At 42.4% G+C, this 61637-nt stretch overlaps 2 protein-coding genes and 1 pseudogene across 4 annotated transcripts; 2 read left to right on the top strand and 1 right to left on the bottom strand.

Moving 5' to 3' along the window:
- Window positions 1-7793: 7793 nt before the first annotated feature.
- Window positions 7794-8431, bottom strand: LOC308636476 (large ribosomal subunit protein uL16-like; annotated as a pseudogene). The gene is made up of 2 exons: window positions 8357-8431; window positions 7794-8255 (listed from the first exon to the last, which is right to left on the bottom strand). The product of its transcript is annotated as a large ribosomal subunit protein uL16-like (transcript).
- A 21152-nt stretch (window positions 8432-29583) lies between these two features.
- On the top strand, window positions 29584-51491 carry XAF1 (XIAP associated factor 1). Of its 2 annotated transcripts, XM_081272008.1 has the most exons (7): window positions 29584-29703; window positions 31373-31508; window positions 32519-32714; window positions 33894-33979; window positions 47665-48006; window positions 51134-51201; window positions 51346-51491. In XM_081272008.1, exons 1-6 carry the CDS (start codon window positions 29672-29674, stop codon window positions 51188-51190), a joined length of 849 nt encoding a protein of 282 aa, XP_081128134.1. In that variant the 5' UTR covers window positions 29584-29671; the 3' UTR covers window positions 51191-51201; window positions 51346-51491. The 2 variants fall into 2 exon arrangements, with proteins under 2 accessions (XP_081128134.1, XP_081128133.1); XM_081272007.1 differs by lacking the exons at window positions 51134-51201; window positions 51346-51491 and adding an exon at window positions 49271-51124.
- A 4019-nt stretch (window positions 51492-55510) lies between these two features.
- On the top strand, window positions 55511-58772 carry FBXO39 (F-box protein 39; the record flags this gene model as incomplete). The annotated part of the gene is made up of 3 exons (XM_081272194.1): window positions 55511-56600; window positions 57858-58034; window positions 58644-58772. Exons 1-3 carry the CDS (start codon window positions 55575-55577, stop codon window positions 58770-58772), a joined length of 1332 nt encoding a protein of 443 aa, XP_081128320.1. The 5' UTR covers window positions 55511-55574.
- Window positions 58773-61637: the final 2865 nt, after the last annotated feature.

Raw genomic sequence — 61637 nt, forward strand, 5'->3', positions numbered from 1 at the left:
ACATTGCATTATAACAAATGAAATAATTAAGAATATGTTAATTTATATCTTGTATTAATAATTTACCATTAAATGAATTTATTATACCTTTATAATTTTATCTTGTTGTAGTATAGCCATTTTAGCAATCTGTATTTTATTTCTCAATTGTCTTTTTAATATTCCTTAAAATTTGAATCCAAACATTATGGTGTATTTTTGAACTCAGTAATCAATTATTCCCTATTGAAAATATGTTATTTATGTACATGAAATTATTTGGAGATATTTAGTTACAATGGCATATAGTAAATAATTGTGTTATGCAACTTTTACCCTCACCTGAATCAATATAATTTTAATCTTAAAACTGAGTTAGTAAAAGTCTACTTTTCAGGGACGGGTTGTGGCTCAGTGGTAGAACATTTGCCTAGCATGCGTGAGGCACTGGGTTTGATCCCCCATACTACATAAAAATAACTAATAAAATAAAGGTGTTGTGTCCATCTATAACTAAACAAATATTTTTTTTAAAAAGTCTACTTTTCAATACAAGAGTTTTAAAGGGTGGTGTGTTTCATCAATTTAACTTCAGTTTCAATTTGCAGTTGTTACCTTCTGGTCAGAGTTAATTGGCATCACATGCAATCAACTTGAAAATGCACCAGTCTAAGGTTGAATTTCTAATACATAGAAATGAGGATGTGGACGAAAACCAAGATGAGAATTTATTCATTTAATTCTCTTGATTATGATAAGGTGGCAGATGTGATTTCTCAAAAAGCAAACTTCATATGAGATACAAATATAGTAAAAGTTTTTTGATCTTACAAATTTCCAAATACAACAAAATCAAGTTTCAATCAAAACATTGATGCTCTGTGGAATCCTACATGCCATCTCACTAGCAAAATCATTAATATATAAAACTATCTATTGAGAAAAAGCATAATTCACAAAACTGCTTCTAAACTGTACCCACTAATTCTTCAGTGCTATTTTTGTGTTTTCTTTGTTTGTTTGTTTGTTATTTTTTGGTAGTTGTAGATGGACAGTATACCTTTGTTTTATTTGTTTATTTTTATGTGGTGCTGAGGATTGAACCCAGTGCCTCACACATGCAAGGCAAGTGCTCTACCACTGAGTCACAACCCCAGTCTCCCACTGATTCTTTAATAAGAAACGCTGAGCGTACTAATAGTAGTATTAAGAAACTTACTGTTTTCACATGATCACCAAAGTTTACTCTGGAAAATGCATAAAAATTGGCATTGCTCAGTGTAAAGACTGAAAGCCATAGAATAGCCTTAAAATATCCATAGCTCAAGCATTGTTGATAGATAAATAGATGTTGGATGCCAAGTTTGTTTCTTCCGGTAAGTTTGCTTGCTTGTCAGTCCCCACACTTCACATTGATTTAGCTAGGTGAAGACATAGCTCAACAAATTTTGCTAAAAATTATAGTACATATACACACCAATCAGGCTGGCTAAAATAGAAAACACTGACAATATCAAGTACTGGCAAAAATCTGGATCTCTCATATATTGATAGTGGAAATGTAAAGTAGTGCAAACGCTTGGAAAAACAGCTTGGCACGTTTCTTAGGAAGTTAAATATACATTTGCCATATGACCCAGCCATTATACTTCTGGATATTTATCCTAGAGAATTGAAAACTTGCATTACCACAAAAACCTGTATGTGTATATTTATAGCAGTTTTATTTACAAACCAAAGTAGAAACGGCCCACATGTACTTAATGAGTGAGTGGATCAACAGACTACAGTACATCCACACAGTGAACTATTTCTTGGCAGGAAAGAAATAACATGCTTGAGTGGATCTCAAGGGAATTATGCTGAATGGGAAAAGCCACTCTCAAAAGGTTGCATGTGGCATTATCCCATCTATACAATGTATTGCAAGTGACAAAATCAGAGGGAGGTAGAATGGACCGGTGTTTGCCAGGGATGAGATTTGTCATCTCATTAGTCTTTTTTATAAAAAAAGACAACCAGAGTGAGTCTCTTTGTGATAATCAAACGGTAGTGAAGGCTGATTATTGTGATGGTCAACTAAATCTATCATTTTCATAGACTTCTATAATACTATAAACACACACACATACACACACACACACACACACACACACATACACACACCAATTATACATTAAAACCTACTAAACCTAAGTAAGATCTCTAGTTGAATTGGCAGTACTATACCAACATCAATTTCCTGGTTTCATGTTATTTTACTTTAAATTTATCTTTAACTGTTACATAAAAATTGTTCTCTTTTTTTGGTACCAGGGATTGATTTCAGGGGTACGTTTTCACTGAGTCACATCCCCAGCCCTTTTTTGTATTTTATTTGGAGACAGGGTCTCACTGAGTTGCTTAATGTCTGGCCATTGCTGAGGCTGTCTTTGAACTTGTGATCCTCCTGCCTCAATCTCCCAAACCACTGGGATTGCAGGCATGAGCCACCACGCCCAGCAAAATTGTTCATATTTCTGGGACAACATGTGATATGATGTTTCAATACATGTATACATTGTATAATATTTCATCCCCGTTAAGCATATCTAATTTGGTGGGGGAGGTTACTGGGGATTGAACTCAGGGGCACTGGACCACTGAGCCACATCCCCAGCCCTATTTTGTATTTTCTTTAGAGACAGGGCCTCATTGAGTTACTTTAGCACCTCACAGTTGCCGAGGCTGGCTTTGAACTCAGGAGCCTCCTGTCTCAGCCTCTGAGATAAGATGCTGAGATTACAGGCATGTGCCACCACGCCTGGCTGATAAGCATATCTAATTTTTTAAGCTTGATTTTTATCTCATCTTAAAGGGAGAACAAAGAAAAAAAGTCCTTTAAAATTAGATATTATTTTTTGATAACATAACTATCATAGAAAAATCAGTGTAGTGATAGCATTTCTTAATTAAATTCGCCTTAAACTTCATTTGTTTTCTTTATTGTTGTTGTTGTGGTGGTGGTGGTGGTACTGAGAATTGAAACCAGGGGTACTCTACCACTGAGATACATTCACACTCCTTTTAAAAAAAAAATCTTTTTTCCCATTTTTTTATTGGTGCATTATAGTTGTACATAATGGTGATATTTACTTTCACACAATATACCATATAATTTGGCCAATGTCACTCCCCAGTGTTTCCCTTTTCCTTCTCTCCTCCCTCCCCTGGTCCCTTTCCTCTAGGCTACTGATCTCCTGGCCCGACATAACCAGTCAGGGTCACTCCAGGTGAACTGGGCTGGCATGAAATAAGGACAGAGAAATACCTTTTTCTTTGGGTTCTGTGACGGCCCCTCTGACCCAGTTCCCACAAAGGAGGCAAGGCAGGCAACAAAGAGAGGGAGCATGCCTCAAACCAGGGTTTTATTAATGGGGGAGCTATCCATGGAACATTCTATCCAAAAAAGGGAAAAGGGTAAGGTTACAACAAACAGGTGGGTGTGATTCAACCCCATTGGGTGACGCCCACTCCCAGAAGCTTCACCACTTGCATTGCAATGGGTGCAATACCAGTCCGGTACCTCTTTACTCAGGGCTTAAAGGTATGTGCATAGCTCCTGTCCAGGGCAGCCCCTGACAATCTTCCTTTGATTTTCATGAGATTCCCCCACCTTTCTTTTCCTTTTTCCTCTCTAGCTTTCAAATGAGAGAAAACATATGACCCTTGTCTTTCTGAATTTCACTTGACATAATTTTCTCAAGTTCCACCTACTTCCCTAAAAAAGACAAAATTTCGTTTTTCTTTATGGCTGAATAAAACTCCACTGTGTATGTGTACCACATGTTCTTTGTCGATTCATGCATCGGTGGTCACCTAGACTGGTTCCTCCAGCCCTTTTTAAAAATATTTTATTTTGCTAAGTTGCCCAGCCTGTCCTGGAACTTGTGATCCTCCTGCCTGAGTAGCTGAGATTACAGATGTGCACCACCACACCTAACTAATGTTATTATTTTTAATAATTCACTGTGGTCATGGAGGTATTGTCATTGGGGGAATCAGGGGAATGCTACATAGGAACTCTTTGTACTATTTTTTGTAACTCCTTATGAGTCAAACTATTTCAAAATTAAAAAAACATTTTTAAATTGTGGTAAATTCAATATATTTTACACAGCTGAATCTAATACTTTCCAGTTCCTATTTAATGATCAATATTAACAGCTAAGAAAATGGCATTGCTGATAAGATTGTGACATGCAAAGACACACAGATGGTATGTAGATTGTCTTAGACTTTGGGTACTTCCATTTGAGCTTATTCACACTTATTTGGGAATAGTGTGGGAATATATCTATGGATAGGACTGCTACAATGACTGATCACAAGAGCGGTCTAATTATTGTTTTTCATGCTTTAACTTGGGAATGCTGTTTTATTTGTAAACAAACCTTGGTTGCTAAAAAGTCAGGTACTGGATGTTGACATTAACTTCGCCCGGATTTGACTTATGACAAATATTTGCATGAGCACTTCGGATCATCTAGAAGTCTGGAACTCTGCGTCCTGGCTGTGGGTGGATGGTGGGCAGCTCCATATTCTCATTCTGAATGTACTTCACCCAGGCTGAGGAAGCAAATGCACTTGGGAACTCATTGTTCTCACAACAGAGAGTAAGTGCCCCGAGGGCTGATGGGAATTTGCAGTACCTCTAAAAACCTTTGTTGAGGTACATGGTACATATTATTAAGTCTAGGGAGTTGCTTTTGCACATCTTTAGAGGGATGCATGTGGAAATGGGACCAACTTACATAAGTTACACAAGTTCCGTTCTACGAGTTATATATCACCTTCAAGAGCATGCCTCCAATGACCTAACTAGACCCTACCTCCTAGTTTGTTGGGGTTTTCTTTTTAAAGAGAGAGAGAGAGAGAGAGAGAGAGAGAGAGAGAGAGAATTTATTTTAATATTTATTTTTTAGTTTTCGGTGGACACAACATCTTTGTTTGTATGTGGTGCTGAGGATGGAACCTGGGCCACAAGCATGCCAGGAGAGCGCACTACCAGTTGAGCCACACCCCCAGCCCCCTCCTAATTTTTGACAAAAGTATATTTAAAGCACCACATCACAATAACCCATTCAGCTACAAGTCCATCAATAGATTAATCAATTGATGAGGTCAGAGCCTATGGGATTCAGTCACCTCCCATAGGCCCTTCCTCTGAACACTGCTGCTTTGGGTACCCAGCCTTCAATATATGAGCTTTGGGGGTGCATTTCAGATCTTAAAAACTTCTTACATTCCTATCTATTAATTTAAAAATTTCTCAGGGTTTATGTCTATAGCAGAAAATAAGGAATAGACTTGGTGCTGAGTCCCGCTTCTTCCTAGTAAAAAAACACTCACCCATGACTAAATGGAAACACCAAAGCCCTGCTAACCTGACCGAGCTGACTTTCAAATCAAAGGTTACTTTTTTTTTGGGGGGGGGGCACTTTTTATATATAATTATTTGTCAGAATCCATGTTATACTTACACTGCTTTAGTCAAATGTGTACTAATAATTGTTGTTAGAATAGCTCACCCTGGTACGGGGCAGCCCCTTCTGGAAGCTGTCCTTGGCAGGATTGCTCTCACCTTTCCTTCCTAATCCTTTGGTATTCCTCCCTTTTACCTTGTACTCCAAACTCTAAGGAGAGGCCTCCCCTGAATAATCTAAATTTTGAGGACAGGCCTCACCTAAAACGTTTGGGGGTAGAGGGGCACTGCCGATCAGACTCGGGAGGGCTCTACCACTGAGCTACATCCTCAGTCTTTTTAATTAATTAATTAATTAATTTTGAGATGGTTTCGCTAAATTGCTTGCCCAGGCTGCCCTCGAACTTTCGATCCTCCTGCCTCAGCCTCCGGAGTCACTAGCATTACAGGTGTGAAATCTCTATATTCACAGAACTCAAATAATCTTCATAATTCCCTTCTGTAGAAGCTAACCATAGGAGGTCCAAATCCCAAGGAACCTAAGCAACTTAGTGAGACCCTGTCTCAAAAAAAATAAATAAATAAAAATAAATAATTCCAAGCAAGAGTCTCCTTTCCTGAGCCCAGAAAGAGATGGAGCTTGGAGGCACCGCCCCCATGTGTCCTCTTCAGGGCCAGCCGTGAATAAACTTTGAATACTTGAATTGAAGGAGCCCAGAAGCTTGACCCCAGTAAGAAAAGCAGAAAAAAAAAATGTTCATACTTGGAGTTTGATTGTCATAAGAAAATGTAAAATATCAATATTTCAATTTATGCACATAGTTTTATTACAGTAAAATATGATTGGGAAAACAATAGAAGGTTTCTAATTTAAAATAGTTAACAAAGGTTTTCGGGGGGAGGGGGTGTGCGAAGAATTGAACCCAGGGCCTTGCACATGCTAAGCAAGGCCCTACCACCAAGCTATATTCCCAGCCCTTGCCAGAAGTTTTATGGGTTCCATGGAATGGAAAGACAAGATAAATAAGAAGAAATAACTACATAAAATTTTGGTCTGTCAAGGAAGAGTCTTGGCATTTTTAAAGTGAATAATGGCAAGTATTAAAACAGTGTTGCTTAGATTCCATTGGATACTTTAAAAAAAATTTATTTGTTCATTGGATACATGTTAAAAAGTATCAACTTCATATTTATTTTTAAATTTAAACTGATATATGAGGTAGTGATATATTATTATATCTGTATACACTGTATATTTAAATCAACTTAACCATATTTATCTCCTCAAACATGGTTTTTCAAAAATTGTTTTTAGTTGTAGTTGGACACAATACCTTTAATTTATTTATTTATTTATTTATTTATGTATTTTTATGCGATGCTGAGGATCAAACCCAGCTCCTCGAATGTGCTAAGCAAGCACTCTACTGCTGAGCCACAACCCCAGCCCCTCAAACATGGTTTTCTAAATGAGGCTCAAGTCATAAAATAAAGGAAAAATATATCTCAGACAAAATAAGAACAGCTAATGTCTCACTGCAAAGTTAATTCCTTCTAAAACTATCCTTTTTTTTGCGGGGGGGGGGGAGTGGGAGGCAGTTCAGTTAGAGAGCAGAAATAAAAAGACTGTATTATGTGTTTTTAAGTTAAGCAAGTTTCCTTTTATCACTGTGTATATAAATGATTTCTGGATTAAAATGTGGACTTTGACTCTTTTCCCAAATTGACATCGGGTCCAAAGTTTAGTGTCACTAAATGGTAATAGTGGCCTTGAATGACAAATCTAAATCCACAGTTTCCTTTGGACTGAATGAGGTTTCAAATTCTCCCCTTTGCTCTATTTATTAATTCTCTTCTTGCTGAATGGCATATATACTGCTCTTCCAAAGTCCTTTTTTTTTTCTTTTCTAGCTACACTCATCAATAGAAAAGATAAAAATGTGTGTATATGTGAGGGATATCATTGTATCAACAAAATTTTTATGGTACACTGCACATCATTATTAAAGACACTATATAAAGTTCTCACCCTCTGAATTTAATTAGTTATTATTATTATTATTTTTTTTACTGGGGATTGAACTCAGGGGCACTTAACCACTGAGCTACCTCCCCATCTCTTTATTGTATTTTTTCTAGAGTTGCTTAGGGCCTCACTAACTTGCTGAGGCTGGCTTTGAACTTGTGATCCTTCTCCCTCAGCCTCCAGAACCGCTGAGATTACAGGCATGCACCACCATGCCCAGAAATAATTTATTATTGTTATGATGATGATGATGATGATGATGAACACAATACAAAATTTATTGGTATGTGTGAGAGTAAAGAGGGGAGAGCACAGTGGAAGCCCTCATGAGTGCAGGGCCCGCCATTGGTCCGGGGCGCCACAATTGGGGATATATGTGACCCCACAGCCATCAGGAATGAGCCGCTTCTCAGCCACCATGTCTTCCAATTCATCAGCATTAAACTTGGTAAAGCCCCACTTCTTTGAGATGTGGATCTTCTGGCGGCCAGGGATCTTGAACTTGGCCCTGCATAGGGCCTCAATCACATGTTCCTTGTTCTGCAGCTTGGTGCAGATGGACAGGATGACTTGGCCACTGTGAACCCTGGCCACTGTGCCCTGGGGTTTCCCCAGGCACCCCACATACCTATCTGGATCTGTCAGCCTCAGCACAGGACAACACCTTGTTGATACGGATGACACGGAAGGGGTGGAGCCACGCTCGGATAAGAAAGCCATCTCTGCCACAGATTTTACCATGTACTTGTCACAAATACTGGCAGCCTCCAAGGCTTCAGAGGATAGCTGCTCATATTCATCAGTCACCGGGTGGCCACAGGGTGGAACTCATCCACTTTTGCCTTTTTCTGCCCAAGGTCAAAGAGGCGAATTTTGGCATCAGGGACACCCCAGCAGAAACAAGACTTTGGGTATGGCTTGTTTTTACAATACAGGTAGCACCAGGAGGGGTGGTGGCCCATGGTGACACCAGGATCTTTGGTGGAACACCAAAGGAAAAGAGGGGCTCTTATTATTTTTTGGTACTGGGGATGGAACTCAGGGGAACTCTAGCGCTGAGCTACATCCTTAACATTGTTTGTTTGTTTAGAGAGGGTCTCACTAAATTGCTCAGGCTGACTTCAAACTAATGATCCTCCTTCCTCAGCCTCCCAAGTTACTAGAATTAACAGTTCCATGCTACTATTACCGGCTGGTGTAGCTATTTAAAAGAAAGACACTGTTGGACAAATTTTTTCCCTTTACTGAAAATTCTCAACAGTATACAAATATTCAGCCACATCTCCATCCCCAGAGAACCTTCTCTCCCTTACACTCTCATCCCTCACCAGGGAAAGCCCTGTTTCCTTGTGGCCTTCATAGCAAAGGTCCAAGAAGAGTCCTCTATACTTCCCATTCCATTCTCTCCCCCCCCACACACCATTCTCTCTTGAACCTATTCCAGTCTGGATTTCATCCTTGTAATTCTACCTAGATGTCAAGGTCACCATGACCTCTACATGGCTGGGCTCTCATGGCCAATTCTCAGTCCTGACCTCACCTGTTCGCTCTTTCTTACTCAGCTCCTCCACTTGCCTCCCAGAGACCATGCTCCCTGGCTTTCTTTGTACCTTCCTGGTGGCTTCTTCTTGGTCTCTTTTACTAGGTCACTTCACACTCCAAATATTTGGAGTGTCCCAGGGGCTCTGTTCCAGATTTCATCCAGCCCCAGGGCTTCAGACACTATCCCTGGTGACAGCTCCCACATTTTTGTCTCTGGGTCAGTCCACGCCTCTCTCGTGAATGCCACATTTGCATCTCTGATTGCCTACTTGAATTCCTTAGGAACATTTCACACTTAACACATCCAAAATAACTCCAGGATGCTCTTGCCCAGCATAAACCGCTCTTCTGACATCTCTCCCATCGTAGTAAATAGCAAGTCTGTCTCTCTAATTGCTGAGGCCAAAAAAACATGGAGTTATTCTTGATTCTTTTGAACACCCAGACTCCCAACCCATCAGCAGCAATCCTGTGGGCTCTGCCTTCTAAATATACCCATAAGGTGACTCCTCCCGTCACTTCTGCGGGGACCAATGCAATCACAGACACTGTCCCTGGATTTCTAACTGATCTCCCTGCCTCCACACTTGCCTACCTTCAGGATACCCACAGCACCGCCTCCAGAAATAACCTTTTAAAACAAGCCACATCATGCCACTTCTCTACTAAAATCCTCCCCTGATTTTCTACCCTATGTTCCACAAAGTCAAGGTCCTTGAAATGGTCACAGCACCCCATGATTTGGCCTCCTAATTGCCCTATCCACTCTACTCCAGCTGCTCTTCCTTTCTGATGCTGCAGCCTGCCATGGCTACTTCCACCTCAGGACCTTTGCAAGTACAGTGTTTTCATCCTAGAACATTCTCTCCATAGATATCCATGTGGTTGTCTCCCTCACTTCCTTCAGATCTCTAAATAATGCCATCTTATGAGAAGACCTTTTCTGCTCACCCTGTACAAATAGCATCACTGTGCATAACTCACAACCATCTTCCAGGCTTTATTTTTATAACTCCTCCCATGGCCTGATAGAGCATAACTATATTTTTTGTTAGCCTCTTCTCTCCCCCATTAGAGTATAAACTCTATTCAAGCAGAGACCATTTTTGGTTCAGAGCATTGGAATGATGTCTTACATGTAGTAGGTGCTTGCTTTACAAACACTTGCTCAATGAATAAAGGTGGAAGGGAGACAGACAGGCCAATGTGACTTCCAGATTTCTGGCTTGGGTGACTAGTGACTGGTGGTGTCATTTGCTGAGATAAGAATGGATCTGGGAGATGGAGGTGAATGGAGGTAAAGAAGGCAAGTCGGTGAAGATTCATTTTTGACTGGTTGGATCAGTCACCTGCTGTCAGAACAATTAATTTCCTCCATAGAGATCGGGAGAGTGGATCTGCTGGAAATGGAGAGGTAGAAGTCATCTAATAACGATTCCTAGAGGGAGAAGATACACCCTGAAAAAAAGCAGTCTCGAGTAGAGCCCTGGAAAACACCAGCTTCAAGCACACACCTTTTCTTCTTCTTCTTCTTCTTCTTCTTCCTCTTCTTCCTCCGCTTCCTTGGAAGGAGAAAGATATGCTGATGGAAAAGAAGAAGAAGAAGAAGAAGAAGAAGAAGAAGAAGAAGAAGAAGAAGAAGAAGAAGAAGAAGAAGAAGAAGAAGAAGAAGAAGAAGAGGAGGGAGGGGGAGGGGGAGGGGGAGGGGGAGGGAGGGGAGGAAGGGGAGGAAGGGGAGGAAGGGGAGGAAGAAGAAGAAAAGGTGTGTCTAAGGAAGGAGGATAAACTAAGCCAGAGGAAACCCACAGAAATCAAGGACCAAGAGGGCATCATGAAGGAGGGAGAGGGCTACAGTACTGATTGGCAGGTGGATGAGTCTGGGCAACAAGGTCATTGTCAGATGACCCGTGTGGTTCAGTGGAGTGGTGGAGGCACAAGCCACCTTGCAGCAAGGTAAGGAAAAATGGGAGGTGATGCAGAGAAGCAGCACCTAGACCAGACTGCTCTCTTCAGATGTTTGATTACGAAGGGAAAAAAATTATATATATATATATATGTACATATATATATATATGAGGTGGACTTGGAGATTCAAAGGACTTCTGTTGTTGCTGTTGGTTGTTGGTTGGTTGGCTTTTATAATGGGAGAGACATGCGGACAGTTAGGAGGAGGAGGAGGAGGAGGAGGAGGAGGAGGAGAAAGAAGGAAGGAAGGAAGGGAGGGAGGAAGGAAGGAAGGAAGGTAGGAAAGAAGGAAGGAAGGAAGGAAGGAAGGAAGGAAGGAAGGAAGGAAGGAAGGAAGGAAGGAAGGAAGGAAGGAAGGAAGAAAAGTAGTAATGCTATGGAGGAACATCATGGAAGGTTGAATGGACTTACCCTTGACAGGAAGAAGGGACTCTGGGGCTGTGGGTAAGGGTTGGTGAGGATGCAGAGGTCCAGGTAGAGGGGCAGGAAGATTCACAGCAATAAATTCACACCAAAAGAAAATAAAAAGTAATAAAGGAAAAGCTCTGTGTTCAAGTCATGACAAAGCTGGTGACAAGACACTGGAACCTCTGCTGATGCTGGACTCAGGAAAACCCAAAGCCAATAGAAAGCAGAGGGATGCCCAGACTCTGCCCTCTACCTTTCTCGAAAATTTCTTGGATTGTCAGAGGAGCAGCACAAATCTGAAATCCTAGCTGCAGGGGGAATGCAGCACATGGAGTTGAGAGTAGAGTGAATGTGGAGCACCAGTTTTCCACATCCAGCCACCTATGTGTGCATATATAATTACATTTTATATAACTTATAACAAAATATGTATTATGATATGCATATAAAATACATGTTGTATTATACAAAATTATTATGTATTTATGTAAAGTTTTGTTGAGGTCATATTTATATATGTAAATATGTATTAGCTTTATTCAGAAAATATCAACATCCTATACAATTCACCCACTTAAAGTTTACAGTCAATGATTTTTAGTATATTCATAGAATTGTGCAATCATCATCACAATCAATTTTTTTAAAGAGAGAGTGAGAGAGGAGAGAGAGAGAGAGAGAATTTTTAATATTTATTTTTTAGTTCTCGGCGGACACAACATCTTTGTTGGTATGTGGTGCTGAGGATCGAACCCGGGCCGCACGCATGCCAGGCGAGCGCGCTACCGCTTGAGCCACATCCCCAGCCCATCACAATCAATTTTTGAAAATAAAATATTCCAAAAGAAACCATGAACCCATTAGCAGTCACCATCCCCACCCTCTCCGGCCCCCACTCAGCCCCAGGAACCCACTAATCTACCTTATGTCTACAGGTTTTCCTATTCTGGGCATTTTATATAAATGGGATAATATACTAGGTGGTGTTTTGTGATTGTCTTTTCAGTGAGCATATTGCTCTTGACGTTTATCCATATTATAGAATCTTTTTTCTTTTTTGGCAGGGCAGGGGTGTGCTGGGGATGAATCCAAGGGTATGCTACCACTGAATCACATCCCCAGCCCTTTTTATTTTTTATTTTAAGACAGGGTCTTGCTAAATTGCTGAGACTGGCCTCAAACTCACAATCCTCCTGCCTCAGCCTCCTGAGCCTCTGAGACTACAGATGTATGAAAAATGCTGCTGTGAACGCTGTGGTAAACTCAGTGGGGATGTATGTGTTTTTCTGTCCAGTGTATGCTTGGGAATGGAATTGCTAGGTCATAGGCAAGGCATGTACATGATTGATTTTTATAGAGAGGTTCCATGGGCATGTATATTCAATGTATATTCTCTATTTGAGAGGTACACAATTCTAAATATTCATCTCTTAAATCGAGCTTATTGACTGTATTATTCAATTCTTAGTCTGAGGGAAGTGTCTCAAAATGTACTGAAGTACTCCACTTCACTTGCATTTCTATCAATATTTTATATTTTGCTACACGATAATTTCTATGTAAAGAACTCGTGACTATTACATCGTGTTTATAATGATGATAAAATTTTACCATTACATAAAATAACCTCTATAAATTCAAACTTGCAATCCTTCTTCTATCTATTTAATGCTTTTGTGTGTGTGTGTATTTATATATTGGGAATTGAACCCAAGGGAATTCTACCACCAAGCTACATTCCTAGACATTTTTTTATCTTATGAGACAAGATTCAGAGGCTAAGTTTCTAACACTGACCTCAAACTTGCAATCCTCCTGCCTCAGCCTCCTGAGTCATTGGGATTACAGGCAAGCACCACGATGCCCAGCAATCTGGTTACATTTGACTTTTAACAAAAGAGAATATTTGACCTATTTTTGGCATCCAGAAATCTTACTAACGTCATTTAAATTTTTAAAATAATTTAAGTGTAGATTCTTTATGATTATCTAAATGTATCCTTGTGTACCTACAATTATGAGAGCTTCCTTTTCCCTTTCTTTTGGAGTTTAATACTATGGTCTGAATGTCTGTGTCTTTCTAAAATTTCTATGTTGGAAATCTGATATCCAATGTTATGGTATTAATGAGTTAGGCTTTGGGAAAGCCATCAAGTCATGAGGGCTCCACCCTCTCTGGCCCTTGCCCCAATAGGAGGACCCGGCAAGAAGTTGCCATCTCTGAAGCAGAACAAGCTCTCACTTAGATTTAGATTCAGTTGATGCCCTGATCTTGGACTTCTCAGCTTCAAAACTGTGAGCAATAAACGTCTGATGTTCACAAATCACCCAGAGTAAGGTATTTTGTCCTAGCAGCCCAAATGAACAAGGACACTCAGGCTTCCCAGAAAAGGGAGCTCAAGGAAACACAGGGAACTATTTAATAGAGAGTACAGACCCAGAGAAGCAAAAAAGGGATGAGTCATTCAAACATTATAAAGATAAAAATTGTGGATTTCTTTGAATGTATCATACTTGGAGTTCTTGGATATGTAGATTCATGTTTTTTAAAATCAACTTTGGGAAGGTGTTGGCCGTTATTTTTAAGTAGTCTTTTAGCCCTTCCTCTCTCTCCTCTCCTTCTAGGACTCCATTTGCCCTGTTGGTATATCCATGACATTCCATAGGACTCTTACAAGACTCTCTTCATTTTTCTTCATCTGTATTTCTCTTCCTCAGAGTGGATATTTTCAATTGATCTATCCTCGAGTTCCTACCTTCTTTCTCCTGTCTGTTGTAATCTGCTATGGAAAGCATCTAGTGCATTTCTCATTTTCAGTTGTACTTTTCAGCTCCAAAATTCCTATTTGGTTCCTTTTTATAATTTCTGTAACTGTTGATAGTCTCCATTGTTGAGACATTATTCCCCAATCTTCTGTAGTTCTATATCCAGGTTTTCTTTAGCATTTTTTCTTTCTTTTTTTTTTTTTTTTAGCTGTAGATGGAACAATACCTTATTTTATTATTTTTATTATTTTTTATGCGGTGCTGAGGACAGAACCCAGTGCCTCACACATGTTAGGCAAGCTCTCTACCACTGAGCTACAGCCCCAGCCCTCCTTTAGCTTTTGAAGAATACTTAAGACAGTTGATATCAATGTCTCTGCCCCCTCAGGGAATGTGATGGTCAATTTTGTCTCAGCTTGAATGGGTTTTGGTGCCCAGTTGTTTGGCGGAACATGTCTAGGTGATCTAGATACAATAGATATTTAAATAAGTAGACTTTGAGTAGAGTATATTATCCTCCATAATGTAGGTTGGTCTCATTCAATCAGTAGAAGGCATTAAGAGAAAAGAGGGAGGCTTTCCAAAGAAAGAAATTCTATGCCCAAACTATGTTCAGACTCAAGACTGCAACATCGCCCCCTGCTGGAATTTCCAGACGGTAGGCCTGCCCTGGAAGATTTGGATTTGCCTTCCCCACAATCACATGAACCAATTCCTTAAAATCAATTTTCCTCCCCACCCCCTGCTTCAACCCCACCATAGTTTCTCTCCTGTTTTTCCTTTCTGTCTGTCTTTTACTTTATTTGGGGGCAGTTCTCTCAGCTTTATCTTCTAAGATTTCTATTGAATTATTTTTATTTCAGTTATCATGCTTCTAATATCTAAGCGTGAGTTTTGTTGTTGTTGTTGTTGTTGTTGTTGTTGTTCTTTAGTCTTTTTATAGCATTCTCTTGTTTCAGGAAATATCATTTTTCTAATGTCTTTCCAAGTGTATTGTGTCAGCTCTTTTGAAGACCTTTCATTTTGGCATTGTTTTGAATGATGAGAGAAATGGAAAATCTTAAATCATAATTCACAGGAGAATAGATTATCAACTTTAGTCTCCATTTGTTAAGACACCATTCTCCAAGCTTCTGTAGTTCTATATCTAGGTTTCCTTTAGTTTTTTTTTTTTTTTAGTTGTGGATGAAATAATACCTCATTGTCAGATGATCGGATATCTTACAGGAATTAAATTGAATAAACTATAAATTGAATAAACTAGAATGTGAATAAATCTCAAAAACACAAAACTGTGGGGGGAAGCAAGATGCACAGAGATGTACACATTTAAACTCCAACTACATTCAACACTGTGTATGGGCCACATATATGTAATCAATAATTTTAAACCATGCAAGGGAATCATAAACTCCAAGTTCAGAGAGTAAGTTACAGATGAGAAGGCAGGAAAACAGAAAGGAATAACAAACTTTTTCTCCTAATATAATTTTCTAAAGCTGAGTAATGGGCACATATGAATGACATGTCTTTGCTTTTAATTTAAATTTTTTTCATAGCAATATTTTCACTTAAATGCACCAAATGAGGGGACTAGCTCAAAAAGAAAGTTTATAGGAAGTTCACATATTATTTAAAAGAAACAGAATGGGGACGTGGAAAAATCAGGTCTATCTTTAGACAAGCTAGAATAAAACATACAAGGATAGCAGAAGAAGATATTCCTAAAACCCCATCTGTCATTGACAAGATGTAAGAAAATGGTCTAGTTGTGCTTAATTTTAACAGTGACCTGTATGCAATTGAACAAAAAACAATCAAGAGGAAATTGCAACAGAAAAAATTATGCAAGCAGAAGGTAAGGCTTCCCAGCGTGCTGAAATGACTTCTCTTATTAAAATTCCCAAACGATGGATATTTGAACTAACTTGAAAGTTGTTAGATGCGGTATTTATCATCTGCCCTGGGTATAGTATAGATAGCTTTGGAAGAATGAGGAGGGGGAGGTAAAACTTTGGATGGTATCAAAATTTGAGTGTTCTCTACCTCATGCTCTAGAATGTTTTTTGTTACTCTGAAACCTGGTGTTTGTTTTTACCAACGAGGCTACTGGTGAGGTCAAATAGGCCACTGTGGCCTGATCTGCATTGCCTCACTTGCTTTTCCAGACAGCATCCCTACATGCAAGTGTCCCTGTAATGAAAGATGACAGAGCTCATTTTTCTAGTGACAGCTCCCATCTGATGGGTAAATAGTGGTCACTGTGGCAGCCTGCAATCTCTTCTGCTTTCCTTGACCCTTGTACCACTTGAAAGGGCTGGGAGGGCCCCAAGAAGGAACCAGAATGAGATGTTCAACAGCACTCAACAGATATTTCAACAACTAATGAATCATCCTGCCCACCCACCCTCTGCCCTCTCATTCCCCAGAGGGCAGCACTTGGAACAGCAAGTACTATTCCAGTATGTTCTTCCAGCATTCACCTCCACATTTTTCAATAAAATAAACTGTTTCATCTCTTCCCGATCTTAAAAACATTTTTCTAGATTTCCCATTGTAAAAGATTTGCACATTTACCCTTTCTTTTCCTTAGGTTTCTCAATACTGAATATCCACCTGTTGGTTAAACTAGTATCTAAATTATCAGGACGATGAGATGCTGAGCCAAGCACCCTCAATAAGTTTCACTTCTTTTCTAGCTTTTTATTTATTTTTTTTTTAGAGCTACTGCTCATTTTCCATTGGCTTAAGCTTTTAAAGTACCTCATACTTCCCAAACTCTCTCTGCATTTTCAAATAGCCTCTGACCATCTTCCACATGGTCAAACACAGAAGATCTCCCTTTTTAACCACCAGGAAATGACTGTCTCCTTGGACCCTCCATTCTTCTGCAATTTGAAGCGCTCATTCACTAAACCTGTTTATACAGCTGTCACTTGGGATTTCTCTTGCTATCATCCTGAAAATTCTCTTTGTCTCTCTTTTTGTTGGATTCTCTAATTCAATAGCCATCTCTTTCTTGGTTTATGCCCTCATCTTGATGGAATATATTCTTTAGTAGCTTCCCAGAAGGAGACCAAAGTGAATGACCTAACTGATAGTTTGAGTAGGTAATAATTCTATATTAGCATTTCATTGCTATGTCAAAGTACCTGAGATAATCAACTTATGAGGAGGAAAGGTTTGTTTTGGCTCCCAATTTCAGAGGTTTCAGTCCATGGTCAGTTGGCTCTATTGATTTTGGATGTGTAGTAAGGCAAAATATCATAGTGGGTGTTTACATTAGAGCAAAGATGCTCACCTAATGGTGATTGAGAAGCAAAGAGAGAGGAATGGGCCAATTAGTGCCATCAGCTGGGGACCAAGCTTTCAACACAAAAGCCTTTGTAGCACATTTAAGATCCAAACAATGACACACATTCAGTTGATTTTTTTTTTTTTCCCTAGTGCTGGGGATAGAACCCAGGTATCATGCATGCTAAGTCATCATTTTTACTTTCCACTGAGCTACATCCCCAGCCCTTTTTCTTTTTTACTGAGGGCCTTGCTAAATTGCTGAGGCTGGCCTCAAACTTGCAATCCTCTTGCCTTAGCCTCCCAAGTCAGTGAGATTACAGGCATACACCACCACACCTGGCTTCAAACTTTCTTATGTTGTTGTTTGCTTTTATATACTATCGAGGGTTTTCTTTTATTGATGTAATACCTCCCTTCTCCGAGGATATTAGTTGTTGTATGTGGCAATTAAGGTGTTTTTTCCCCCATAAGTTTTTTTTTTTCCTTCCCTATTTTTGCTAATTCTAAAATGCTTTTACAGCCATGTTTTGGCACTGACGGGGGATTGGTCCTAAGAGCCCCTATGGATAACAGAATCCTCACCTGCTCAAGTCCCTTATTTAAAATGTAGTTTACAGTATTTGCATATAACCTATACATAGCCTTCCATGTACTTTAAGTCATCTCTAGATTACTTATAATACCTAATACAGTGTAAGTGTTTTGCAAATAGTTGTTATTCTATATTGTTTAGGGAATAATGATAAGGAGAAAAGTCTGCATGTTCAGTACAGACGCGATTTTTCCCTAAATACTTTTATTCCATAGATGCAGAAGCAAGATACACAGGGAGCTGTATTTGATTGTGTATTTGCTGATTGCTTTTCTAGTTCTCACGAGAGACTCTTCAGTGTGCAGCCAGGTTTGGTGTCAGGCCCTGCCGAGCAGTGCAAGCATGGGTTTCCTCACTCACTGTTGGGGTTGGGTGTCATTTGTCATTGAGAGACTCTCACTGAGAGACTCCCAGGTGTCAGTAACTGTGGATCTACTCTCTTGAGCTGCTCAGGGAATGATCTTGCCTATGCCTGCGCCTGCCTGGCTGCTACAAACCTGAGAAATGGATGGAGAGACAGATCTTAGGGTCCCACTTGTTCCACATGACGACTTGCGTTTAACCTCCATCTTTGTGGCCAGTGCTTCCTTGTATCTGGTACATGTTCTTTCTACTGACTCTCCAACTTTAACTTCAGCATGAAAATTTGCTCAAGTGTCCCCCAGGTTTAAAAACTCTTGCTTGATCTGGCACCATAGCCCCACGTGTGACCACACTACCTTCCTCCTACTCTTGAAAAACCAAACTCCTTCTTGAAAAGTGTCCTGGTGAGTTTCACATCTCCAAGTCCCTCTCCAGTCATTGCACTCTTAGTGACATTTCCCTATATAAACAGTAACTATTAATTCTGGACAAAGTCCAAAACAACTACTTGAAATTACTGACAAGAAAAAAGAAGGTTCTGGAGGGAGTCAACATTTAAAAGAAAGGAGTAGCACCACCCAGTACTTGGGAAAACCTGACACTGGTTGGCACTTGGAAGGAGGAAACAGCACTGGGTGAGTTTCTGTTTTCACGTTTTCTAGTCTCGGGGCAGGCACATGGGACTCTGCTCAAATCACTGGCTGGCCCCTGAATCACACATGCTTAAGGCAGACCCGCAGCAATCGAGTTAGGAATAAAAATCTGAACTGAGATCCAAGATACAAAGTTTTCATTTGTATACAATCAGTTAATTTTCTGCTAAAATAAAATTTTTTTAAAAAAACTCAATCCCTTTCAGAGGAATATAATGGACTATCTACAACACAGTATCTACAACATCCTGGATTTGGTCCCAATTTACTTGGCAAGCAAAAAAAAAAAAAAAAAAAAAAAACAGATAAACGTGATCCATTCTCAGAAGAAAGTCCAATCAACAGAGCCCAACGCTACAAGGGCTCCTATGTTGTAATTCGTAGATAAGGATTTTAGAAATAGCTATTGTAACCACAATTAATGAAATAAAGAAAAATATTTTGGGGCTGGGGACGTGGCTCAAGCGGTAGCGTGCTCGCCTGGCATGCGTGCGGCCCGGGTTCGATCCTCAGCACCACATACCAACAAAGATGTTGTGTCCACCGAGAACTGAAAAATAAATATTAAAAATTCTCTCTCTCTCTCTCTCTCTCTCTCTCTCTCTCCTCTCTCACTCTCTCTTTAAAAAAAAAAAAAAGAAAAAAAGAAAAATATTTTGTAGTGAATAAATAAATAGAAAATCTCAGCTGATAACTGAAGTCTATAAAAAATAAACCAAATGGAAAAATTCCAAAATTGAAAAGTCAATATATGTAATTAAATATTAACAGCAAATAAAAGATGACAGAGGGGAAAAATGAGTGAGTTTGGAGCTAGATCAATAGAAAATACATAATCTGAAGAAAAAGTGGTGGAAAAAAGAGAAGAAGAAAATCTCAGTCTTGTGGGAAAATATCAAAATGTCTGACACACATTTAATCAGAATCCCAGAAGAGGAGAGATATAATGAGACAAAAAATACTTGCTAAGTAAAAAAAATAAAAAATAAAATTAAAAAATGATGGCTAAAAATTTCCCCAAATTTGGCAAAACACATAACAGGACAAGAAGTTCAGGAAACCCCAATCAGGATAAATAAGAAGAAAATTATGCCCAGGCAAATCATTATCAAATTGATGAAAATCAAAGATCAAAACCTGGTGGTTGGGGCTGGGGTTGTGGCTCAGTGGTAGAACGCTCGCCTCGCACATGCAAGGCCCTGGGTTCGATCCTCAGCACCACATAAAAATAAATAAATAAAATAAAACATGGTGGTAGCCAGAAGAAAATGAGGGAAATCCCTACTCAAATGACCAAGGACTTCTTACCAGATACTATCAAGGCCAGGCAGCATTTTTAATGTACTGGGGGAAAAAAAAAAAGTTCTAAACCCCAAATTCTATATTTGATGAAAACATCTTTCAAGAATTGAGACAAAACAAAGATGCTTTCAGATAAAAGAAAAAACTAAAAGAATTCGTTGCCAAAACGCCTCACTACAAAATAAAATGCTTCAGAATAAAAGGAATGAAAACTCGGATCTTCAATAGAAACAAGGCTCAGAGAAGCTCCCTCCTTAGTGATCAGCACTAATGTGCTAGGAAGGTGACACGACCCCAAGGATCGATGAAAATGGAATTCTCAAAAATACCTACAGGGGCTGGGGGTGTGGCTCAAGCGGTAGCGCGCTCGCCTGGCATGCGTGCGGCCCGGGTTCGATCCTCAGCACCACATACCAACAAAGATGTTGTGTCCGCCGAGAACTAAAGAATAAATATTAAAAATTCTCTCTCTCTCTTAAAAAAAAATCCAAAAAATCCAAAAGAAGTCAAGGAAGGAGGAACAAAGAAACAAAAACCAGGGGACATATAGGAAAAATGACAATAATGTAGCAGACCTTAAGTCAACCATATTAATAATTGTATAAATATTAACATATTAAAACTAAGCTCCTCAATTAACATATGGAATTGGAAGCAACTTCCCAACTTCTTGCTTTCAGGGGACAAAGAATGGATCTTCCACTCCAATTGCTTGCTATACCCATATGAAAGAGCTGGTGCGTGTCCACGTGATGTAATATGCTATTCCATTTTCATACACCTTCAGCCTGGAGTGTCCATCCTATCTCGTTGCACCCTCACCCCCAACGTGCAAAACACACACACACACACATACACACACACACACACACACACACACACACACACACTTAGGTCTTACCTTTCCATGAAGGTGATCTCATCTGACCACTTACCCCACACACAACACTCCAATGAAAATACATCTTTCTGCTCACCTGCATGGGTGAGATTAGATCTAGGTATGAGAATGCACAAAATGCTGGAATTTATTTTGTTTGTGACTATAGCCCCTGATCCAGATATATATATGCCATTTGACTATCAATCACACTAATTAGTAAACGAATACAAGTGATGAATATGATAAGCTACACCTACCCTTGTACGCATGAACATAATCATTCAATCCTGACCATGCCCTCTGCTTTGTGAAATAACATCCTGCCGATTTAGCCTGGCATCATATTTTTTCACCAACCAATATAGACAGATCTGTTCAAACAAATCAACATTCTTTCCTTGATTCTCTTATATGAAGGAAATAAGTTTACGTGTCAATGCAAACGTTGATTCTTTTAACATCCCTCAAATGAATTTCTGACATTTTCATGACAATTATTAAGGAGCAGTGAACTTCTCTTTCCCCCAGTGACCTCCTGGCCTTCTGCACAGACCCCGTGATGGAAAGGCAGAGGTGTGCTGCTAAAGGTTTAACTACCAGCTCTCTGGGAAGTGGTGGCCTGGTTTATAGTATTTTCCAATTTTCATGGTGTAAATAAACCCACCACAGCCAATTTCAAGTTACCAACATGACCTCATGAATGGAAAATTGGGAAGAGACGGGCATAAGAAGATCTTGGAGCCAAAGGAAGCCATTGCCGGAAGACCACCTGAGGTCAAGGTCAGGGTAAAAAGAAACACTCATAGAGACAAAGAGTAGAAGAAGATGTTATCCTTCAAGATACAAATACATATAAGATTCCATTTTAAAAAATTAAAAGACACTGATCTCTAAAATGAGAGTCCAAGTGACTGCTTAACCACCAAGATACACAGTTAAGTTTGTCCCAATATGACAGTGAAAACACTCTCTGAACCTGAATATTTCCCTTTCGTGCTCTCCCCAAAGAAGGACAACAAAAATATGATATACATGGTCATTTACCTTGTGTCCCATGAGATTTGGCAGCGACCAAGGTAGCCATGGCATGAGTGAGACCTAAGAGCATCACCTGGGCTGGGGTGGAGCTCAGTGGTGGAGTGCGTGCCTGGCGTGCACAAGGCCCTGGGTTCGATCCTCAGCACTGCAATAAGCAACTAAATAAACAGCAAATACAAATCAATCAATAAAAATAAGAACGACAACATCAAATAGGAGAGGGAGAAGGCCCCTAGAGGGACCCTGAAATGACCCTTGCCACTTGGGTTGGGATTGCTGATCGGGTAGAACTGGAGGTTGGTGATGGAGTTGGTGAGGAGGTGCATTAACCAGGAGAAAGACTGTGAACTTGTGAAAACAGACTTCCCCCAGGGGGAAAGGAAGGGAAAACTACTGGTGACCACCTACACAGAGAGAATGCCATGAAGCTTAATGACAAGGTTGCCCATCAGTTTAATGACAAGTTTCCTCCCCTTCACTTGCCAACTAAGCAGGAGCTGTTAGGACATTCCCTGACATTGCTGCCCAGTCAGGCCCAGAGTTAGCCCCAAACGCAATCACAGCTACCCGCAGGCTTGAATTCCATCCAGAGACCAGCCATCTGATGCAATTGCTTGTGGTCTAAAAAACAAACTCCCACTCAAATACATTGTACTTTGGGAGGCTGCAAAATCTATAGGATCACGTCTCCCAGAAATCAGGCCCACTCTGACCACAGAATCCTTCAAGGGCACAGCCAACAGAAGTGTGTACAATCCCACCATGTAATTTCTGTCTGGGAAGTGAAATATCTCTGTCGTTACATCATTTTTCTTCGCATGGCGATCTCTTGAAAGAAGAAAGCCTAAATAAGATCCCTCCCAGGCCAACTATTGAAACAATCTTCTTTGCGTATTCTCTTATATTTCAGGACCCCCAGCAGCTTTCATGCTAAATTTCTATATTTAGCTTCAGAACAATGCATCGAGGTATGTATTATGATTCGTGCTTCCTGGTGCAGCCCAGAGTTCCTGGTTCCAGGGAAAGGTACTACAGGGGAGCTAGGCCCCATCACGTCTGCAGGATTGGTTCCCGGTGACAACCTTCCGCCACGCCCCCTCCCCTGACCGGCAGGCCTGACACAAAGAGATTGCCGGAAACTCCTGACATCTGCCCAGCGGGTAGCCACAGTGTCCTAGAAAAGAATTCTAAGCCCACAACAAAGCGTGTCTCATCTACTTTATTTTTTTAATGGAGTGGGGTTTTGGGGGGGGGGAGGGTTGGCGACAGGCCAAGGATGGGTGACAGTGATGAAATCATGCAAGCCCACAGCACTGATTCCTGGTTGTAATGGGAACAGGGACAATCTTTTGTGCTAACCAGAATGTGCCTGCACACACACCCTGGTTTAAAATAGCATGGCACAGGAACCGGGCATGGTGGGCAAGAAAGTCTGCTTTCTCTGTAATAGTCTATTTTCTTTAAAGAAAAAAAAAAAAAGAAAAAGGAAAAAGAAAGCATATCCATGCATAGTTATGTAATTATGAGTTTTCTTTAGAATCAAAATGAAATGGCCATTACTGTGGTCCTAGGGTTCTGGGGTGTTGTATGTGTGGCGGGGGAGATTCTTAATACTGCTTAATTGTCCTAAATGTTCGTCCATCCACATCCACTCAGGTCAGCCAACATTTGAATGCCCATTACTGCAAACTACAGTATTTCTCTGTCTCCCAGGCCCAAAGCACATTGATCCCTTCAGAAATACAGAGGGCAACTGATGTGCGCTGGTGTTGTTCCCCAGCATTCCATCACCATGACAAACTACCTGAGATAAACAGCTTATAAAGAGAAAGGGTTTATTTTAGTTCATGGTTTCAGAGGTTTGAGTCCCTGGTCTCTTGGCCCTATTGTTTGGGACCTGTAGTGGCACATGGCAGAAGAGGCCTGTACCCCATGACAGCTAGTGAGAAACTGATGTGAATCCATTTTTAAAAATAAATAAATAACAGCAGCTTCTACCTCAAGGTCTGTCCTAAGGAAGGGGGCGTGACCCTTGTCCTTGGAAAAACTCACAGAGCACTCCTAGGCACATACCCACCCTGCTGAGTTGTTTGTAAATAACAGGAGAGGTCTGGAGCCAGATGTCCCTGACTCAGTTGGGCTGGGTGAGGTCCCATAGCAACCCCCCTAGCAACCTCTAATCAGCATGAGACAGGGAAAATACCTGGGATGCCAGATGACCCCCCAGTAGTTTATGGTGGTTGATAACATGTTGGGAAACCATGTAGTGCAGCAGTACTCCCCTCATGGCCTAAACCAATCAGTTCAAAGGAATCCCCCTCTTGTACTAACCTGTAACCCCTACCCAACTTGTTCCTGCCAGTGAATGTGCTAATCAATGTTAAGAGTTGTTGTTTGACTTTCCCGTGGTATGGAATGATTCGCTGTGTGATGTTGTGACGCATAGAGTATCCCCCCAAAACCTATAAAATCTCAATGAACAAAGGACCAGGACTCACTCCCTGGGTCCGCTGCATCTGAACGGTTGTGAGTCCAGGCTCAAGCTTGCAATAAAGACTTTTGTGTGATTGCATGGGATTCGGCTCCTGGAGGTCTATTGGGGTCCCACAAATCCGTCATAACACTAGATAGCAGAGAGACAGGAAGAGGTCCTGTCCTAATATCCCCTTTAAGGGCACGCCCCCAAACCCCAAATCCCTCCCACCAGGCCACCTAAAGATTCGATCACCTCACAGTAAGGCCATGACCAGGGACTGGGTCTTCATCATGTGGATCTTTGGGGAACACTCAAGATCCACACTGTGGCAGAGCTTCCTCTCAAATCACCTGTGTCTGTGGTTGGGTGGGGACAAATTGAGATGACACAGAAAGACAAGCCAGTATCTATAACCAGAGACAAAGGAGGTAAGTCCTGCATCAGGGATGGCAGAGGACTTGTCTTGAAGGACGGTTGGAATTTCAGTAGGGAAAGGAAGAGAAAGGCTGGAGATGGAACGAGAAGAAAATTAGAATGTAAAGGAAGAAAACTCACGGTCTCTTCTGATGCCAGCCTTACCGCCCTGTCACAGATTTCTGTCCTTTATGACATCCTCCCTGGGTATCTCAGCAGGAGACAGTGGGAAGGTTCTTCCTTTTTTAATATTATTGGTATTTACAAACTGCCCAGAGGAAGACAGGAGTGGGAGGCGGAGGAACTTCCCCTTGATGAGGAAGGGGATCAGGATGCCGACTGTGGCCTCTCTGACTCCTAGCCCAGTGCCCTCCCCACCCCAGCTGTCCAGTGAGTCAGATGGGGTCTTGGTGAGGTACATAGAGATCTGAGTCAGATGAACCCATCTGGACCCAGCTCTGAACTTCACTGTGTGCCCTTGAGCTTCACCTCTCCGAGCTTCCTTATCTACATTTGCAAAATGTTTACATAATAATAATGTAATAATGTTTACAACAGAATGAAAATAAAGACAATACCTACAAGATGTTTAGTGTAGTACCTGGGACACAGAAATGTTGACACAGTCACTCACTAGTATCTCCTATCATTGAGATCATAATTATTCACACACACACACACACACACACACACACACACACACACACAGAGTTTCTTGTTTATTGCCTGAATTTTAGAGTCTATGTGGAGACTGGAGCCCATGTCTGGGCACTTTCTAATCCTGTTTTCTTCCTCAGAGAGGCTGCTCCCACCCCATTTGCACAGAATTCTCTGAGCCTGCTTGTATAATCCCAGCAGCTCAGGAGGCTGAAGCAAGAGAATCACAAGTTCAAAGCCAGCCTCAGCAACTTAGTGAGGTCCTAAAATAACTCGGCAAGTCCCTGTCTCTAAATAAAATATAAAAAAAGATCTGGGAATGTGGCTCACTGGTTAAGCACCACTGGGTTCAATCCCTGGTACCAAAAAAAAAAAAAAAAAAAAAAAAAAACACCATAGTTTAAAGTGCTTCTGTTAATAAAACCATGCCTGAATCTTGGAAAGATCTAAGGATACCATAGAGAGCACTCTGGAGTAGGTCTCTTGAGCCAGAGGGGATGTAAACAGCTCAGCATCTTGTTCCCACATCTCTGTGGCACCCCAACCCCTCTGGCCACCCCTCTTCTCCCCCTGGGTGCTATCCTAGGCCAGCTAGATGACAGCATGCCTACTGCCCCTTGGCTTGGGTGGGATTCCTCGTGAGCTCACTCACAGGGGGAGCAGCATGAAGGCTTGGTGCTCACTCTAACCCAGACACTTCTTGCCTTACCTTACTCCTGGGGCTGGCTCCCCTCTGTCCTCGGTAGGTCCACCCAGGAGGAACTTCAGCGTCTCCTGGGCCCCCAGCATACTAGTCCTGGCTCTCCTCTTTGCAGCAGCACAGGCTCAGTCTTCAAAGGTTTTTAATGGAGTCACCAGTGCAGTCATTCATCACTCAAAAGTAGGCACATGCCCTGAGAAATGAGTCATTGGGGGAGTTCATTATTGTGTGAACTTTCTAGAACATGCTCAACAAAACTAGGCCGTGTAGATCAATTACTCAGCCCGCCCTCTCAGTGGAACCAAGAAATGCAGTAATCATGAGATGGGTGAGGCGGCAGCTGGCATAACACAGCAAACTGTTTTACAGTAAATTTTTAAAAAATTTTTAATGAAGTAATTTTTTTGCCCTGCAGGGGATTGGAACACAGGGCCTCACACATGCTAGGCAAGTGCTCTACCCCAAGCTATATTGCCAGCCCTCAATGATGATTTCTAAGTAGGAGCACTCTCAAATAACAGTAGAAAGTGTAGCAAATCCATATACCAGCAACCTAGTCACTTATCATCATTATCAAGTATGCACTGTACACAATTGTATGTGTAATACTTGTATACAATTGGTAATTGTATCCACACGGTAGGTTTGCATACACCAGCATCACCCATAAACACAAATAACACATTGTGCTAAGATGTGAGAGAAGCCATAGCATTACTAGGTGATAGGGGTTTTTCAGTTATAATCTTAAGAGACCACTGTCTTGTTCTGGCCCATTGTTGACCAAACTAACATTATGCAGTGTGAATATATTTCAGTTCTCACTGAGCTGCTAAATACACTCTTTTGACATATTTATTGAATGTGTGTCTGCTGGGAACAAAACCCAGGGCCTCACACATGCTAGGCAAGCACTCTACCACTACTCGATGCCTCCAACCCTGTTTTATCACTTTTATTGATCTAACTAAACACACCCCACTTCTTCTTTTGAAAAGAACAAACACTAGTAGACAAATTTGCAAATGTTATATGGTCACTTAATTTAATTATGCATTATTACTTTGGACATGTGTTGCCTTTAACAGAACTTTCTTTCTTTCTTTCTTTTTTAGTGATAGTTGGTACAGTATCTTTATTTATTTATTTATTTTTATGTGGTGCTGAGGATCGAACCCAGTACCTCACACATGCAAGGCAAGTGCTCTACTACTGAGCTACAACCCCAACCCCAGAACATGGTTTTTTGACCTTCAAAGATTCAAAGACTTGAGGTCAACTGGTCTAGTCATTCTTATTTATTTGGGGTTCTGGGTGTCTCCTCAGGCAAAAACAATTTTGCACACAATTACTGGGACACTCCCCCCACCATGTGGTCCAATAAACAAGAGAATGTCAACAGAATCTCAAAAAGGCTAAGATAACTCAAGCTATCAGTTAATTATAGGGTCAGGATTCAAACTCTGGCCTGCCGACCCACTGGCTGTTCCAGGAGAGACACACCTAAGGCCAGGTTGCCTGTGTTCAAAGCCTGGTTGCGCTGCCTATTGGTTATACAACTTGTGCAGATTATATAGCCCCTTGGTACTTTAGTTTCATTAGCTGAAAATGGGATGACAATAACAGGACCTTCCACAATCAATGCCTGCCACTTGGCATTATATCAGTGTTTGCTATGATTACTTTGTAATCAAGAAGGACAAGTTTGCTGAGTGTGGTGGCACATACCTCTAATCCCAGTTACATGGGAGGCTGAGGCAGGAGGATTGCAAGTTTGAGGCCAGCCTGGGCAACTTAGTGAGACCCTGTCTTGAAATAAGATTAAAAAGGCTGGGGTTGTAGCTCAATAGCAGAGTACTAGGCCACCATGCAAAGGCCCGGGTTTGATCCCCAGCACTGGGGCAGGGGCCAGTGGGGGAAGCTCAGGGAGATAGGCACTTTCCCCTGACCACCAACCTGCCAAACGGTATGTGACTCCATTCCCAGGATGTGACCCAAAGCCTGTAGTCTGGGAACACAGCACTCTGCATCCAAATTTCTTCCACCAACCCCATTTTCTTTTTCTTCAATTTTATTCTTAGTTTGCATTTTTCTTTTTCATTATTTATTTATTCTAATTTTTTGTACATGGTGGCAGAATGCAATTCATTTCATATTACACATATAGAGCACAATTTTCCAAGTCAGTGGTTGTACACAAAGTATTTCCACACCATTTGTGTCTTATACATGTACTTAAGGTAATGATGTCTAACTCATTCCACTGTCATTCCTACCCCCATATCCCCGCCCTTCCCCTCCCTCCCCTTTGCCCTATCTAAAGTTCCTTCACTCCTCCCATGCTCCTCCCCAATCGCATGCATCCTCTGCGTCTGCATCCTCATATCAAAGAAAACATTCGGCCTTTGTTTTTTGGGGATTGGCTTGCTCAGTTAGCATTATATTCTCCAACTCCATCCATTTACCTGCAAATACCATTATTTTATTCTCTTTTAATGCTGAGTAAAGTTCCATTGTGTATATATACCGAAGTTTCCATTCATCTATTGAAAGGCATCTAGGTTGGCTCCACAGTTTAGCTATTGTGAATTGTGCTGCTATAAACATTGATGTGGCTGTGTCCCTGTAATATGCTGTTTAAAGTCCTTTGGGTATAAGCCGAGGAGTGGGATAGCTGCCACCGACCCCATTTTCAAAGTCATGACTGACTGGCACAAGAGCAGGGTGCAGAAGGTCCGGGACTAGCTTCTTCAGAGAGCAGCCCTGGAGTTCAGCATGAAAAGCCACCTCTTCCCTGCAGAGGAAGGACCACAGAAGAGCGGGAGAAGGGTTAGGAGTCGGAAGTTAATGGCAGGGAAAGGGGATGGAGACCCAGAGGGAGCAAAGCAGGTGGGGACGTCTGGCCTCTGACTCCTGCTCTTGAGGTTGCAGAAACAGCCTGTGACAGCAGCACAGGGGGACAGCATAGGTCCAGGGAACTGGCAGGGGCTGGATGTGCTGCAGAGAGGCTTCCTGGGAGCCTCTGGGTTCTGAATTCAGAGATTCCCCTCCCTCCCTGGGGTTGTGGGCTGGGCTGTTGTAACACTTTCGGTTTTGTTTTCTCATCCTCGAGAGAAACCCAATAGAGAAACTCCAGGGAGCAGAGCATGGAGGGAGACTTCCAAGTGTGCGGGAACTGGTAAGAAGGCACTTTCTCTAGCAAAGACCAGGCGACATCTAGTGAGGGTCAGACCAGAGAAGGCTGTTTTTGAAGTGAGGAGGACCCAATCTGATCTTTGCATTAAAACGCCCAGGAGGGCAGGAGGGGACTGGGATCCCCTGGGGTTGGGATGTTGAAACCGTGTAGAGGGGTAGGGTAGTCAGCAGTACTGGAGTTTCAGTACCCTCCCTCAGATCAGCTAGTTCAGACCTTCTGGATCAGGCCTGAAGTGAAACATGCAGGTGAATTGTCCTGACTGAGCTACTCATACTTGGAACTTAGAAACTGACTTGGAGTTCTGATAATATGGCCTCCACACCAATTTATGAAGGAAAGGGACCCACGGAGATTCCTCAGGACCATTTCCACCCTCACCTTGAGAGCGAGCTGAGCAGGTACCAGGCCCACACCTCTCTGTGAGTGGCAGCTGACCCGTGGAAGAGCCTCACTCTCAACGCTGTCTACTAGCGGCAGGAACCAGGGTGGAACATCCCCAGAGAGCTTTGCTCCAACCAGACCTTTCTAGATCTGTGGTCCTCGGAACAAACTTAGGAAGATCTCAGGGAACAGGACAGGCAGAGTAGAGAAGGGGGAACAGAGGAAAGGGAATGTAAAGCCACTCATGTGCCTCTGACCAGGCAGCTGGTTCTAACCAAGAGCAGTGAGATTTGATGGCCACTCCTGGCCCAGTCCCATGAGATAGGGACTTAGACAGGCTCTTCTCTGGACATCTGGGCTGTAGGGATACAGTCTCTATAGAGTTTTCTTCCTCCCAAGCTTCCAGCAAGAATTGATGGAAACGAGGGTGGGAATGGTTCTGGGGAATCTCCATGGGCCCCCTTCTTTCACAGATTGGTGTGAAGATCATATTATCAGGACTCCAAGTTAGGACCTAAGTTCTGACACGTATGAGTAGCCCAGTTGGGACAGGCCTGACCCAGAATGTCTAATATAGCTGAGCTGAGAGAGTGACAAAGATTTTTGGAAAAACTGCCCTGCCCAGGAAGTGGGAGGCTCAGAAGCCTTGATTCATCGGGAAGGGCTTTGTGACCTCTCTGGCAGGGAACAGGTGGGTGGCCTCTCACTCTCAGAGACATGGATCACTCTCGCATTGGAGATTCTCAGTTGTCATCATCCTTGCAGGAAGCCTGGGACTGGCAGGGTAACTGGCTTGAACCAGCAGAGGCACCAGAAAATGAGGAAAAAAAACTTTGGAAGAACTAAATATTTGTTATTGCATTTTGATTACAACCTTACTGATGTATAATTGACCTAGGATAAACTGGATGTCTCTAAAGTACCACTTGGGACGTTTTCATGTATGTCCAATACCCATGAAACCATTCCATGATCCAGGAAATGAATTTATCTATCCCCGGAAAAGGTTTTCCCTTGCAATCCCTGCCTCCTGCTTCTTCACACCTGCTGGGTCCAGCACTGGGGGAACTTTGTAAATCGTCCTTGTACTTATTACGAGGTGCTGCATTGTTCTGATTCTGGACCAACATTGGGGAAGGCAGGGCAGGTGGGGTCAACGCCATCACATTTCAGTGCTGATGGACTCTGAGGAGCTGGCCCTGGGTAGAAAATAAGCTCTGATTCTATACCATGACAATAAGCCTGTTTTTCTCCCCCCTGGCTCCCACAGCAGAAGAAGTGTGGCCTCTGACCACTTCACCCTCCACGAGGCCCACTGCCTGCGGTTCCTGGTCCTTTGCCCAGAGTGTGAGGAGCCCATCCCACAGTCGAAGATGAAGGAGCATTTTGAAAATGAGCACCAGCAAGTGAGCAGGTGGCAGGAGGGATGGGAACCTAGGGCTCGGGGGCCAGAGTCCAGTCCTCCGTGGTCCCTGTGGGCAAGCTGTTCAGCCCCTGTTTAGCCCCTGTGTGTAAAAAGGAATATGACCCTGTCTTTCTCATACTAGAGTGACTCTGCCCGCAGTTTCTCTTTCTCAGATTCTTTTTCTACAGGTTCGTGGGTCTGGCCAAGACCAGGGGTTCCTGTTTCAGGGAAGCTTAAATATTCTTTCAGGATTCCTAACCAGGGAAAGCAAGAAAGGAGGGCAGACAAGCATCGCTTCTTCTTTTCTGCTTTTTTATGTCAGTCTGTCTTGGGGCCCTCTTGTCTGTCTGTCTGGAAGTCCTCAGGCTTGGGCATCTGTTTCAGCTCAAACTCGTCCAGCAAATGCTTCTTGAACACTGGGCTAGGTGCTAGAAGGAGTGAGGTAGCCACACCTGATTCCCCACCTTCTAGAAACACCAAGCACCAAGGTGGATGTGGGGAAGGCTGGAGGTGTGGGGTGAAGTTTCTCTCTCTTGCTGTCCTCTCTCTCTCTCTCTCTCTCTCTCTCTCATTCTTTCTCTGTTTAAATCAGGTGTGAGATGTGTCAGTAAAGTACAGAAGCTCTTGCTGGAATTGCATGCAGTAAGAGTCAGGTGCGATTCCTCCTCTACAGTCAAGCAGTCCAACATGGGAGAAGGAGAGCAAAAGGGAGAAGCAGCTAGTCATAAATTCCCTCTGAATATTGCCTTCTCACCCAAGTGGGTTCAGAGAGCAATGAAGAACCAGCCCCCCCCCCTCAGGAAAACACATTCCCCCCATCCTCAGATGTTGAATAGGAGGGTTTTCTGTCCAGGGGTCCAAGAGAGGTCAGATTCCTCGAAGACTGTCCTGTACTCTGGCCCTTGCCCTCGCCTTCTCTGATTGGCTTCAGTTCCCCAGGGAGATGGATTCGGGTTCTTGACCTGCCGTCCAAGAGGCCAATGATCACGCCCTTCCTGCTGCCTCCCACAGACCGAGGAATGCCAGCAAGACTCCATCAAGTGCAAGTTCTGTGAGCTGACGGGGTCCCTGAAGGAGCTGCAGATCCACGAGTCCCGCTGTGACAAGCAGACAGAGTGCTGCCTACACTGCGGCCAGTTCATCAGGCTTCAAGTGCTAGCCCAGCACCAAGAAGTCTGTCTGGGTAGACAGGCTCAGCTTGGAAAAGGTGAGCATCAGGGAAAGCCTGGGAAGGAAGCGGGAAGCCTCAAGGGTCAGAGCCTCTCCTGGGCGGGATGCAAGGGACTGGATGTCCTCCATGGGGCAGAGGAGAAGGGTGTTCCTTGTGTGTACCTCAGTTCATCTGCTATTCTAGTTCTGCACCAGGCTCTGGAGGGGTCTTCTTGTGTGTCTGCCGAGGTCTTTAAATGACTGGTCCAGGAAGACCAAGAGGCCTAGGCGGGATGGGGGCGGGGGCTGAGAACCATGGAGAGTCCTCAAAATGGGGGGGGGGTTCTTTGAACTCCTCCAGCGCAATCTTAGCCTGGTGAGACACACCCCCCCCCGAATTCTTTTATAAATGAGAAATCTAAGAATGAAGCAGGGCTTTCTCAAAGCAGAAATAAGACTGGACACTCATGTTTCCTGATACAAAATCTAGTTCTTTCCACCATCTGCAGATGGGAGCTATCTGTAGCTCCTGAACTTCACCAGGCCTGTGTGTTGGCCGCCTGGTATCACCTTCTGTTCTCTTGGCCCAATTCAATTAATTCTTTGTGAAGGTGTGTTGAGGACACAGCTCTCAATGTGGCTGATGTTTTTGCTACCACAATGTGGTAACATGGGGGTGGAGAAAGCCTAAAACACCTTAGATGATAAATCTCTCCTGGTAAACCCCTTAGATGATAAATCTCTACCCAGGGTCAAAACTGACCAATGAAAACTGGACAGCGAGAGGTCCATGCATGCTTCCTTCATTCCAGTGTGCCTGGGCTTCCACACAACCAATACAACCTGCACCACAACTGCAACCACACAAGTTCAACACAACATGTCTTCAACCTAATGATGTGTACAGTCAACATCTAGTTGGATCACAGATCTTGGAAATGAGTAGAACGGGAGAGTCGTTAGACAGGTGTGGCCCCTGTGGGAATGGCTCCCCTTATCTCCTTAAAAACCCAGCCCTGCTAAATGTCTCTTCCCCAGGGTGGCATGCTGCCCTGAGTGCACAATGTGGCCACATCCCTGTGTGGCTGAGGATGCTGGCAACGCAGGAGACTTACAATGGGGCCGGCCTGGGGGCAGATCATGCTCACAGGTACACGCCATGCAGGCGGTCAGGGGAGAGCTGGGCTAACCATTGTCAAGGGAAATCATTTGTGGCGTTGTTTCTGTGCTTATTCAGGGAAGAGAATTTCAGCTCCTGAAAGGAAGATCCACCGTGATTATTACAACCAAAAGTATTCAGAAAATGAGTACATCCTTCATAGGGTGAGTAGCAATTAGTCGTTTTATCACGATGCCAATAGCTAATTCATATTCTAAAAAAAAAAAAAAAACGTGACGTGAAAGAGCAGATTCTGGCCCAATTTGTCATAGCACATATATAAAGGTTCCCATATTTATTTTTTGCTTGGTTCCAAAAAGGATTTTAGTGAATTCCTTTCAGTGAATTTAGCATACATAATTGACCTTCAAGGAGTACCCATGACCTCCCCTGATATTTCTGATCACCTCTGACCCTCTACAACTTTCAGGACCTGCAGGGCCCTCAGTGCCTTGTTAGTGCATTGCTGTGCCAAGTTGTTCCCTTCTTTTGTACAAAACAGAAAAGTCACCACAACTTCTCTCCAAAGACCTCAACTCCTCTTTGGACACAGAGCTGTTTACCTTTCTAAACCCTTCAGTTCATAGAACTTACAGAATATCAGAACTAATGAGATCTTTTTGCTTTTTTTATCACTATAGTAAGATACCATGAAATTCGCCATTAGTGACATATTTGACTTTCACAGTGTTACGTGGCCATCACCACTCTCTAATTCCAGGGCATTTTCATCGCCCCCAAAAGAAACCCTGGGCCCACTGGCAGCTACTCCCCATTCCTTCCTTTTCCCAGGTTCTGTGGACATTTTATATTAGTCAAATCCTCTGTGGTCCTCTGTGACTGGCTTCCTTCAGTTAGCAAAACGTTTTCAAGACTCATCCATGTTGTAGCTTTGACACTTATGGGCACTTTATTCCTTTTATGATATTTTTTTTTTTTTTTTGGTGCTGGTGATCAAACCCAGGGTCTTGTGCATGCAAGGCAACTGCTCTACCAACTAGCTATATCCCCATCCCTCCTTTAGGATCTTTTTATAGTCATGCTGCCTTATGTTTATCCAATCTGTTGCCAGACAAGAATGCTTGGGTTTCTTCTGCCTTTGGCTCCTTGCTTTTTAAACTGCAGGTCTATGGACCATCAACCTCAGCATCACCCAGAAGTTGGTTAGAAAGACAGACTCTCAGTCCCCTTCTCTAGAAATGCTAAATCAGAATATGCAGGGTGAGGGCTGGGGCTGTAACTCAGTGGCAGAGCACTTGCTTAGCACATATGAGACACTGGGTTCGATCCTTAGCACGGCATAAAAAAAAAAAATACACAAATAAAATAAAGGCATGCCATCCATCTACAACTATAGGAAAAAAAATTTTAAAAGAATATGACAAGATTTCCTGGGTGTTTCAAGTTTGAGAAATGCTGCCTCAGCTAAGTGATGACCAGTCTTAGCTGCACATCAAAATCGCCTATAAGCTACCTTAATACTGATATTTATCTCTAAGTTGCCTGTGTTTTTTGTTTGTTTGTTTGATCAGATACTTGTTAAGCACCAACATAAGAGTGAAGTTGATGGCTGGGATTGTGGCTCAGTGGTAGAGCACTTGCCTAGCATGTGTGAGGCACTGGGCTCGATCCTCAGCACCACATAAAAAAATAAATAAACAAAATAAAGGTATTGTGTCCATCCACAACTAAAAAAAATTTTTTTTTAAAGAGTGAAGATGATTACTCCCCTTCAAAATGCTCCAACCTGTAACCAAGGACACCTACATATTTATTTGAAGGTGGGGGAAGCTGTAGCAACCATGGAACTGGATTTGTTTGTGGTCAGTTTTACGGGACTCGGTTTAGCTGATCCTAATTTTTTTTGGCAACATCTAAAGCATCTGCAACTTACTATGTGCACCCTCCCTGAGCTTCTTTCTTATTTTGTGGAAAATAGGGACAAAGATTTATCTACTTGGTCATGAAAAGAGGACAGCCACAACCACTCAACACCAGAGCCCCCTCCTTACCAGCATCTATATTCACATCCGCTGCCTTCCCATCCATTATCATAGAAGGGCTTTCTGTGCTCCTGTCGAACACTTATCCCCTCCTGATGCACCACATCCTTCCTTCTTGCCTGCACAAGGTCACTGCTACCCTGTTAGAGCAGTTCTCTCTTCTCTCTTCTGCAACATGGAGAGGTTAAATGCACTGTACATGCAAGCAACAACAAAATCTCAAAACAGTTCTCCCCGCTATGTTCAAACATTTGTTATGAATGTTTAAAGAGGTGATAGTAACACTTCTACCCATGGTATTCTGTCTGACCTTACATGGAAGGCATCTTTTATTTATTTATTTATTTATTTATTTAGAGAACTGGGGACTGATATAGTGTACACTAGGCAGTTTCATGGTTCTGTCCTTAACTTTAATAGTAACGACCCAAAACCAGAAAAACAAAAAATACTTCTCTTCATCCCATTTCCTGCCAGAGAGCCATCATATTATCTCTTTGTTTCCCTTGGTAGCAAAATATTTGAACTCACTGACTATATTCTTACAAACACTCCATACCGGCTTTTGAACCCACTACTTCCTCCAACTCTATCAAAAGTGCTCTTCTCAAAATCATCAATGACCTTTGCCTGGCTAAATCCAATTCTCATTTCTTAGTCATCAATTAATAATGAGATTTTAGGGCTGGGGATGTGGCTCAAGTGGTAGCGCGCTCACCTGCGGCATGCGTGCGGCCCGGGTTCGATCCTCAGCACCACATACAAACAAAGATGTTGTGTCCGCCGAAAAACTAAAAATAAATAAATATTAAAATTTTAAAAAATAATGAGCTTTTAACACCCCAGCTCATCATCCCTCCCTCTTCCTCAATTCATTTTTCTTGGCTTCCAGGGGACTCCACTCTTCTGGTTTCCACTAGCCCCCCCCCCAACAACCTCCTAATAAGTGGGGACAGGGCAGAGCTCAGTCTCTTATCTCCTTTTTTTATGGTGAAAATATGTGTAATTGAAATTAACCAGCAGGACTCGGTTTAGCTGATCCTAATTTTTTTTTTTTTTTTTGGCAACATCTAAAGCATCATAATCAGGAGCCAGTTAATCATGCCTTCTGTCTCCACCAGGCCTGGTCAGGGTATTGACCTTGGCCACATGGATGTAATAGAGCCTCTTCAAAGTATGCTCAGGTGCTTTTTGGTCTTGACACCCACGAAGAACCCAAGTGTGTTGTCATCTCCTACCTTCTTTACCCCCGACCCAGTGGTCAGGTGCAGCTTGATGGCAGAGTGGTCTAGCTGATCTTTCCCAGCGGTGCTGTTTGAAGGATATCTGGGTGGACTCGGGAGTCACAGGGCCTAGGGCAGAAGGTGGGATGATGAGCAGGTGTGTGTGAGTGTGTGTGTGTGTGTGTATGTGTGTGTGGCCACCTTTTAGCACTGCCTTGGGGGCCTTTGCTTTGGCTTCAGCTTTGGGAGGGACAGGAGCTTCCTTCTGCACTTTGAGCACCATTGTGGACTCTGGTCTCTATTATTCCTACACCTGCTGCCTCAGTCATTTCATCTAATTTCCTTTTTTATTTTTTCTTAATGCCATATGTAAACTGAAACTCCTCAATTTATATCTCAGTCTGAACTTTTTACCCTAAACTCCAGATTCAGGTATCCTTGCTGATTCAGGCATCGATGCTTGAATGCTGGGCAGGCGGCTTAATTGTAACACATCCGAAATGGCATCCTCTCCGCCACTGTTTTGCCCATCTCCTTTGATGGCAACTCTGTCCTTCCAGCTGATCAGGCCACGATTTCAGGTGCGTCCTTGACTCCCATCCTTCCATCAGTGTGGGTACCCTGGTGCCAGCCACCGTCACCTCCAACCCCGGATTGCTGCTGTCGTCTCCTCACTGGGCTCCCTACCACCCACCTTGCCCACTGCAGTGTGTTCTCACCACGGCTGTCAACACAAGCCTTTAAAAATACAATGATTTCATTCCTCTGCTCAAAATTCTGTACAGCTCCCGCCCCCATTTCACACAGTCGAAATCTGAACAAGGGCCTCTGTGCCCTGCGTCTTCTGCGCCTCTCTTTCCTCCTCATCACCTCTCCATCTCATTTCTCAGCCCGATGGCCTCCTGGTGGTTTTCCTGAGCACACCGTACGTACCTTAGAGCATTTTCCCTGGCTGTTTCCTCTGCCTGAAAGTCACTTCATCACCCCACTCCCTGCCATATTCAAAGAGCCACCTCAAATCTTTGCTCAAAGGACACCTTCTCAAGGAGCATCCCTTGACAAACTATTTAAAATTGCAGCCCCTCCCCATGACGTGCCCACCACCCCTCACCTTCCTCTGTATTTTTCATAGTATCTATCAACTTCTAATATATTATCTAATTTAATTGTTTATTATGATCCTTATTAATTGCCTCCTATAGCCTCAGTTAAAATTAAAATAAAACACCCATTGCTTCCTTTCAATTAATGGCTTCATAGACACAAGTACTCTTATTTTTCTCTTTTCCCTGTTTCCTATGATAATTACCTGTATATTTCTTTCTTTCTTTTTTGGTCCCAAGGGGTTGAACCCAGGGGCATTTATCCACTGAGCAACATCCCCAGCCCTTTTCATATTTTATTTAGAGACAAGGTCTTGCTAAGTTGCTTAGGGCCTTATTAAGTTGCTGAGGCTGGCTGAACTTGATCATCCTGCCTCAGCCTCCTGAATTGCTGGAATTACAGGCATGCACCACAGTCCCCAGCAACCTTCATATTTCTAAAGAACTTTCTTTTACTGATTTTTTTCAATTTTAGATATTATCTACTGACTTATTAGGATTTAGGAATACAGGTTTCATTCAAGTTTCTTCATTCCCTCCCCTCAATTTATTGACATCATTCATTCTGGTTAAATCAGTACTGAATATTACATTACTCTGACCATGTAAACATTATAAATGATTTGCCATATGATCAGATTTATTTTTTTCTACAACTCTTTGTTTCCCCTGAAGTTAGTAGTTGCTTCATTTTTTCATTTGTTTCACTTTCTAGTTACCTATCACTAAATCATCCCCAAAAGATTCTGCCAGATCAGAAATTTTCCCCTCAGTATAATTAAACACACCAGGTATTCTATTGATTTCATGTTGGGAGCGTGTTATTCCCTAGCTCATCCTGGGAATTTCTTCCACCTTTTTCCAAAGTTGGAATTCTTTTCTTCAAATCTCAGATCAGGTCTTCCTTTTTTTTCTTGGTTTATTACTTATTTGATAGATATATTCTCCGATTGTCTCTTGAGGAAAAAAAAAGCATGGTAATAAATTTTTTAAACCTATATGACTGAAAATGGTGGATTAGATGACAATAGAATCAATCATCTTAATTTTTAAGAAAATTATTATAAAAACATTCAAATAAAATGAAAGTAGAGGGCTGGGGCTGTAGCTCAGTGGCAGAGAGCTTGAGGCATGAGGCACTGGGTTCAATTCTCAGCACCATATGAAAATAAATAAATAAAATAAAGGCAATTAGAACTATAAAAAAAATTTAAATGAAAATAGAAAGCTAATACAAAGAAAACCTATGTATTCATCCCTGAGATACAATAATTAAAAGTTTTCCATATTTACTTTTTCCATTCTTTTGTATTTTTATTTTTTCTTTTCTTTTTTCCTGAAATATTTCAAAGCAAATTCAAGATATCTTGCTATTTCACCATTTAAAGATACATTTTTAAATATGGTCATTTTTTTTTCACTTAACCACGGTGCCTTTAGTACATCTAATGATATTGACAATAGTTCTTTTCACCATCTTTTGGGAGGCCTTCCATTTACCACACTTACTCATTACTACTTCAGCTGCTTTTCCCTCCCCTGCCTTCTGTTAAATTGAACAAGTTTTCTTTCTTATTTTTCTTCTTTTCTATTGATTTGGCAATTTTGCATTTTCTTTCTATTATTTTAGTAGATATTAATAACATTTAAATATGAAAACTTAATAAAGTCCGCAGTGAATTATTATCTCAACCCTCTTTACAAACGTATATGGATTTGAAAATATGCTAACTCTAACCCTTTAATCCTATTTTATATGAAAATGTTTCCATAATTCTGATCTGCTTTGTTTTCCTACTACCCCTCTTTAGTCATTAGAGTTATTGTTAAGTTATGCAATTCATGCCTATTTGGGTATACTCACAAGTTTACCCTTCTCTTTGCTCACATTCTTTCTTGGATCACAAGTTTTCCTTCTTGCCATGGTTTCCTCTCTGCCTGATATATGTATCAGTAATCCTTTCAGCAAGAACCTGTTAGTAGTAAATTTTTAATTGCCTGAAAATGAGCTTTTCCCCCCTGAAGTTTTGAATGATAGTTATCTATTATCTATTATCTGAATTTCTTGGACATTAGCACTACTATTTGTTTTGACTTACTCAAGGTGGATTGTTCCCACAAGTGTTTGTAAATTTGAACTGTGAGTTTCTATTTGATGGATCTCTACTTGTGAGAATCCTTTATGATCTATTTTGAGGTTATGTACCTTCCAGAGATATTGTGTGATTACTTCTCAATTTTATGTTTATTTTTTTCTGCTTATGTATTCTCCAAAAATGAGGTGAATATAAATCTGAACCCTACACACTGCAATGGCATGGGCCTGTGATTTCAAATTTGCAAGGACACATTTTTTATTTTTTATTTTTATTTTTTTTGCTTCTCCACATTCAAACTCTGCCCCAAATAGGAAAGCTTTCTACCACTTTCCTTTTCTAATTAGCTGATTATTTTCTCTTAGACACCATAATTTAGCCTTTAAGAGTCCCAACATTGGGCACGGAGAGGGGATTGTTACTTCCATTTCCCCACCTTATGTGAATGGGACATTTCTCTCATCCAAGCCCCTACTTACAAGATTGACCCCACATCTCCTCCCAAAACCAAGTATCTGTTCATTTGCTTAACCCGTGTCATGGTCTGCTTGTGCTGCAATACCACAGACAAGGGTCATGGTCTATTTCTGCTGCCGTAACAGAATACCAAGACAAGGTAATTTATTTATTTATTTATTTATTTATTTATTTATTTATTATTTTTTTAACCCACTCCTTGCCCTGCACACAAGAATAAGATCCACTCTGGGAGTAACGTACTGAGCCTGAATTCATTATGCTGAACCAACCACCTCTCAGTACACTGACTCAAAGCACATCAGCTGTGTGGGGCTATAGTAGTGGTGGGTGGCAGTCACCTCTGCACAGCTTTTACTATCATCCTTCAACTCAGCCAGTTACAGCTTCTTAGGAGCCAAGGTTCATTCCGTTGACAGTAAGCCTATTTTGTGGAAGAATATTTTAATTTGTCGGGGCTGAACTTGAAAGCAGGCTCATCCTAAATCTTTTCTTTTTTTTTATTGTTGGTTGTTCAAAACATTACATAGTTCTTGACATATCATATTTCACACTTTGATTCAAGTGGGTTATGAACTCCCATTTTTACCCCGTATACAGATTGCAGAATCACATCAGTTACACTTCCATTGATTTACATATTGCCATACTAGTGTCTGTTGTATTCTGCTGCCTTTCCTATCCTCTACTATCCCCCCTCCTCTCCCCTCCCCTCCCCTCTTCTCTCTCTACTCCCTCTACTGTAATTCATTTCTCCCCCTTGTATTATTTTTCCCTTTCCCCTCACTTCCTCTTGTATGTAATTTTGTATAGCCCTGAGGGTCTCCTTCCATTTCCATGCAATTTCCCTTCTCTCTCACTTTCCCTCCCACCTCTCATCCCTGTTTAATGTTAATCTTCTTCTCATGCTCTTCGTCCCGACTCTGTTCTTAGTTACTCTCCTTATATCAAAGAAGACATTTGGCATTTTGTTTTTTAGGGATTGGCTAGCTTCACTTAGCATAATCTGCTCTAATGCCATCCATTTCCCTCCAAATGATTTTGTCATTTTTTAATGCAGAGTAATACTCCATTGTGTATAAATGCCACATTTTTTATCCATTCATCTATTGAAGGGTTGGTTGGTTCCACAGTCTTGCTATTGTGAATTGTGCTGCTATGAACATCGATGTAGCAGTGTCCCTGTAGCATGCTCTTTTTAGGTCTTTAGGGAATAGACCGAGAAGGGGAATAGCTGGGTCAAATGGTGGTTCCATTCCCAGCTTTCCAAGAAATCTCCATACTGCTTTCCAAATTGGCTGCACCAATTTGCAGTCCCACCAACAATGAACAAGTGTACCCTTTTCCCCACATCCTCGCCAGCACTTGTTGTTGTTTGACTTCCTAATGGCTGCCAATCTTACTGGAGTGAGATGGTATCTTAGGGTGGTTTTGATTTGCATTTCTCTGACTGCTAGCGATGTTGAGCATTTTTTCATGTACTTGTTGATTGATTGTATGTCCTCCTCTGAGAAGTGTCTGTTCAGGTCCTTGGCCCATTTGTTGATTGGGTTATTTGTTATCTTATTGTCTAATTTTTTGAGTTCTTTGTATACTCTGGATATTAGGGCTCTATCTGAAGTGTGAGGAGTAAAAATTTGTTCCCAGGATGTAGGCTCCCTATTTACCTCTCTTATTGTTTCTTTTGCTGAGAAAAAACTTTTTAGTTTAAGTATGTCCCATTTGTTGATTCTTGTTATTAACTCTTGTGCTATGGGTGTCCTATTGAGGAATTTGGAGCCCGACCCCACAGTATGTAGATTGTAGCCAACTTTTTCTTCTATCAGACGCAGAGTCTCTGATTTGATATCAAGCTCCTTGATCCATTTTGAGTTAACTTTTGTGCATGGCGAGAGAAAGGGATTCAGTTTCATTTGGATGCATATGGATTTCCAGTTTTCCCAGCACCATTTGTTGAAGATGCTATCCTTCCTCCATTGCATGCTTTTAGCCCCTTTATCAAATATAAGATAGTTGTAGTTTTGTGGATTGGTTTCTGTGTCCTCTATTCTGTACCATTGGTCCACCCGCCTGTTTTGGTACCAGTACCATGCTGTTTTTGTTACTATTGCTCTGTAGTATAGTTTGAAGTCTGGTATCGGTATACCGCCTGATTCACACTTCCTGCTTAGCATTGTTTTTGCTATTCTGGGTCTTTTATTTTTCCATATGAATTTCATGATTGCTTTCTCTATTTCTACAAGAAATGCCGTTGGAATTTTGATTGGCATTGCATTAAACCTATAGAGAACTTTTGGTAATATCGCCATTTTGATGATGTTAGTTCTGCCTATCCATGAACAGGGTATATTTTTCCATCTTCTAAGATATTCTTCTATTTCTCTCTTTAGGGTTCTGTAGTTTTCATTGTATAAGTCTTTCACCTCTTTTGTTAGGTTGATTCCCAAGTTTTTTTTTTTTGAGGATATTTTGAATGGAGTGTTTTTCCTCATTTCCATTTCAGAGGATTTGTCGCTGATATACAGGAATGCCTTTGATTTATGCGTATTGATTTTATATCCTGCCACTTTGCTAAATTCATTTATTAGCTCTAATAGTTTCTTTGTAGACCCTTTTGGGTCTGCTAGGTATAGAATCATGTCATCTGCAAATAGTGATAATTTAAGTTCTTCTTTTCCTATTTTTATGCCTTTAATTTCTTTTGTCTGTCTAATTGCTCTGGCCAATGTTTCGAGAACTATGTTGAACAGAAGTAGTGAGAGAGGGCATCCCTGTCTTGTTCCAGATTTTAGAGGGAATACCTTCAATTTTCCTCCATTCAGAATGATGCTAGCCTGAGGCTTAGCATAGATTGCTTTTACAATGTTGAGGTATGTTCCTGTTATCCCTAGTTTTTCTAGAGTTTTGAACATAAAGTGATGCTGTACTTTGTCGAATGCTTTTTCTGCATCTATCAAGATGATCATATGGTTCTTATTTTTAAGTCTATTGATGTGGTGAATAACATTTATTGATTTCCGTATATTGAACCAGCCTTGCATCCCAGGGATGAATCCTACTTGATCATGGTGCACAATTTTTTTTATATGTTTTTGAATCCGATTCGCCAGAATTTTATTGAGGATTTTTGCATCTAGGTTCATTAGAGATATTGGTCTGTAGTTTTCTTTCTTTGAAAGTGAAGTGTCTTTGTCTGGTTTAGGAATCAGGGTGATGTTGGCCTCGTAGAATGAATTTGGAAGTTCTCCCTCTTTTTCTATTTCCTGAAATAGCTTGAAAAGTATTGCTGTTAGTTCCTCTTTAAAGGTTTTGTAAAACTCTGCTGTATACCCATCCGGTCCTGGGCTTTTCTTAGTTGGTAGTCTTTTGATGGTTTCTTCTATTTCCTCAATTGATATTGGTCTGTTTAGGTTGTCTATATCCTCCTGACTCAATCTGGGCAGATCATATGACTTAAGAAATTTATCGATGCCTTCACTATCTTCTATTTTATTGGAGTATAAGGATTCAAAATAATTTCTGATTATCTTCTGTATTTCTGAAGTGTCTGTTGTGATGTTGCCTTTTTCATCCCGTATGCTAGTAATTTGAGTTTTCTCTCTTCTCTTTATTAGCATGGCTAAGGGTCTGTCGATTTTGTTTATTTTTTCGAAGAACCAACTTTTAGTTTTGTCAATTTTTTCAATTGTTTCTTTTGTTTCGATTTCATTAATTTCAGCTCTGATTTTAATTATTACTTGCCTTCTACTTCTTTTGCTGTTGTTGTGCTCTTCTTTTTCTAGGATTTTGAGATGAAGTATGAGATCATTTATTTGTTGGTTTTTTCTTTTTTTAAGGAATGAACTCCAAGCAATGAATTTTCCTCTTAGAACTGCTTTCAGTGTGTCCCATAGATTCCGATATGTTGTGTCTGTGTTTTCATTTATCTCTAAGAATTTTTTAATTTCCTCCTTGATGTCTTCTATAACCCATTGATCATTCAGTAACCTATTGTTCATTCTCCAAGAGATGCATGATTTTTCCTTCCTTCTTTTATCGTTGATTTTCCATTTCATTCCATTATGATCAGATAAGATGCATGGTATTATCTCTACTCCTTTATATTGTCTAAGAGTTGCCCTGTGACATAATATATGATCTATTTTTGAGAAGGATCCATGTGCTGCTGAGAAAAAAGTGTAACTGCTTGATGTTGGGTGGTACGTTCTATATATGTCAATTAAGTCTAGGTTATTAATTGTGTTATTGAGTTCTATAGTTTCCTTATTCAACTTTTGTTTGGAAGATCTGTCCAGTGGTGAGAGAGGTGTGGTGAAGTCTCCCATGATTATTGTATGGTGGTCTATTAGACTCTTGAACTTGAGAAGAGTTTGCTTGATGAACATAGCTGCACTGTTGTTTGGGGCATATATATTTATGATTGTTATGTCTTGTTGGTGTATGGTTCCCTTGAGCAGTATGTAGTGTCCCTCTTTATCCCTTTTGATTAACTTTGGCTTGAAATCTATTTTATTTGATATGAGTATGGACACTCCTGCTTGTTTCCGAAGTCCATATGAGTGATATGATTTTTCCCAACCTTTCACCTTCAGTCTATGTATATCTTTTCCTATCAAATGCGTCTCCTGTAGGCAGCATATTGTTGGGTCTTGTTTTGTGATCCATTCAACTAGCCTGTGTCTCTTAATTGGTGAGTTTAAGCCATTAACATTTAGGGTTATTATTGAGATATGGTTTGTTCTTCCAGCCATATTTGTTTATTTATGTTACTAAACATGGTTTGTTTTCCTCTTTGATTATTTTCCCCCCTTTACTGTCCTACCTCCCACTGTTGGTTTTCATTGTTATTTTCCATTTCCTCTTCCTGAAATGTTTTGCCGAGGATGTTTTGAAGAGATGGTTTTCTAGCTGCAAATTCTTTTAACTTTTGTTTATCGTGGAAGGTTTTAATTTCATCTTCCATCCTGAAGCTTAATTTCACTGGATACACGATTCTTGGTTGGAACCCATTTTCTTTCAGTGTTTGAAATATGTTATTCCAGGATCTTCTAGCTTTCAGAGTCTGTGTTGAAAGATCAGCTGTTATCCTGATTGGTTTACTCCTACATGTAATCTGCTTCCTTTCTCTTGTAGCTTTTAAAATTCTCTCCTTATTCTGTATGCTGGGCATCTTCATTATAATGTGTCTAGGTGTGGATCTCTTATGATTTTGCACTTTCGGCGTCCTGTAGGCTTCTAGGATTTGGGATGCTGTCTCATTCTTCAAGTCTGGGAAGTTTTCTCGAATTATTTCATTGAATAGATTGCTCATTCCTTTGGTTTGGACCTCTATACCTTCCTGTATCCCAATGACTCTTAAGTTTGGTCTCTTTATGTTATCCCATATTTCTTGGATGTTCTGCTCATGGTTCCTTAACAGTCTTGCTGAGCTGTCTATGTTCTTTTCAAGTTGAAATACTTTGTCTTCATTGTCTGATGTTCTATCTTCTAAGTGTTCTACTCTGCTGGTAGTATTCTCAATTGAGTTTTTAAGTTGGTTTATTGCTTCCTGCATTTCTAGGATTTCTATTTGTTTGTTTTTTATTACCTCTATCTCCCTGTATAGTTGATCTTTTGCTTCTTGGATTTGTTTATGTAATTCATTGTCGAAGTGATCTTTCATTGTCTGATTTTGCTGTCTAATGTCTTCCTTGAGACTCCAGATCATCTGAAGCATGTATATCCTGAATTCTTTATCTGACATTCCATCTGCTGCAGCTATTACCTCTTCTAAAGTTGAGTTGACCTGCATTGCTTGTGGTCCTTTCTTTCCTTGTTGTTTCATACTGCTCGCGTTTCTTTCTGCTTGGTGAAAATGTTGTGTTTTTGAAAATTTCCCCCTATATATTTATATTGCTCTTGTATAGTTGAAAAGTCTCCCTTGCAGGGCGGGCAGCGGCTGTGCTCCTCCTCCAATTGGGGTGATCTGTCTACCACGCTGGCGGGCCGCTGGGTCTGCCCTGCCGGTCGGTCGCAGGTCTGCCTACCTTGCAGGCGCGGGCGGCGGCTCTGCTCTGCCCCTACTCCAATTGGTGTGACGTGCCTACCACGCCGGCAGGCCACTGGGCCTGTTCCGCCGTTCGGTCGCAGGTCTGCCTACCTTGCGGGCTCGGGCAGCGGCTCTGCTCTGCCCCTACTGCAGTTGGGGTGAAGTGATACCACGCCGGCGGGTCGCTAGGCCTGTTCCGGGCGCGGGCGGCGGTCATCCTAAATCTTTAAAGCATGGCCACTGCCCATAGATAACCTTATGACTAAAGGAAGTGACGGTATGAGTTTTGGCAACCTTTCTCAAAAAAAAAAAAAATCCTAAAACTCTAAAGCATCCTCCTAACAGTTCCATGGGTTTCCTATTGCTTGGCCGCCTGAGACAAGGTAATTTATGCAGAACAGAAATTTAATTCTCACAGCTCTGAAGGTTACAAATCCAAGATCAAGGTATTAGCATTTGGTTTCTGGTGAGGGTATTCTTGCTTCATCCTCCTGTAGCAGAAGGTAGAAGAGCGAGTTAATCAAATGCTGCATGAAGCTGCTTTCATAAAGTCCTTAATTCCATCAGTGGGCATGCACCACAGTGCCAGGCAACTGTAGAGAGAGCCAGATCTCTGAGTCTCCGGCTCCTATGATCTAATGACCTCTTAGAGGCCCTGCTTCTTAATACTATCACACTGGCCATACGTGGATTTTTAGGGGACCTCTTCAAACCACAGCAACCATTCAGACCTTCATTCCTGGAACTCGGTTTTTCTCTCTTTCATTTAAAGTCAACTATGAACTTCAATTGAATATCTGTCATATTTCATCCATCCTATGTAGGTGCTTCTGGTAGAAAGTTTTCAGGTGATCTAGTCAACTATACTGTTCAACCAATGAGGTCACTTTTTAATTTGATATATTACTCACAATTGCAGGGTAAGTGTTGTTCAGTCTCAGAGTCTGGGAAACATCATCCATCTGGAAAGCCAAAAATTCTTCCTCTGTCCCTTCCAAGTGAGACTGCTGGAAATCAAACGTCCACCACTGAGAGAGATGTTCGTCCAAAAACAAAATATAGAAACAAATTTCCTCGTTTTCCTGAAAATTCAACACAGAAAGCACAGAGAAACAAAAACAGAACCATGAACCTGCCTTTGAAGGTTGAGCACAAGCCAAGGACTGCCTTTCCTACAGAAGATGAGGCAGCCTATGACATTTTGAGGAGGTGTTCTCAGTGTGGTATCCTACTTCCCCTTCCTACCCTATGTCAACATCAGGTAAGCAGCCTCTCTTCTCTCCTTACATGGCAATGAACCATTTGGATAGTATCTTACAGAAATCCAAGACTTGCAGGATGCTACGCAGTGTTGCAACTGAACGGGCCTTTCCCTAACTTCTCTGTGTGCCCAAGGTTTATTTGTGTTACCTCCTATATACTGGATCACCTGAGAAAGTAGAACCAGTTCTCTGAGTCCCCAGCTCCTAGCCCAGCACCAACACATAGCAAAATGCTCTAAAACTGGAGTGAAACCAAGGATAGCCAGTCTCTCTCTTCCTGAAGATGTAGATCATTGAGGGAGAAATGGGCCTGGAATGGTGCAAACGTGTCTTGCTCCAGATTCTAAGTCAGTTGGTGGTTTGCCTCCCACAGGTCATGATTGCTTTAAGCCAGCCGTGGTGATGCACGCCTGAAATCCCAGCAGCTCAGGAGGCTGAGGCAGCAGAATCAAGAGTTCAAAACCATCCTCAGCAAAAGTGAGGTGCTAGGCAACTCAGTGAGACCCTGTTTGTAAATAAAATATTAAAAATAGGACTGGGGATGTAGCTCAGTGGTTGAGTGCCCCAAGTTCAAGCTCCAGTTCTCTCCCCACCAAAAAAAAAAAAAATTACTTTAAGCAGATCAGGATTTGCAGCCATCTCCCTCAATATTATGTTTTGTTTTGTTTTGTTTAGATATCCTAGTTCATTTTGTTGTGAGTTGGTATTAGAGGTAGTTAACAATTGTATGCAAGTTACAATGCTGAGCTCTTGAATAATGGTTAATTGTGGGAAGCCATTCTCACTCAGTGATTTGAGTTACCTCCCTGGCTGGGTGAGAGGCACTCAGGCAAGCTTTGTCAGAGCCTTCCCCACCCTGTCTCAGGTGCAAGGGCTTGTCCTGTGGGGGTGTGCCTGACCACTGACCTGAAGACCAATCACTGACCCTGACCTTGGAATGCTGTCCCCCTCAACCTTCCTTGGATGGAATTTTCCCTTTAGTTTTTTGTTCCCCAATAAAAGCTCACTCCCTGGCGTGTTCCCTCTCTCTCGATGGCCTCTCGTGTTAACCTCGCTACCGCATTAGGTGGCTGGAGGCAGGAGCTAGGAGGAGCCATCTCTGAGCTGGGCAAAAAAGGTAGCTGAGAGTCATGTCTCTTTAATTTAAACTCACTAGTTAATTTCTATGCTTCAAACCTCTATTATGAAGCTAGCGTGCTGGTCGTGTGGCTGAGTTAATCTTCATTGTAAACAATAAACAGGTATTTTATCTTCATTTTACAGGTGAGGAAACTGAACAGAAAGGTAGACTACCTTTCCCAGGATTGTGCAATTAGAGAGTGCCAGAACCCAGTCCATAATCCTCACATATATAGCTCTAAAATTTATGTTCTTAAGCTCTGGACTGGTTTGTTTGTTTGATATTGTTTAAAATACAAAGTACTAAATTTTTGTTGAAACTAGCTGACATAATACCATATTAAAGAGTATGGAATTAAAGGTAATTAATCATTCCCCACTCTTACCCTTCCCCACTCCTATGCCCTGAGATACCAATTTCAACAGCCTTGTGGGTGTCCTTTTTCAAAGCTTTATCTCTTTGCTCACACAAACTCTGACAAACATGTGCATGGCTTGAATTGCTTCGATTTCCCCACATATTAGTTTTATATATTCATTATATTCACATATTATTTTTATATAATCATTTGCCTTTTCCACTTAATATATGACACATACTCTCTACACAAAGGTAGACCTAAATCTTTTCTTCTAACTTCTTTGTCATCGATATATGCATATGATTTTTTTAAATAAGCTAATTCATATTTGCTGGGGGTGCTATTAGGGCTATTTCCCTTTTCTCCATTCCTTTTTTTTTTTCTTTTCCTTCAGGGCTGAGGACCGAACTCAGGGCTTTGCACTAGGCGAGCACTCTGCTACTGAGCTAAATCCCCAACCCCTCTCCATACTTATACAATAGGATTGCTAGATTGAGCAAATGAAATTCCCAGATGATAATCAAATTTGGATTTCATAGAAACAAAGCATTTTTAAATATACGTATGTAAAAGTAAAATTTCTAAGCTGATTCTAAGCTGCAAAAGTCTGAGTTAAAGTGTAAAAGACTAGGGCATTGTAAAGCTTCTAGATTACAAGGCCTGGGCTAAAAGGTAAAAGTCTATTGTTACAATTCCTCTGCTATCCCCGGAACCTGTAATCTCTGTAAAGTTGTTAGGACAATGCGGGAACTGCCCAGTAAATATCTCTATTGATTCCCTGGTTGTTTAATAGCTAAGGGCTCCAGGTAGCATGGCACGTAAGCATATAGGCCCCAGAACCAATCAGTTTAAATGTGTACCCCGTTTAGAAGTGACCAATCACCCCTGCCCAAACTGTTCCCGCCAATGAATGGACTAATCATGTCTCAGAATTGTTCAATTTTCCCGCGCCTCATGATGATTTGTTCTGATGTATGCAAAGCCCACCGCCCTCTCCAGAAAGTGTACTTAAGCTCTGCTTGACCTCTGCTCTGGGCTCTGGGCTGCTCTCCCTTCTTGAGTGAGCACGGAGCCCCAGCGCGCTGGAATGGATCCCCAATAAATCCCCTTTTGCCAATTGCATGGAGCCAGTCTCTTGTGTGGTCTCTTTCTCCGACGCTCCGCTGGACCCTTACACATATGCCCCCATGAAATGATTCTTGGTTTCTCTGAAATTAAAATTTAACCTGGTATTCATCCTATATATAACTATTGAATAATCTTGTTATATAATCATATGCAAACATGGACATTTGGAGCACTATTATACACATTTCCTTGCATCTTAATATTATGATCCAACAATACCCAAGTAAAATCCCTTTGAGTCAAACAATGTGGCTTATTGTTTTCAATGGCTACGCAGGAGTCCTTGGCCGGAGAGTCTCTCTTCTGCTCCTTCCCCATGATCACCAGCCTCTTTTAATACTCTCCTAGAATCTCCTAATCCTCTCCTGGCTCAGTGGGGCCTCTTCTATCCATCCCACCCCATCTTTATCTTGGAGCTCATGCTCAGGAACAGGGGACAGCAATATTCAGAGACATTTCAGAAACCAGCACTTGCCACTGGGAACATATTCAACTTTATTATATCCATTTTTTTTAGGAGAAATGCCTGCGGTTAGCTTCATGGAAAGGAAAACAAGTGAGAAACTCCAGCTAGATTTGGAAAAGGTACTAAGAATTTAGATTTCCTATTATGCCGGTGTTCCTGCTTACTTTCCACGGTGCTCTCTATTTATGAAAAGAGATCAATTTTATTCTTTGGGCTTTAGAAGAAAAGCTTTGCACGTTAACCATATTTCTTCTTTTGAACAGAGACATAGGTTTACCCAAGGGATACAAATGACCAGGAAGAAAAAGGATTCCAGTTCTTCTGGCTGAGCATTCTGATTAGTCATCTGGACTCAACAGCTGGCATGTCTAAGAGACCTCAGCTTTGCCCTGAAGAATAAAAATGTCCTTCCTGGAACCTTCTTGTTCACCTTCTTTGGAATTTCTTGCTGGTTTTCCAGGGCAAGAGATGGCAGGAGCCAGGACAGCAGGATGAGCAGGAAGGGGGAGAGGGGAGAAAAAAAGAGGAAGAAAGCAGTAGAGGGAGAAATGAGGCTCAAGGGTCAAGTGACAAAGGGGCAGCTTTGAAGACTTTGGGTAGGGAAGGAGGGGGGTCTGGAGATGCAGCCTACCTGGGGACAAACAGTACACTCAATTTTCTTGGGGGAGGGGGGTCATTGGACATTGGGGAGGTCTCTTTGGGCACCAGCTCCCTGGGTGGAGTAGGGAAGGGCCAAGGAAGGTGGGTGGTTAGGAAAATCACATCCTGGATAGGAGGAGGCGGGAGGGATTGAAAAGGTGGGGCGGCTCTCTAGCAAATGTTCAGATTTGCTTCAGGCCTTTCTTGGGGGGGGCTTGTCCAAAGAGAAGAAAGGGGAGCCCCAGGGTAAAGCCTGCAACAGCGACTTCCTAAAGAGAGGCGCAAAAGCTGGGTCTCCAGAGGCTTGGAGGGACCCAGAGGCTAGGTCAGGACCGACAGGTTGTGGACTGCGCCCCAATTTCCCAACAGAACCTCTTCCTTGCACGGAAGGGTAGAGTGCATGGCCATGTTCACCCCGAGTGCCAAGCGAGCCTCCTGCCTCCCAGCGCCGGTAGGGTCCTCTCCTGGGCAGTCAGCGAGGGTTGCTCGATGCCCTGTACACACCATCAACTGACTTGGCGACTCCAAGAGTGAGCCCCTGAGACCTGTGGTGCTGAGCAGAGCCGTGCGGGCGGGCGGGGCGTCACAAAGGCGACGCGGAGATGGACATTTATTTACCTGGGCGATGGCAGGGTGCGGACTCCGGGTGCTCAGAGTTGGCGTCCGAGCAGCAGCGGCGTGGGTAAAGCAGGCAGGCACTCGCCATCCCTGCAGCCCAAACCGGGCACAGCCGGAGCGGGGCGCAACGAGTGGGTAACTAGCGAGGGGGCGCGGGTTGCAGGCTGCCAAGTCCCTCCGGGAGGCGCAGACGGGGTGGCGGAGGGACGCCCAGAGGTCTGGAGCGCGAGGGGCGGGCTGCCTTCCTCGCCCGCCTCCTCCTGGACGTCCTTGGGAGTTTCCCCAGCCACCCTGCATCGCCCGATGGATAGGACATCCTTAGGTTTCCAGACTGGCTGTGTGATATGGTAGACGGAGCCCAGCTTGGAGTCCCAGCTTGGGTTGGAATCCAAGGTCTTACCTTCTATTTCTCCATTTGTAAAGTGGATGGATTCATCTCTTTCTGAAGAGGATGGGGCAGAAGTATCTTGGTCCCGTCCTACTTCCTAATGGCAGCCAACATTTGGGTAGGGTTTCCAATGTTCTAAGCTCTCTTCTGTCACTTTCCCTAACTCAGCTCATATAATATTCCCAACACTAGGAGAAAGGTACCATTACCCTATTTACAGATGCAGAGACTGAGGCACAAAGAAATTAAGGTAACACAGAAGGAATCAACAGGCCAGAGCCCAACCCACGAAGCTACACTGCTTCTCACTTGTGATGAGGGTCTAGGGTTCTCTCAGTCATCATATTTGATTGGGGGTTCCTCAAAAATACCTCTCCAGTTCCACCAAACATATTCTTCTACCCACACCCCAACTGTTTAAATATCTATGGTTCTTCCCACTTTTGACTTTGAGGAGGAGAGAGAGCTAGCTTTGTTTTGTTTTTGTTTGTTTGATTTTGCAGTGTTAGAGATGCAACTTAGGGCTTCACACATGCAAGGCAAGTACTGTACCCCTGAATGACACCTCCACCCCTTCAGTTTGGCTTTTGAATTGGTTTAGATTTGGGGGCACACCTTTTCAATGTCTTGATCCGTAGTATGGCCTGCAGAGGTTTCCCAGCCTTGAGTAGCTTACAAGTGATTGAAGAGACATCCCAAATTTTTCATTTGTTAAATGTTTAAGTACTTACTCGATAGAAGACTGGGGATGGCCCTAGTCCCAAGCAGTGTGGATCCCTTAGGAGAGAAAGACAAGGACATAGATCATACTCAGTGATGCACACTGGTAAGAAGGAACAGAGAAGGGAGCACGCTGGACATGCAGGCAGGGACTCTGGGAACCGGCTAGAGCCTGGGGTCATGGGTGACAGTAGGCTACTGTTAAATCCTTCTCAGAAGTCTGTCCAGATCTGAATGTGGGAGGGCCTGCTGCAGGCAGAGGCCAAACTGCTCAGTGGGTAGGAAGGGAACTTGATGGAGGAGGAATAATAAAAGAGAAGGTCACCAGGAAGGCCCACATAGCACTTGCTGGAGGATGCTCATTGTCTGTGGTGTTGATGGGAGCAGGAGGAGACCTGGGCCCATCACTGGAAACAGAGGATGGGACAAAGACAGGTAGACCACCGTGGGTCCTGTTCAGCAGGATGCAATGGGTGAAATATACACAGAGCCACGGAAGGAATTTTACAGACATTAAACACACATCTGGCAAACACACAGACAAAAAGGGGCACATCAAACATACTGGAATAGTTGTCTACCGTGTACAGGAGAGAGCAATGGAATGAGATAAAGAGCTAAAGGGAATAAATGAATAAGTAAAACCAAAGTGGTGTCTCGTGCACACAAACAATGTCTATCCCACATTGAGAAAAATATAATTTTCCCCTTTGCATTTGAGGCCCCAAAAAATAGAGGTAAGAAAAAAAGTTCAAGAGAAAAGAGTCAGAAAGCCCAGGTTCTCATTCTGGGGTCCTGTTTCTCACTTGTTATGTGAACTCAGGCAAGATCCTTTACCTCTCTGGGCTCCAGCATGCACCTGAAACCAATTCTCGGGTCTATTTCCAGTGCTATGATTTTATGAGCTGGGACCAACAATCTTGGGCTTCCTTGATAGAGTAGCCAATAAAAGCTTGAACCTGGATATACAGAGGTAGGGGGTTGGGAGAAGCAAGGAAAATAAAGGAAGTTTTGAGCAGGAGAAACTTTGAAAGAAAAAAAACTTGTGAAAACTTCAGCAGATTCCTTGTATCAGGCAGGGCAGGGAGACCCCCATGGGTCCTGTTCAGCGGGACTCCCAAGGTTGGCTGGTGACACCACCTGCAATCCAACGGCCAAATCAGAAACACCAGTTGTCAAATCATATCCTCTAAGGCCTTCACAGACCCAGTTTCCACCGCAGTGCCTGGATTTCCCATGACCATCCTTCCTCTACTCCCCCAGTGTGTCCATTATACACCGAGACTGACCACATCACCTCCACACAGATGACCCTTCCTCTCCATAGCGCTCCCTGACCTTAGCTGAGGTTCTCTACCGCTGTTCTGCTGCTCTACCTCTTGAATGTACATCAGTAATGCAGCTCGGAGCACACAGAGGCTCGCATCCAGAGAAGCAGGCAGACCAGGTCAGAATTCCAAACACTCAGGGAGAAGGAACAGCAGGAATCCTGGCCTCTTGGACACAAGTCTTTAAGCCCCCTCCATGCAGGACCTCCTGCAGGTCCTACTGGATCTAGCACCTCTGCCACATGTCCAATATTTTACTTCCCTGAAGGTGAACACATCCTATGCATTCGCAGCCCTGTGGCCTCTCACATATTCATTGTCCCCTCTGCCTGGAATGTATCAGTACTTCCACCACCACCACCAGGCCAAGTGGGTCTGCCTTGCAGATCTGACCTTCAAAACCACGTCACCTATGTCACTTCCTCTGAGCAGCCCTCTCTACTTCCTCCCTGACCAGAGAGAATAAATGGTAGACTCTTGGTCTACCGTGACTATGCCTGCACCTTTTCACTTCTTGCATTGTGGTGAAATTGAGGACCGATCCTTGTCCCTGGATAGACTGTGCAATCCTTACAGGTGTGGGTTGTGTCATGAGGTGAACCTGAACCCCCCTCAGCTGGTACCGTGCCTAATATAGCACACAGAGGACCACAGAGAAAGTTGGTTCAACTGAGTTTAACTTCTGCTGGGCAGGTAATGGCTCTTCCTTTGTACTCCCCACAGAAAACAATTGCTTGTCTTTCCTCATTTTTGGAAGCCCTGCTTACCACGCAGCTGCACAACACATCTGAGTTCTTTGATGGATGAAGAAAGTGAACCCATCCAGCCCCAAGACCAGAGTTGCTGGGCCACCCTGCCCGATGTATGCCTGCGACGTGTCTTCTGGTGGCTGGGAGACAGGGACAGGTCCAGGGCAGCCCTGGTCTGCAGGAAGTGGAACCAGATGATGTATTCAGCTGACCTCTGGCGATACAGGACCATCACCTTCAGCGGGAGACCTTCCCGGGTACATGCATCCGAATTTGAGTCAGCTCTTTGGTATGTTAAGAAATTTGGCCGTTACCTGGAACACCTGGAGATCAAATTCCTGAATCCTTACAATGCTGTCTTGACTAAGAAGTTTCAGGTCACCATGCGAGGTCTTCTCTCGTGCCTGGGCAAGAGTAACAACCGCCTGAAGTCTCTTTCCATTCAGCACTTGGAACTGGACCGTCTGGTCTGGAGGAACAGCATCAGGAGCTCTCTCATCAAGAGCCTGAGCTTCTTCCTAAAGAAAATGGGCAAACACCTGGACTACCTCAGCCTGAAAGGGGCCAGGCTCACAGTGGAGCAAGGCTGCCATGTCCTCAACTCCCTGAGCTACCTACGGAACGAGAGCATGGCCTCGGAACTCAACATTGAGGATTACTTCAGCCATCACCTGGCCGTCTATAGCAGCCCCCAGTTCAACAAGACCATGGCCACGTTCCACAACCTAGTGTCACTGACTCTCAACTACAACTGTATCTCCGATGAGCTGCTCGAGAACTTGGGTGAGAACAATGCCAGCACCCTCTGGACCATGAACATCAAATGCCATATTCACGATCCCCATGGCCAAGTTGTCTGGGGCATGTCCTGGGCCAAGCTGGCCAGACAGGCCAACAACCTGAAGGTGAACTTCTTCTTTGAGCGGGTCATGAAGTACGAGCGCTTGGCCCGGATCCTCCTGCAGGAGATCCCAGTCAGGAGCATCAGTCTGAGAAGCTGCTATTTCAGTGATCCAGACTGGTCCATGCGGCCCACCCTGAAGGACCTCCTCCCCACCTTCCGGCACACTCTGCAGGTGAGTGGGAAGTAAGACTCGGGAAGGCTTGAGAAGAGCGACTGTCACTCAGGGACTGGCTTTCCCAGAGGAAAGCCCCCCTGCCCGCTCTTAGCTCAGCTCCCACACATCTCAAATTGAGGGTCTAGGAAATGTTTGCCAGACCAACTTCCCCTGTGTCCCCAATACCACAGCAGATGACAAAAACTGCTGCTCATCACAGACTCTTTTCTTATTGCTATTCCCTAAACAATGCAGAATAACAACTATTTACATAACATTTACGTTGTTCTTAGGTATTATAAGTCATCTCCAGGTGATTTAAAGTATACAGGAGGATGCACATAGGTTATATTCAAATACTATGCCATTTTATAAAAGGGACTTGAGCATCCATGGATTTTGGTATCTGAACAGGGGGAGTCCTGGAAGCAATCCCTTATACATACCAAGGGATGACTGTAGCTGGTTTGAGCTTTTCCTGAAATACAGGAATTTTCTGGTTGGTTGTTAACCAAGAAAATCCTCTATATCCTTAGCTCAGAGCTGTGAAGTCAGAGTTAGGAGGAGCCTTCCAAGTGACAGGTGGTCAGCCTTTTCCACCTTCCTACCAGGCCACAGCAGAACACAGAGTCCCTGTGGCTCCTGTGGTCGGTGCTATGCAGGGACCTATCTGATTACAAAAGTGCCTGCTACTTGGAAAGATGGGTTGGGAGAGAACCAAACTAACCTAAAAGCTAAATTCAATTTAGTCCACTGAAGAGCTTGGAGGTTCTGGGTTATTCTCTAATCTTGCATTTTCCCCCATATATAAAACCAGAATCATTTTTGAGCCTCCTAAGGGCCTCCCAGTGGTTCTAACAATTGACATGAATAACTATAAATAACATTATGAACATGGATGAAGATGCTAATAGCTCATTTGATGTCCGCATAACCCTGAGGCTATGATTTCTCAGAGCTACAGAAAAACCTGAAGTTTGGCAGCCTGCCCATTGTCACCCAGCCAGTCCATCCCAGGGCTGAGGTCAGCACTTTGGTCTCTGGATTCCAAATGCACTTGCCTCCACCTTCCAAGTTTTTCAAATTTGCATGCAATCACACTTATTCTCAAATCTCTTCCTTTGAGAACTAAATGTCTAGTGTCCCTTATCTAAAAAGCTTGCAAACCACTCCAGCTATCATCAGGCCCAAAGCTGGGCCTTGCAGATAAGGTAGAATGACCCAGCCAGTCCCAGCAACCCTGCCCACACACTCCCCTCTTTGGTACTTTTCCAGAAATTAACTTTTGAGTTCAACAACAACCATGAGTCACTGGATGAAGAGCTGCACCTTCTCATTCTAAACTGCAGGAAGCTGTTTTACTTTAAAATCTGGGCTTTCCTCGATGTTAGATTTGTAGAGCGAATTCTGAAGAGCCAAGAGGAGGGGCAGTGTGCCCTGCGCACCCTCAAGGTAAGAGCCCCCAATTGGTTCTCTGGTCGTCTGGACACCCTTGGTGTCTGGACATGGTGATTCTGCTCTGAGATGCAGGTCAGAGATGAAGTGAGGGCTGGGCAGGGGGCAGTCATCGCACCTGAATCGAACAGTTTCACAGAGAGGAATTTGGAGCTGTCTTCCGTAGTACACTCAGGCCTCAGTATCCATGGGTTCCACATCTGTGCATTCAACTGACTAAAGATAGAAAATATTTGGGGAAAAATACTGGGTCTGTACTGAAGATATACAGACTCTTCTTATTGCTATTCCCTAAACAAGGCAGTATAACAACTATTTACATAACATTTATGTTGACTTAGGTATTATAAGTCATCTCCAGATGATTTAAAGTATACAGGAGGATGCACATAGGTTATATTCAAATACTATGCCATTTTATAAAAGGGACTTGAGCATCCATGGATTTGGTATCTGAACAGGGGGGAGTCCTGGAAACAATCCCTTATAGATACCAAGGGATGACTGTAGCTACTTTTCCTAATTCTGACAGATCCTTTGGATTGTTAGGTCCTGAATGATGTGGTCACTGTGTATGGGGGGGGGTGCATTTCTCTGTTGGTCCAGGTGAGAATTTATACAAACAGATACGAGACAAATGAAGAAGACAGGACCCTCCGGGAAATTTACAGGAAGTACAGAAAGCTGATCGATTCAGAGCTAAACTATTTTGTCATCGCTTATCCCATGATGTGAAGAGCACTCTCTGGAAGAAGAAAGCTAGGAGCACTTTGAACTTGAAAATCCAGTTCTCAGAGAACTACGCGTGTGGCACCCCCACCTCCAACCTTCTTTCCTCTCCTTTTTTGCCAATCCCACACCATCATGAACAGCCCAGCAAAGGCTGGGACTGCTGGGGATGTGAAGGCCCTAGGTGACTTTAAAGTGCTATCTTTACCAACTATCCAGGAGTAATTTCTCTTTTATTATTTTGGGTTTTTTTTTTTTTTTTTTTTTGCTTTTTGACACCCTCATTTAGCCACAGAGGGGGAAACACACACACACACACACACACACACACACACACACACACACGAAAGTCACCAGAAGTAGCTTCTTACTAGGAGACGCTACCAGTGCTCCTAAAAAGGTGTGTGACCAGCCAGTAAGCAAAAAAGAATCTATGACCCACGTTGCCAGTTTAGAACTAGATCCTTCATGTCAGAGCCTCCTGACATTGACATGGTCAGGGACTGACCTCACCTAAATGGAAATCCGCCAGCCTGTCCTAGGACGAAGCAGGAGAATCCCCCACTTTCAGAAGGAGCCTGTTCAGAGCTGGAACTCCCTCCCCCTGGGAGGAGGAACTCAGGCCCTGATTTTTTCAGTCTTGTGGACTCAGTTCTCCTGCCTTGGCTTTGCTATGTCTTTAGTTTTCTATTCAGGCCCAGCCTGCTGCGGAAGCTCAGTCCTCAATGTGGGGCTGAAACAGAAGCAGCCATTGCACTCGTGTTTAGGAAGAATCTGTAATGTCCTAGGGGAGGTGTTCTCAATGCCATGCTAAGTGAAGAAAGCAGAACACAGACCTCCATATTTAGTAAGATATCAATCATATAAAACAAATCTAAGGGTTTTTTTTTAACCCAAAAATGTTAGGAGTTATTTCTGAGGGGATAGAATTATAGGTGGCTTTTATTCTCCTTTTTATGTTTATATTTCTGAATTTTTCTACAAAGACCATTTTTTATTTTTTATCATTAGGAAAAAGTCTAGTGTATCTAAAATGATGAGTAATTTTAAATTCCTGAGTCCATACCATAGACATGTTTTACTTCTGGTCCTTTAAGATTTTTTTGTGCACATAGTTGCCTGTTATTCTCTTTTTCAGTGTATATAAATAAATAAAATTCCAGAATATTTTTAATAAGTGACTAGTTTCAGACTTGTTGTCTTGCCTTTGTGTGCTGCGTGTCCATATTTATGCTTTTTAACCTTTTGTTACAATTTGTATTTAACCAGTGCTTTTTTTTAAGAGAGAGAGAATTTTTTTAATATTTATTTTTTAGTTTTCGGTGGACACATCATCATTATTTTATTTTTATGTGGTGCTGAGGATCTAACCCAGCGCCCCGCGCATGCGGGCAAGTGCGCTACCGCTTGAGCCACATCCCCAGCCCCAAACTAGTGCTTTTTAATTCTCAAAGCACTTTCATGGTCACGATCATCTGGTTCATTCTCCTGCAATGCTGTTTGGTAGACACGGTCACCGTTTCACGAGCATTCAGGAGGAAGCTCCTGAGTCTGATGGGGAAAGACACCTTAAATTATCATAAAAAGCTAAAAGCTAAAGGGGCCAAGGAAGCAATCTCTTACTCAGTGGCCCAAAGGAGGTGATTTGCCTGGGGTCAGAGAGGGGCTTCCGCTGGAATCCTGACCACCTGGCAGATGGTTCGATGGGTGTGATTTCTTTGTACTATGGATGATTCTTTTCATCCCAAACATGGAATCTACATATAGGTAAACTCTTACATGAACAGGTGTTCAAGTTCTATGAAAATTCTCTCCAAAAAAGGAGAAGGTTCATCTCACAGCTTTGCAAATCTGCCATGTCTGGCGGAATTGTAGACCCCTGGATTCTCTCCATGCTTCCGCCTTCAGTCTGCTGAGATATCACATACCATGTCACCTCCAGAAAACTCCAGATAAAATGGGAGTAAAAAAGGCATGTAATGTCTTGATACAATTGTTAAAACAGTTTTAATCTCACGGATCCCTTGAAAGGAGGAACTCGGGGATCCTCAGAGATCCCCTGACCACACAGAGAACTAGGGAAAATCAGTCTGGCTCCCCAGAGGAACTGAACCAGGCTCAACAGCAGGAGAGTCATAGTGAAGGAGGTTGCCACGTATTTAAACAATATTTAAAATATTAAAGCAAATATCATCCCCCTTTTTTTTTAATTGCCATCTTCAAAGGCCCAGGGGTAAATAAAGTCAGCTAACTGACTTATGACCTCTGTGTTCCTGAATAACAGCTTCTTTTTTTATTTTATGAAAACATTAATTTTATTTTAATTTGTTATATATGACAGCAGAATGTATTACGATTCATATTGCACATATAAAGCACAATTTTTCATATCTCTGGTTGAAAGTAGAGTCACACCATTCGTGTCTTCATACATATACTTAGGGTAATGATGTCCATCTCATTCCACCATCTTTCCTACCCTTATGACCCTCCCTTCCTTTCCTTCCCCTTTGACTACCTAGAGTTCATCTAATCCTCCCATGCTCCCCACCACCACCACCAGCCACATTATGAATCAGCATCCTTAAATCAGAGAAAACATTTGGCATTTGGTTTTTTGGGATTGACTAACTTCACTTAGCATTATAATCTCCAGTTCCATCCATTTATCTACCTGCAAATGCCATGATTTTATTCTCTTTTAATGCTGAATAATATTCCATTGTGTATATATACCTCATTTTATTTATCCATTTATCTACTGAAGGGCATCTAGGTTGGTTCCACAGTTTAGCTATTGTGAATTGTTCGGCTATAAGCATTGATGTGGCTGTGTCCCTGTAGTATGCTGTTTTTAAGTCATTTGGATAT

The sequence above is a fragment of the Spermophilus citellus genome, assembly GCF_964194105.1.
Source record: "Spermophilus citellus genome assembly, chromosome: 17".
Taxonomy (NCBI): domain Eukaryota; kingdom Metazoa; phylum Chordata; class Mammalia; order Rodentia; family Sciuridae; genus Spermophilus; species Spermophilus citellus.

What these genes read in the sequence shown, in the direction of transcription:
- XAF1 (XM_081272007.1), top strand. Translation starts at nt 29,672, where the DNA reads ATGGAGGGAGACTTCCAAGTGTGCGGGAACTG. An exon ending in TTGAAAATGAGCACCAGCAA is followed by an intron (nt 31,509 to 32,518) that starts GTGAGCAGGTGG and finishes TGCCTCCCACAG; the next exon opens with ACCGAGGAATGCCAGCAAGA. An exon ending in ATGAGTACATCCTTCATAGG is followed by an intron (nt 33,980 to 47,664) that starts GTGAGTAGCAAT and finishes TCACAATTGCAG; the next exon opens with GGTAAGTGTTGTTCAGTCTC.